The 71807-nt window shown below is 42.9% G+C and overlaps 6 protein-coding genes and 1 pseudogene across 6 annotated transcripts in view; 3 read left to right on the forward strand and 4 right to left on the reverse strand.

The window, feature by feature from the left end:
- On the reverse strand, positions 8607-9765 carry LOC100512549 (olfactory receptor 51G2-like). Its single transcript, XM_003129502.3, has one exon. It carries the CDS (start codon positions 9688-9690, stop codon positions 8731-8733), a length of 960 nt encoding a protein of 319 aa, XP_003129550.3. The 5' UTR covers positions 9691-9765; the 3' UTR covers positions 8607-8730.
- Positions 18703-19978, reverse strand: LOC110255340 (olfactory receptor 51G1-like). Its single transcript, XM_021062233.1, has one exon. It carries the CDS (start codon positions 19976-19978, stop codon positions 18992-18994), a length of 987 nt encoding a protein of 328 aa, XP_020917892.1. The 3' UTR covers positions 18703-18991.
- LOC100624993 (olfactory receptor 52D1-like) lies at positions 28618-29579 on the reverse strand. The gene is given in 2 exon segments (XM_005656614.2): positions 28618-29255; positions 29258-29579. Coding segments are annotated over 2 exon segments (957 nt in total). The 5' UTR covers positions 29577-29579.
- LOC110255341 (olfactory receptor 52D1-like) lies at positions 34000-39812 on the forward strand. Its single transcript, XM_021062235.1, has 4 exons — positions 34000-34080; positions 34321-34468; positions 36754-36783; positions 38791-39812. Exons 1-4 carry the CDS (start codon positions 34000-34002, stop codon positions 39810-39812), a joined length of 1281 nt encoding a protein of 426 aa, XP_020917894.1.
- LOC110255375 lies at positions 57609-59118 on the reverse strand (annotated as a pseudogene).
- On the forward strand, positions 60653-70621 carry LOC110255376 (olfactory receptor 52D1-like). The gene has a single exon (XM_021062379.1). It carries the CDS (start codon positions 62858-62860, stop codon positions 63824-63826), a length of 969 nt encoding a protein of 322 aa, XP_020918038.1. The 5' UTR covers positions 60653-62857; the 3' UTR covers positions 63827-70621.
- The window catches only part of LOC106508264 (olfactory receptor 52M1), a 3594-nt gene continuing 3022 nt past the window's right edge, over positions 71236-71807 (forward strand). Inside the window, exon 1 of the mRNA XM_013991108.2 lies at positions 71236-71807. This exon is cut by the window's right edge and continues 3022 nt beyond it. The gene's annotated coding sequence lies outside the window, so the exon portion shown is untranslated.

Raw genomic sequence — 71807 nt, forward strand, 5'->3', positions numbered from 1 at the left:
ACCAAGTAAACAGCTGCCATAGATAACAGTTTCAGGTTGGGAAGTTGATAGAAGTTGTATGACTGACACTAACACTCCTGAAAATACATAGCATCCTTTTATGGAAATGCGGTGGGCGCTGGTTTGGATAAAAGAAAGAATTGTGTCACCCACTTTCATATGGAAGAAGCTCTGAAAGTGACTGGTACCCGAGACCCTGAGGTGAATGTTCCCAGGTCGGCCCCTTTCATGCACCTAAAGAAGAAAGCACTGCTTCTCCATCTAGAATTCAACTAAATTTTTTGTTGAATCTCTCTGTCACAAGGTCCACGCTCATTAGCCTATATTCACACTCATATCTCAAATGTTTCGATGTACCTTGGTTGGCTCAGTATCTTGGTGAGTCAGTATCACTGACGTGTGTTATCTTGGGACACTGCCTTCTTAGGAATTTTTGAAAGGAGGCTCCTTTTGGTTCCCGTTCCCAAGGTGAAACCAAAGTTTGAGCACACTTTTAAAATGGAGAAGCACGTTCAGACGATGAATCTTGTACATTCTGAACCAGATTATGCCTCATCCTTGTCTCCAGGGACGCTAAAAGCTCTCCAGGGATTGGTGGAACCACATTCCCAGGTGCATCCTACACTATAAAGCATCCCTCCTGCACCATCAGAAACATCAAGACGATTGCCACTTCATGGCCTCTATGTGAGTTAACACAGATGGCCCTGGTAGGTCTTTGGGTTTGAGATTCTGCACAGGCTCTAAGGAAATGAAGGGTTGGTTTCAGAAAGTGTCGCTGTATCATGTGATCCAAAGGAATTCCAGGATGAGAAAAAGCAATATGATCTTAGAGCGTTTGAGTTTTTAAACACTACGAAGACTGTGTTTCACATTTGCACAGTATTTCTGAATCAGCTAACGTCACACAGGGTGAAAAATTGCAAAGAGAGGTTGACAAATAGAAAAAAAGATCTAGAGAATGACATCTGTGCTGATGGATGAATGGAAAGCGTATTTGCCAAAGGTATTATACATGTTTAGACTGGAAAGGATGCAAGAAAAAAGATGCCCTTCAGCTAATTCAGGAGAAATGCTTATTGGAGCAAAGTGCTCCTCAAATATCTCGAGTTCTTTGTGGGCCAAAGATGAATGTCCACTAATTAAGTGCGGACTTTTATTGACGATCAAACTCTTTATGTTTCTTCCAACTCTTTAGAGGGTTTATGTCCTTTAATGCGCACAGTCACACTGTGATGTGTTTTTATCCACGATCCATCCTTGTTTCACCAACACAGAAACGGAGACAATGAGATGCTTTGAAATTGGCTTTAGAGCCTGTAAAGCAAAGTGGTGGCATCCAGGATTTACCTTCTCCTGGCAGACTTCAGATCCCGTGCCAATAACTGCCAAGATCCGCAGCCAATGGGACTCATTGGAAAGCAGATCTGGGGTTTAAGGAGACATTAAGACATTAATGCATTTGCTGCTCAATTCAAAGACTTAGTCCACATTTGCAGCTGTCTTGCACTGTGGCACACGATCTCAGAGTACCAGGAGGGTCCTCACACTGGAATTTATATATATATATAAATATAATCTATATCTCATATATATATATATTGATTGATTGATTGATTGATTTGGAGAAGAGATAAATATAAGTTGTAGGGAATTGGCAGGCAGGAAAGTCCCCACGTTTGGGACAATGATAAGGCAAGCCACTTGCAGGAGGCCCTGGAGGCACACAGTCTTATGCATGAAGGAAGCAGTGAAGGGCACAGAGGAAGAAGGGAATGGAGCCAGTCCTGTGAAAACCAGTGTGTAAAGGAAAATGTTCACCTGTATAGAAAGTGTGTTTTGAGTGGATATAAGATGCCTAAGGCTATACGTAAACACTACCTTTAAAGGGGAGTTTTGTTACTGTAAATAGTTATGAAAACATAGGTATTCAGGCCGAAAGACTGTGGATAAGGAGAGAGAATAACTGAAGACAGAGGTTGATACTGGAACACAGGTGATGTGCCCACAGTCGGGCCTCCCACAGACAAATCTAAAAGAGACTGGTAAGGATAACACCCATGAATTTAAATGTGTGGATTTATTGTCTCAGAGTTTAAGAAGGAAAAGTGTAAGATGTACGGCTGGTTTGGGAGAAACACTGAAAGTTTGAAACATTGGATTGAAAGCATCCGGGGAGAATCTTTTGCAGAGTGTTCAGACCATGGAGAGACTAAGCTGGCTAAAAAAGTTAGGGGAGTTGCAAACCTGAAAAACATTCTTTTCACAGTTGCTAATCTGCTTATGATCAAGCAGAACGATTTTCTACCATTGCAGATTCCTCATAGCTAAGCTGGCTATAGAGTCCAGTTCCTGAAATACCTTTACTCTGAATTCAATGAATTTTGTCCCTCACTTCCAATTAGCAGGTGATGAAGAAGCATAAAAGATGATAAGCAAAGATGAGTTAAGGGATCTTGTTTGTCCCAGTGTCAGGGACCAAAGGAAAGCATCAGGTCGACTTAATACATTTCATTGAAAATTTTAGGACGACATGCAGAAACATCGGAACGCGGAGACTGGTCACATAATCATTGGAAAAGAGACAGAAAATTAGCGAGAAATGTTGGGAATAGAAAGATGAGGACGGGATAAAAACTCCTAATAAGGTCCATTTTATACAAATAAACTAACTGTTGGTCTTATCTTTAACTTATGAAGGCTTCACAGGAATAAGAAGATGCAGCAGCCTAGCAGGCACCAGATGAGCCTAGCTCACCTTAAATGGCTCAGTCTTCATGCCTCTGTACTCAACACTCATCGGATTCCCGGACTGGAGCCGTGAGTGCTTGGATCGGGATCCGTTCTGGTCATGGAGCCTTATTGCTCTGAGTGGGGAATTCCTGATTTAGTGATTAGTCAAACACGAAAGCAATTCTCACTCGCTATGTACATTTTCTTGGCCATGTTGGGGGCCACGGACATTGCACTTAGCACCTTGCATTCTCCCCCAAAATTGTTAGGCATCTTCTGGTTCCATTTGCCAGACAATCTCTTTTGAAGCCCGTCTTCTGCAAATGGGCTTATTCCACTCCTTCCAGGCATTGAATCCCGGTCCTTTTGGGGGCATCCCTAGACCGCTACGTGGCCATCTGTAACCCTGAGACACGCCAGCATCTTCTCCCACAACTCCTGACTCACATTTGGAGTTGGGGACACTCAAGGGCCGCCATTTCTCGTACACCGTGCCTGGTAACTTATCAAATGCCTTCTAAACCTATGAACTACTGTCATCTCCCACTCTTACTGTACACCATGGCCTCGTTGAAGCTGGCCGCTGAAATACCGGAATCACAGCCTACCAGTCAAGGCCTCTCCTCCCCATTTGTCCACTGAAGAATGGAATATTAATTATCTCCAATCTTCTCCTCACTGTTACAAAGACAAAGGAGAGAGAAAAATTGTTTTTCTGTATTTAAGAATTTCTTATCCACTTAGAGGGAAAACCGTACACAGAGAACAGTTAAATGATCACAAGACATAGGCATAAATTATGCACTGATAACAACTGGCATCAAAAAATAAGATTCATCTCTTATTTGTCTGATTCACAGTTGTTGCTGTTTTTTTTTTATCCCAGAGAGCAAAAGATGTCCCATAAAAAGGGAGTGGTCTACCCACTATCCTTTGGTTAGTCAGCAGCTTTTCTCAAACCGCTTATTCCCCTACTTTATCATACCAAAATCAATGGCCAAGACTGGACTAAGAGGAAGGAACAAACGCTCTTTTCGTCCTGCCACTTACTCGAGCCCTTTCCCTCTGTTTCTCACGTAGCAGACGCCGGCCACGTCTCTATAACACATCGACCCTAATCGGTCGCTTACTGTGTTTTTGCTGACTGGGGTCCCAGGGCTCGAAGGCTCCACATCTGGACTCCATCTTTCGGGGTCATGTACCTTTGGCTGTGATCGGCAGGGCCTGGTGAGGCCGGGTGGTTGGGACAGAAGCCTCCATGAGCCCATGTATGTCTTCCTGGCATGCTGGCACTCAACGATGCCCTCCTCTGTACTGTCACGGTGCCCAAAATGCTTCTCATTTTCTGGCAGGGCCCCTCCCGTCGGACCTTTCCAGCCTGCCTCGCACAGATGTTTTTTGTTCACGCTCTGTTCCTTTTCGAGTCTGCGGTTCTGCTGGCCATGGCTGTGGACCGCTGCGTGGCTATCTGTGCACCCCTGCATTATGCCACTCTCCTCACCGGCTCTCTCATCAGCAAGGTGGGCCTGGCTCTGGTGGCTCGAAGTGTGGCTGTGGTCACCCCCGGCGTCCTCCTCATTCTCGGACCGATCTCCCGTCGTACTGGATTGCTGAAACGTCTCCGACCCTTCTAGGAGGCCAGGACAAAGGCCGGGGCTGCGGAGCTCATTATGTTCATCCTGATATCTATTCTCTGCTTTCTCCTTCTTACCATCGCTTGAAACACGTACCCAAGCATACCTGACCCTGGCAACCTTACTTACTGGTGCACCCACCATGAACCCATCGTGATGGGCAAGACAAAACAGATAAGGGCGAGTGTAGGCTGCACCGTGAATGATCCAAAGGTAAGGAAGCAACAGGAACGGGGCAGTCTGGGGGAAAAAACAGGCCTAAATGTCAGGTCTGAACCATCCTGGGCAGACGTATCCCCAGAACACCTAACCGCCGCATAGCAATTTACAAACTGGTGTTTCCCAATGTCATCTTCCCGATTTGGGGTAAACGGGAAGCTACAAGGAACTGCCCTGGCACCATCCAGAATTATCTCAACATATTAAGGTAATCTGCCATTGCAATTCTGTAACAGCATAGGGCATTTAAATATCCTTTTTGTAGTAAGTAATGCCTCTTCTAGGTCAGTCTGCCATAGACAAAATACAAACCTCAGGAGTTCCCTGGTGGCCTACTGGTTAAGGACCTGGCATTGTCACTGCTGGGGCACACATTTAATCTCTGGCCTGGGAACTTCCATATGCAACAGGTGCAGCCAAAGAAAATGTGCATATGGGGCCAGGGATTAGTTTGGATCCCAGGCACATCATGACATCCACAGGACCCGGAATATACAAATAATTAATAAATATTTGTTTAGTGAATAAATGCCTGACTCAAAAACAAATGCTAATGATTTTATGTAACACATCTCCTGACATGTCTTTGTTATATAGGACCTAGAATTAAACTATTTCTTCTCCTTTCATCTCAAAAACTTCTCCTTTAGCTTCCAGAAGTCTTTCTTACCTTCTGCAATACTTAGTAAAACAAAGATTCTTTTGGTAACAAATGATAGAAATTTACTCCGGGTAGATTAAATAAACAAGAAGCAGGACATTTTACGGAAACCTTCCAAATGATGCCGTGACAGCCAAGGATGATCTGAATCCCTACAGCTCAGGTAGGACCAAAGCCAGGCTGCTACTGCGTCTCAGCGCAGGGGACCGTGAAGGTCTTTACTGAATGGAGGACACTGCTGTCCCCCCTGCAGTCACTGTGGGACAGGAGGTAATAATTTCTCCCTACTGGGTCAGACTGCTAACCGGGATCAATCTGTTTTACCCCTTATTCCGATTTAAGGCGTATATACGTGTGTCCGAAGTTCCGAAGAAGAGGACACTGTGGTAAATGGTCAGGATGAGGCGCACTGGACTCATCTGGTCCCTTTACACAAGCACGTGCGATTTTCCCGGCTGAGCTCTTCCCAGACCTGACATTCTCGTTGACCGCACTCCGTAGGACCCAGACACATTTCATCACCTATGAACTTATCTGCCATAATTCCTGCAGCATAGTTCCTTATCTCCACTCTAAAATAGTCACTTGCTGATATACAAAGGAGATAAAATATTTCCCTGGGGTCAGACAATACAAAAGTGCATCAGGAATCTAACAGAAACCTACACGTGGCCAAGTGTGTGAATTAACCGAGCGTCTTGAAAATATTCATATGCTGTTGTCCTTCACTTTATAAATGCACACGGCTGCTTCCAGATTTTTTGTGTAATCAGATGGTTATCCACACTGCACTTTTTAAAAAAGATATTACGTTTTAATAGTTATTTGATTGAATAACTGAATGGCAAAGTGTGCTAATGACGTATTTTGCAGCAAGGTAGAAGAAAAGGTTAAACACTTAGGTGGTGATGGAGTCTTCAGTGGCCTTCTCTGCTTCGATTTTGTCCTGCTATCATGGTTGGCCACGAAGGGCTTTCTGCAGCATAAAGACGATCAATGCCTAATCCAAAGGCTAACATCTGATATTATGAGAATGGCTGCTTTGCATTTTTGCCTGATAATAGGGGATTTGAATAAAAATGAATTATTATTTGGAGGCTGGCAGCTGAAGCTCTGATGTGACCTCTAGCCAAGGGGAAAAAAACGAATTATTATTTGGGCTTCTGGACATCTTATAGATTCTTCAGGTAAGCAGAGAATGCTTTTAGAAGGCAAACAAATACTCATGATTTTATCAAACAAGGTAATATGAGCAAGAAAGAGTGTCTCCTGATACATTAAGTCCATAGACAAATGAGATAGATGCTTAAATCATATTGTAATCCTGGGCAAGAACAAAAGGGCTTCTTTCTTTAGGAGCCCTAACTACTTGCTGGAGAACTAGCCTTCAATCTTCAGAAAGGGTGCAAAAACAAGATAATGCTTCTGTGCTCAGTTCATAATACAAACTTGCCAGTCAGTCAGTCAGTCAGTCAGTCATAGTCAATCACTCATCTCTTTACCAATAAAAGTTTATTGGAGAGAATTATTTAAATGTTAAGAATAAGCATTTTCAAAATGTTTTTGGTAAAATGCATTTTATGAATTTACAGTAATCCTAGTAGTATATTTTAAGAGTTAGGATAAAAGACGATAATTTGTAAACTCAAAAAGTTGGGCCATCTATGAAGAAATTTGTTTAAAGTAATTTTACAGGAATGTGAAATGCAAAATTTAAGATGCAATAATTTAAACAGACTTTTCTTAGGAAAAAACTGATAAAACTTTTCATTTTTTGGAGCACTGCATTTGAAAAAGGGGTAATCAGCATCCGAATGTTAAAAATATATTTTGTATGTGAAGGTCTTAAATGTTGGATGATTATATACAGTTAAAATGTTATTCACACAACTCACAGCTGATGGCAATGTTCACATTCCTCTAAATTGTTTCTCTTTTCTATTAATTTTATTTCACTTATTTACTGTAAGGAACATTGTCTAAGTTTGATGTTCATGTATCTCGCTTTATTTTTATTTTTGATATCCCTTTGCTCGAGGTGAAATGCAGAGGGGGGGGGGTAATTAGAGACAGGATATAGAAACAGGATGAAGAGGGATGGAAACAGCTATAACTGAATTAAAGCCAAGGAACAGAAATTCTAATTGTACACCATACGCCTGACATCTGACATTCTCATTTTAGGTTAATAAGATCTCTTTTATTCTATGAAATGTGAGTTCATGACACGTCAAATCTTTCTCTCAAAGATTAAAAAAAAAAAAATCCAAGCTAGTCTTTCTTTAAGGATTGATTCATTTCTTTATCATGTATACATTCAATAATTATTACTAATTGTCTTTTTTGTATCAAGGTAGTTTTAAATCTCACAGGGAGCAAACTTCTTGAGACATAGTTGCTATTATAGCAGGAATATGATTTGTGAAAATATGTTACTTATTTTTAAGACCAATAAAAATACCGGGAGTTATAAGCATCCATAAAGTCTTCTTTCTGCTTCATTTATTTTTTGTCTTAGCAAATGTAGACATGTGAACTAAGAAATTTCAATTAAATTTGCAAGTTTTTTTCTACAACTCCATGCACAGCCATGTAGTAGATAATTTCAAAGTAATATGAAGAGACAGTTTGTATACTTGAAACGGTTCTGACTGAAAACTAAGAGACCTGTATTATCTGTCTCCTGCTACCACAAATTTATAGTAGTTAGACTTCAGGGAGTTAAATTCTTTACATTTAAATACTATATCCTTAATTACTACTAGATACATTTAACTCAGGGGATTGGAATCACCAACTTCACTTTTGACATCAAGGCTTTCAAAGGTCCTGACTCTCAGTTTTCAAGGTCAAAATTATTTCTCAAAATTAAGTAAAATAAGAAATACGAACGTTGCCCTTTTATACTCTAGGAAAACAAACCTCCTCAGAAAGGACAGAACAAGAGTATAAAATTTTAAAAGATAATGTTGATGCACCACGAAGACTGATAACTTATGGTTTACGCTCTAATATGCTCTCATATCAAGATACAATTTTTTTCCCATTTAAGAAAGGCAGCAGAAGCCGATTTACAGACACATTTATATAATAAGCAAGATAATAGAAGGTTCTCTGACAAAGAGAGTATGTCAAGAAGCAATGAAATATGGGTTTAGGACACTTAAGGAAAACCGAATGGACAAGTGACCTTGAGTCAGGGCTGGGATTAGAAATGGGAGACAATCATTGGATGGCAATGATTTCCAACACACTCTGCTCCAACACAGCCGCACCTAGAATGCACTTGCGAGCTGTATCTCAAGTCCTGTCCCAGGGACACCACCTCTCTCCTTCAGGACCTTTTCATGTTGATCTGTTGATTCCATTTCTGCTCTTCAAGCCGTTTTTGTTGTTAACTCTGTTGCCCACATCCCGAGAGCAGAGACATCACTGTGTGTTGACATAACTAAGACTGATGCCATCACTGTCTTGAGGACATGTCTACATCACAGCAGAACCGATTTTTGGGGGGAAAAGCAGGCGGAGAACTCCTTGGCGGATCTGCTTGGTCTTTACACTGTAGATGATTGGATTGAGCACAGGTGGGACTAACAGGTAGATATGCGCCATGAGGATGTGCACGAGGGGGGGTGACTGGGTGGCAAAACGATGGACAACAGACAGCCCAATCATGGGCACGTAGAGGATAAGCACAGCACAGATGTGGGACACGCAGGTGTTGAGGGCCTTACACCTCCCCTCCGGGGATGAAATGCCTAATACAGAACGAAGGATGAAAACGTAAGACACGAAAATACCCAGAGAGTCCAGGCCCCACAGCGCCATGATCAGAACCAGCCCATATATAACATTAAACCTGGTGTCAGCACAGGCGAGGCGGATCATGTCCTGGTGCAGACAATAGGAATGAGAGAGGACGTGGGAGCCGCAAAAGGGAAAGAAGGCCAGTCGGGCCAGAAGGGGGATCGTGGCAACGGCACTCCTCAGCAGGGCTGCGATGCCCACCTTAGCGATGAGAGCCGGAGTGAGGAGGGTAGCATATCGTAGGGGGTGGCAGATGGCCACATACCGGTCAAGAGCCATGGCCAGGAGCACAGAGGATTCAGTGAAGGAGAAAGTATGAATGAGAAACATTTGGACCACACAGCTACTGAACTGGATCTCCCTGGACCTGGACCACAGCACCCTGAAGAGGGACGGCATCGTGGGCAAGGACATGCCCATGTCCGTGAGGGAGAGCATGGCCAAGAAGTAGCACATGGGCTCGTGGAGTCGGGGGTCGGTCCGGACAACATGCAGGATTGTACAGTTGCCCACGACCCCGGCGAGGTAGAGGAGGCAGAACGGGAGGGAGATCCAGGGGTGGAAGTCCTCATGCCCAGGGATACCCGAGAGGTAGAACGTCCAGGAGAGGGTACGGCTGCAATTGGCAGCTGCCATGGGGCTGACGACTATCACGCCACAACCCAGTGTCACAACCCAACGTCACAATGGCATCCCAACGGGCGGGGCGGGGGCGATGGCAGGATCAGCATCTGTGTCGCAGAAACAAAACAAAGCAAACCTTCATTCTGTCCTTAATCCCTCCTAAGTTCATCCCCACATTCTCGAGTTGTCCTTTCTGTCTCCACTTCATTGCTGACTTGTCAGTTCAGGAAAATACCCACTTTTATAACCAGAATTCCCTTCTGCATCCAGATGCAGATCTATCCCTGTACGCTCTGAATCGGGACAACACTGTTCTAAAGACACAAAGAGTGGCACACACGCAACCCACTCCAGACTATAGTCTGCATTTTGTTTGTTTCTTTGGGAACATCCTTCGGCAGACTTATTGTTCTAACCTTAGCTCTTTTTCTTAAAAAGATAAAGAAAAGAAAAAGAGAGAGAGAGAGAGAGAGAGAAAGAAAGAAAGAAAGAAAGAAAGAAAGAAAGAAAGAAAGAAAGAAAGAAAGAAAGAAAGAGACACCTGCAGTGACTTATATGAAACGTCTTTGCGCTTGAGAGCTTTTCCAGCAGCACTAGCACACCCGGGAGGCACCTCTGCAGAAGGCAGGCAAGAATTGGTCCACAGGTTCCCTCTTCTTCCTCAGACATCGGCGCATACGTAACGGTGACCACAGGACTGGTGTCCATAGACACTCAGCTCCAACGGCAGTTGAGTGTTGGACCCAGCATCCCTAAGAGCTAAACACAGGTTAAGATAGACTTGGAACTATATGGGACTAGTAAAAATTATAAAGTACATACACACATATATATTTTTGCTTTACTCATGGCATATGGAAGTTCCCAAGCTAGGGGTCAAATTGGAGCTGCAGCTGCTGGTCTACACCACAGCCCTAGTAGCATGGGATCCAAGCTGCATCTGCAACCTACACCACGGCTCACAGCAACGCTGGTTCCCCAACCCACTGGCGAGGCTAGGCTTTGAACTCACATCCTCATGGATCTTAGTCAGGCTTGTTATCTCTGAGACGCACAATGAGAACTCCCTAAAAGACGTAATTTTTTTTTTTTTTTTGCTTTTTAGGGCCACACTTGTGACATACGGGGTAGAGGTTAAATCGGAGCTATAGCTGCCAGCCTTTGCCGCAGCCAAAAGATGTAATTTTTATATGCAATGTTAAGCAAAGCACAACTGACTCTGATCTGATTTTAAAGATGCAGAATCTTCTTCCTATTATGTTTCAGACTTATCAGTCATTTAAAGACTGGCTTTTTCTACAGAAAAAAAGAAAAGAGAAGAAAAGAAAAAGAATTGATAGGGGTAGTGGAAAGATAGAGTAGAAACATGATTCAAAGCCAAAACCAGATAAAATAAACCCAAATAATGCTCCACAAAAATCCTAGGGGAATCACTTTGACACTAAATCTTTTTTCTACTCAGACACCAAATTCTAGTACCTCTTCTGTCGTCAAGAAAAACATCTCTGAAATAAGAATGGTGAGCCACCTCTCACAAAGCCAATTATCTATCACTTTTCAAGCATTCTTGTTCATCAAAATACTGGTTTGAGAATTTACAATTCATGGGACAGATTATCTCCCATTTAAAATTTTTTTTTTTTGTCTTTTTAGGGCCGCACCCACGGCATATGGAGGTTCCCAGGCTAGGGGTCGAACCCGAGGTGAAGCTGCTGGCCTCCACCACAGCCACAGCAACACCAGACTCAGATGCATCTACAACCTACACCACAGCTCAGGGCAACACCACATCCTTAACCCACTGAGCAAGGCCAAGGATCGAATCTGCAACCTCATGGATACCAGTTGGGTTTGTTACTGCTGAGCCACCACGGGAACTCCTAGACTTTTGTTTTTTAGAGCTGTTTTAGGTTCACAGCAAAACTGAGAAGCATAGCAACTTCCCATGTCTTCCCTGCCCCCCACATGCACAGCCTCCCCCACTGTCACCATCCCTCACCAGAGCGGTCCTTTTGTTAAGTGGCTGAACCTACACTGACGCGTCAAAATCCCCCAAAGTCAACAGTTCACATGAGAGGCACACCTGGTGTTACATATTCCACGGGTTTGGACAAAGGTGTAATGGTGTGTAGCCATCATTACAGTATCACATATTTTCTCTGGCCCCCAACTCCTGGCAGCTGTGGATCTTTTTAGCATTTTCATAGTTTTGGGTTTTCCAGAAGGTCATATAGTGGGAATCATACAGGATGTAGCCTTTTCAGACTGGATTCTTTCACTTAGCATGCATTTAAATTTCTTCTATCTTTTTATGCCTTGAGAACGCATGTATTTTTACCATGAAATAATATTGCATTGTCTAGATGGACTACTGCTAATCCTACTGAAGGGCATTTTGGTTGCTTCTCACGTTTGGCCATCACCAAGAAGGCTGCTATAAACATCCACATATCAGCTGCTGTGTGGACCTAAGTCACGATCTTGCCATCGTGTAAAGTCTCCTTCGGTCTTTTGAGACATCCAGTGCCCTTCAATCTGCTCTAATTCCATGTAAATAAACCCTGGCTGCAGAAGATATTCCCCGGGGATACGTCATACTTTTCTAGGATGTGAAAGACCCATAAGCACGACATCAAATAAATAAATTCCGTATCCACGTCTAGTCTTTCCGACTGTTCATGTTACATTTAAGTTCTGCCCACATGTTGTCTGAACTGATACTCGTTACAGCCCTGCCGTTTTCCTCCTTCTGCCTGGCTTGTCGCCTCCCCAGATTCCGGTCTGTCTCCTTCACCCTCCTGTCCACGCTGGGACTAAGGACAACCCAGATTTTCCAGTATCATCCCTTCTTTTTGTTGATTCTTTTCCAATTTCTATTCCATACTCCAAATTCCGAAATCTGGTTCTTTCCATCTCACTGCTTGGTAAATTCAGCCCATTTTTATTCTGAAATTATAACCTCTCTCTACTATTGCCAAGAAGGAGTAAACATAAGTTTCATTGAAAATTGTAAGTTATGGGAGTTCCCGTCATGGCGCAGCGGAAATGAGTCCGACTAGGAACCATGAAGTTGCAGGTTCGATCGCTGACCTCGCTCAGTGGGTTAAGGATCCAGCTTTGCTGTGAGTGGTGGTGTAGGTCACAGACACAGCTCGGATCCCACGTTGCTGTGGCTGCAGTGCAGGCCGGTGGCTACAGCTCTGATTCAACCCCTAGCCTGGGAACCTCCATATGCCGCAGGTGTTGTCCTGAAAAGACAAAAAGACCAAAAAAAAAAAAAAGAACCCGAAACCAAAATTGTAAGATAGCTGATCTGGAGGCCAATCTGAAGCACCTCTGGTCACCTCAATAACCTTGACTGAGGTTTTAAGGCGACAGCCATGCACCCTTTCCCTACTTTAGACTCTGTTACTCTGGTTCTGCCACCACGTCATTAACCTAAGCTATATGCCGGTCTCAATGTCTTATTCACTTTAATTTTGACCACCTGACCTTCTTGTTCTCCTCTCTGTACCAAAGCTGCCTCCTCTGTAAAGGGAAGGTAGTAGCAATTTGACGGGATGTGCAAGGGGAAAGGAGACATTGTGGGTAAAATATGATGACAGTGGTGACGATGACAACAACAGTAATGACGATGCCAACAGTAACAGTAACTCTCTGGAGGACACGGGCAAGAGGAAGACACGGGAGACCGTGGCGTGTCCTCCTGCAGAGAAGAGCTCCGTGAGTGTCGATCTCACGAAGGTGCCCCCGGTCGGCTGAGAAGTCGAAGACGAATCCCAGCGGCTTCATCTCCATTTCATCCAGTAAAGATTCAGTACAGACACAGACATAAAGTGCGTCCCGACCTGTTCACCCACTCTGAAATTCTCCTGATCCTGAGGATGGCACTACATACATATACCTTGTTTTACTCAGTGCCCATTTCGGGAAATAAACAACAACAACAACAACAACAAAGAAACAGAGTCCAGGATAAAAAAGCAATGTCACCAAAAAGAGAATGAGATCTTGGGCACTTCTGGGAAAGAGGAACCAGAGCAGTCACATCAGCATTCTGAAGTGACAGCAGAAATACTCATTACACCTCATACATTCACTAGTGTCTGATCCATCTGCTACTTCTCAAGCTCTTTATTGCTGCAGCGGTTCACGTGGACAGTCCAGCTCCTACTGCTCCCGATCCTGCCATTTGAAACTCATGCACATCATCTGGCGATGGACTCTGCCACAGGAGGCAAGGGGAGTTTGTGGAGAGAGTTCATAAACTCCAGAATCTCGAGGATGCACATAATATGTGGTTTAAAACATAATTCATAAGTAAGGTCATGTTAAAAATCACTGGTACTTGGGATTGGGAGAGAGCAGGACGCTTCTCTAGTGTAACCCCACCTTATTCTGGAATTCCTCTCGTGTTATAGCTGGAACTAGTCCTTCCCCCTGTGTGAGCATTCCTGTTCATGGACAGACCACATACCATGAACGTCTAGAGCACAGAGGGCGACTCTCACCTGAACGTCTGAGTCTGACTTGAATGCTGTGTGCATGGGTGTGAACCGTGAAGGGATGTGGAGAAATTATGTCCCGTAATGAACTAAGAACCTCTCCCTTCCTGAATCCGTCTCCTGGTCCTCCTTCCCATAGTTGAGGCGTCTGCCCTGCTCTCTTCTGTCTCTCAAAACCCCCTCTATATTCTTCTATTACCTCCCACTTTCATCTTTCCCAGTCCTCACCTACTCGGTAGAAGAGTCCCTCTTGTCAAGAGATGGTTCTAACATGCAAAGCAAAAAGGATGAGCTGATAAGTCTGCTTCCAGTCCTTAGAGACACGGGCCCCAGGAGAAACTCAGGACAGTGCCTGTAACCCTGTCCGTGCCACTATTTCAGTTGATGGCCTTTCCCCAAACCCTTCCTTTACTCTTCCGGATATGGCAGTTCAGGAATTCAAAGCAAGAAGTCCACAGAGAGTCTCAACTATGCACCACCTCAGTGTCTGGAATATATGATGTGGGGCAACATGAGACAAAATGCTAGTTGTATCCTGGTAAAGAATCTCAGCTGTGGTGCAGCCAGTGAGAGGGACTTATTGAGGACAAAGCGTGGATGGCTATAGAGTCCATAACCAAAGAGCTGGAAATGCCTCGTTTGGTCCTACTGCTACGCACTAGATGAAAATGAAACTCACTAAAGTGAAATGCATACCTAAAAACTACTACAATAGGGAGTATACGGGGAGTCTCTATTAACTCAATTTTGCTATAATCTTAAAACTGCTCTAAAAATTAAGACCTACGTTAAAGGTCATAAGCATTGTGATCTCTCAAACCTGATTCTCTATAGGCTGGTACCTTATCCACTGTGCCACAGGTTCTTTGCCTGATGAAACGGATTAGATACATTTGGTCTGATTATAAAAAGAAGCTTCCACTCAGTGAATAAAACTCCTTATGGTGTCAACAACATTGACTTCTAGAGGTCTACTGGTGATTAAGCCATGCAGAAAGGCGGGCAGGTGGGCTACTGAATGCTAAGAAACCTCTAATCAGGGTGAATAAAATTCCCCATGTCTGTCAACAATACTGACTTCTAAATGTGGAGTAAAGAAATTTCCTTTAAAAATATCTTCTACTGTTCATCTTTTCCACTCTAGTTTTGAACTTGGTAACATGCGTTTAATTACGAATGTTCACGCTCATCTCTTCACTCGACTAAGATATTATTACTGCATATGTGTCAAAGTTTTCTAATCTTTGGGTACTCTCATGTTTAATATATTCATTGAGAACTGGCTCTTTCAGACATTGAACAAAATAGAATGATCCCAGTAGCACAGTTCTAATGAAGAAAATTTATTTAGTTATGACAGGAATTTACCACCCACTGCTAGTCCATGAAAATAAGAGGTTCCGTCTACCCTTCCACTTTCTACAGCAAACCTCACATCTCCAACCTCAGTCTCCTTGTGAAAGTACCAAAGAAGTGAGGTGACCTCACTGCCGTCATGGGCACTGAATGCCCCAGAATTTCCTCACATACTTTTCTAATTTTAACGCAAATCACTCTGACGTCATCTAAGTTTGATGTGATCCAGGATCCCAAAGGTAAAGGATTATTATCAGTCAGCAACCACTCTCCTTTACCATAAGGTCCATATGTATATAGCTCAGGAATGTCATAGGAGAAGCTAAATGAGCAATTTCACCTCCCATTGCCACCATTTTTGGCAGCCTAGGTCCCAAACTCAATTTTGAATGAGTCATCACGATGGGGTGAAGGTGATGGGGAAATATCCACATTGAGAGCTACAGATAGACCACGTCATAGAGCACAAAGCCTGGGAGTCACTACACGTCTGAAAGGCAGAGTGGAAGACTGTACTTTCAGGGATCATTTCTACAGTTTGTGAAAGGCAGAGTGGTTTTGAGGAGAAGGCATCCTTCGCCTCTCTTTCAGATCGACTTTACTCTGTGTCCTGACCATAAAGAGTTGCATCAACAGTTGTCTTTACTCTGTGACTTCTGGTTTGACTTGGTCGGTGATGGAAACGGCAGGAAACAAGAACACGGGAGAACATACCATCGCCGTGTCTACTCCCTGACTCCCCACCAAGCCCTCCCTCGGGCTTCCTCACGCTCATCGCATCTCTCCCGAGAAACAGAACGCTCATGCCAGGTGTCCTCCTCATGTGTCCTTCTCGCGTGTTGGTAATTTTCATTTCCCCCTTGTCACGTCAGGACCAGCGATGGCAGCAAAGTCCCTTCTGTAATACTATAGTAATATGCTATGTACTATTATATTAATATGGTACATATTTATATACCCATATATCTTCTTGGATTTTGGATTTGATTTTCCTGAATCTTGCCCACATATGTTCAATGACCTCTGACCCACTTATAAATTCTTTAAATTATAAGGATTTCAAAAAAACACCCCCCAAAAAAATTTTTAAAAAATCAATCAATAATCCAGTTTGAGCAAGGCGTATTTTTCCTGACAGCAAGTTAAGCAAAAGAAAAGAGGAGTTCCCGTCGTGGCGCAGTGGTTAACGAATCCGACTAGGAACCATAAGGTTGCGGGTTCAATCCCTGGCCTTGCTCAGTGGGTTAACGATCCGGCGTTGCCGTGAGCTGTGGTGTAGGTTGCAGACGTGGTTCAGATCCCGAGTTGCTGTGGCTCTGGCTTAGGCCGGTGGCTACAGCTCCGATTCAACCCCTAGCCTGGGAACCTCCATATGCCGCGGGAGCGGCCCAAGAAATAGCAACAACAACAACAAAAAAAAAAAAAAAAAAAAAAAAACAAAAGACAAAAAAAAAAAAAAAAAAAGAGAACTGTCCACCTCATTTACATATGTACATCTCTCCGTCACTGTCTATCACTGTCTATCAGCATCACGAACACTATCCACGAGTTTATTATATGGTAAAGTTTTAATACGTGTAGTTTAAAACATGACTAGAAGTATGATGTTCAGTTTTTAAATGAATTGTCTTTTCCCCCCAAATGGGGAGGGGGTTCATCTCAAAGAGAGACTTGCCCAAGTGTAGAAGATGCCATTTCAAGTAAGTCTTCGCATATTTAGTTTTCCGCATAGAACAGTGAGAAGAAGCTGAGACTGAGGAAGGGTCAGGAGAAGACAGAGCAAGTCTGCCCAAACAAAGATGAGAAGAGAGGACTCTCTTATGAAGGGAAGCTGAATAAATTCCTGAAGAGGTGATGCACACAGAGCAGAGTGATGGGGTCGCCTGTGATTTACCCTGGAGCTCAGACTCCACATATCCACAATACATTAATGCTTTTGCCATGGATAAGCCTTACTGCCAGTATTTATTTATTCCTTTAAATATTCTCCAGCATTCAGTGGCCCCAGCTGCTATAAAATCTGCCTTCTATCTGATTCCATCTTTATATTTTCACAGACTGTTTTGTTTTAAATTCATTTGGAAGTGAAGAATTTGGTGTCTATTTTTGTTGTGTTCCTTGAGATGTTTACTTCCTAAATGAGTTTTTTAAAACGTGATTCTGTATAGTTTAAATTTTTTAACTTATATGCTGTATTCTTCCTTCTTTTCGAATTGTCCAGACATAATATTACATAAAAAGTGTCTGCTTACCTTTTTCAGCTCCCCACTATTTAACCAATGGGGGGGGTGTTAGGGGAGTGATTTAATATAGTATTTGTACAAAAATAAGTAGTTTGAGTTCTCTGCGAACTCTCTTTCTAATCGCCTTAGATCCATTTCTATTTTCCATTAAAATGTGAACTTTAACCTTGAATGCTGAAAATGTGTTTCCTCTTATTTCCTAGGGAATTGTGTGAGGCAGTAGGATCTTAGGTGCTTACAGTTCTATTGTTCTAATTTGTTTAAAGTTCTACTCCTAAGAAGGTTTGCCTAATAGGCGTGTACACTAATAAAGTGATGCTGATTTTTTAACCCCATTTCATGAGTATACAGAGCTCCTTTGGTGTGAGGTCTGGATTTGTCTTGAGTTTTCCCCACGGAAGAAAACGAACTCTAGGCAGTTATTGCCCAGCGTTTTCTGACAACCATATCAAAAGAAGCAGAGGAAACAAGGAAATGTGATAGTTTTATTTATTCCATCTCTAAATTCAAACATCCATCTAATTATGGTTTGAGGCAAAATATGAAGAGTTGGGAGTTCCTGTTGTGGCTCAGTGGAAACGAACCCAACTAGTATCCATGAGAATGTGGGTTGGATCCCTGGCCTCGATCCGTGGGGTAAGGATCCAGCATTGCCATGAGCTGTGGTGTAGGTCACAGACGTGGCTCAGATCTGGTCTTGCTGTGGCTGGTAGCTGCAGCTCTGATTCAACCCCTAGCATGGGAACTTCCATATGCTGCAGGTGCAGCCCTAAAATGCAAAAAAAAAAAAAAAGAAGAATAACAATGAAGTCCACTTTGTCTTAATGGAAAGAAAATAACAAAATATACCTAATTATCAACACCAACTCTACCAAACATTATTTTTTTTAAACTTTGAATAGTTAACTTGTGTTTTAACATGGACAATCAGACGTCTCTTCAAACCTGAAGGTGAAAATATCGCCATAAAATATTTGAATGAAAGAAATTCCCTCTTACTAAACCTTCTGACACAAGGAATTTGAGATGCTTTAAAGCTAGGAAATAATGATAGAAACAGATGCAATTTTTTTTTGGAGGGACATGTAGAATGTATCAACTATCATGGAATTATTATGTACCAAATGTGAGCAAGAATTCCTAACCTGATTATCTTCAGAATGAAGAACATGAATTCAAAGGTCCAGATATCAGGGAATCTCGTGCCTTCTAAGTGGGAGCAAGCCCAACCCTTTTGGAGAATAGTATCCTTAGGAAACCCTGGCGAATCTGCTTTGTCTTGATGCTGTAAATAATTGGGTTGAGCACAGGTGGAACTAACAGGTAAACATTGGCCATGGTGACGTGAATCACGGGAGAAGAGTGTTTTGCAAAGCGATGCACCAGGGATAACCCTATCATTGGCACGTAGAGAATAAGCACAGCACAAATATGAGAGGCACATGTGTTGAGGGCTTTGAGCTTCCCCCTCTTGGATGCGATGCGTAGCACAGAGCGGAAGATGAAAGCATATGATAAAAAAATTCCTAGAGCGTCTACACCCCAATAAAACACCACGACAAACAAGCCAAACAGAACGTTGAACGAGATGTCAGCACAGGCCAAACGGATGATATCTTGATGTAAGCAGAAAGAGTGGGAGAGGACGTGGGAGTGACAGAAGGAAAGTCTGGGAATGCGAACAAGAATAACAGGGAGGACAGGAGAGCATCTGATGACAATGAAGCCCCCTATGTAGACAATGCGTCGGGGGGTGAGCTTGCTGCAATACCTCAAAGGATCGCAAATGGCAACGTAGCGGTCAAGGGCCATGGCCAGGAGCACGGCTGATTCCATCAGAGAAAAGGTGTGGATGAAATACATCTGGGCCACACACGCGTTTATCTCGATCTCCTTCGCATCGAACCAGAAGGTTTTCAGCACTGTTGGCAGAGTGGAGATGGACATGCCCAGGTCGGTGAGGGCGAGCATGGCCAGGAAGTAGTACATGGGTTCGTGCAGACGCTGGTCAGTGTGGATGATGTGAAGGATTGTGCAGTTGCCCACGGTGCCCGTCAGGTAGAGCACACAAAAGGGGAGGGAGAGGAAGGGCTGCACATTCTCAGAGCCGGGAATCCCAGTGAGGTAGAAGGAAGCCGGCGGTCCACTACTGGCATTAGAGCCTGGGGCAGTCACGAGGCTGGCCCACGGAGCCATTCTGCTGCCCTTAACATGTGGACGCCTAAAAGGAGAGGATACCAAGTCATGCTTCTCTGTTTGTTCTTTTTCCTAATTTTCAATTCTTGCTTAGCAGGGACATCATGCATACAGGCTGGAAAATGATTTTGAAAAATCAGCTAATGTCGCCATCCTCTTTTAATGACTACTATTTAATCCTTAAAAGGGTCTGAGGTCATTGCATCGTCATCTGCCCATCTTTTACCCTATTAATTCTAGATTTTGGAGTGATTCATAAAATATACTTTCCTCCCCTAAGTTTATGACGTAGTCTCCTCTGTTCTCTAACAATATTTTGATAGGATGGCTGGGTTTTATGTACTTTTAGATGTGTCATTTACTTGCCATTTATTTTTGTGTGTGATGTAAGAAAATTTCCCCAGACCCTGACCGCTCCGTGTTAAGCATTCCTTGGTGGAAACATCTTCAGAATGAATATCAGAAAAAACTCAGGCCATCAATGCATAGACTTAGTTTTATGCAACATTAAAAAAAAAAAAAATCGCAAGACTAATCAAGTCACATTATAAGATATGAAACTGTTATTTCAGAAACACTGTATATGAGGCAAGTGTGGTTGGCATTTAGAAAGGCACAAGAATCAGCCCTCACCCTGGTTTAAATGGGAATCAGAAGTCCGCAAGCATCTGAGGGTAAATAATGTTTACCCTATTTAGGCAGTCTAGGGTAATCGGATTTGGTTTCTCTTTCACATTCTCCACCAAGGTTTATTTACGTGTACCTATCCTGCAGTGAGACAAGAGTTTTATTTAAGTGAATTTCTATCATCGGCTCCCTGGGTAGAAGTGATTTGAGAGCTCTATCAGCTTTGTTGAACTTGGAGCCTCCCTTTTACCATCTCTGGAACTCACAACCAGTTTTCTGATATTGTCATCTGTGGACGTGGCCTTGGGCCATCTGACAGATGCCAAAAAAACAAAACAAAACAAAACAACAACAACAAAAAATCCAGCCATCACAGCCTCATTATTAACCTCAGAGTGAAGTTAACCCACCCAAGACTGTGATCCAGTGGCTTATTGTAACTGCAGAAATCTGCTGCCATTCTCTTGTTTTTGTTCTTTTGCTCATTGTTTTACTGTATTTCAATGATAAAGATAACAGGCCTTGTCTCACCATATTAGACAGATAATTAAATCAAATTACATATGAAAATGCTGACCACGATCCTCTTTCAATTTCAATGTTTACATTTCAATCATCATATTTTTACCATAAAGTATCAATGATGTCAATAGAAAAATACGTTATCGGTAAATAAATGGAGGCTTAGAAAATTAAACGGTTTGACCATGTCACCTAAGTGCAATGACAGATTTAACAGACGTCAGCTTCAGGGTTCTGCTCCTGCGGATGGGGATTTTCCAACACAGTGGTTCCCTCATTTATGTGGCTGCTGCAGCCGTGTGCCTAGCTTGGCCCATGTGTGAAGCTTCTGGATTTTGCCTACCATCCTGGGCAATCCTTGATGCCACGATATTATTAAAACAAACAAAAATCAGTTCCTTCAGACACTCAACTGCACTGGTATTTAACTTTTACTTCCTGTCTCATAGCCATACAGCATCTTAGCTCTGTGAACTAAATCCCATGCCCTTTAACCACCTGTGCCTGGTCCTTCAAGACTCAATGATTCTTTCATAGTATTCATTTGGTTATTAATGAAGAGTCTTCATGGTGAAAGAAAAACAGACACTGTGGCCCAATTCCTTAAGTTTATCCATGAGCCATAACCACCTCCTATCTAAGCATACTCATACACTCTTAAAAATTACTTATAGGCTTATTATCATATTTGAACCAGGGACTGTCTACATGAGCTCCACACAACACATGTCCTCTACGAGTGGCCTGAGATTCAGAAATGCCACCGAGCAGACTAAGAACAGTTGTCATTAGAATCCAAGCCTTGCTTCTACGGCTTCCACTAAACATTTTAACTCTATGTTCAGAAATCAGCCCCAGTTGTGTTTTGTAAAGACCTCCCATCACACACTAGGAATTACTAGAGTGAAAGATAAAAACCATAAACGGCCCTTCCTGCTCAGACTCACGATATTCTTACTCGGCTGCCCTGATTAATAATACCCTTGTCCTCGCCAGCAAACGCCTCCAAGTTTTACCTGAACCGGCACCAGTCTTCTTACATTTCTTTAGTGTTTTGCCATAAACACAGCCAAGAAGAAACCTGAGGGAGGCAGGCCCTGAAAGGAAAAGCTTATGCTGGCCAGGAAAGGGAGGAGAGTTGCGAGACTCTCGGCAACGAGAATGCTGCCTTAGGCGGAAATGACTCCAACTAGGAACCACGAGGCTGCAGGTTTGATCCCTGCTCAGTGGGTTAAGGATCCGGTGTTGCTGTGACTGCGGTGTGGGCCTGCAGCTGTAGCTCTGATGAGACCTCTAGGCTGGGAACCTCCATATGCTGTGGGTGTGGCCCTAAAAAAAGACAAAAGACAAAAAAAAGAAAAGAAAAAAGAAAAGAATGCTGCCTTAGGAAGTTGTTATAGGCCACCAAATATTAGGGTGGGGGTGGGGGGGAGATAATCAGCTGCATTTTGTTACTTGATCTAACTCACAGGAAGAGGGCTCTAACGTTACGGTGACAATTCAGTTACAGTGGCCGAAGGAGGCCTTCCTGCCAAGAGGAAGCCCCGCATAGGAAGGGGAAACGGGGAGCCAGCACACTTCCAAGCTGGACATTCAGCCTGGGACCTCAGGACACCGTGAAACACAAGTGAAGCTTCCTCTGGTGAGAGCAGGGAGGTCAGAATCTGGAAATAGATATGTGTACACAGTTCTGGAGACAAAGCTTAAAACCAAGCGAACGAACAATATCATCCTTTAAGGATCTGGATCAGTTGGAACGACTTAAAAAGCGTGGGGAAAAGGACTGAAAGAACACAGTAAGGTACATAACCGGTCTGTTGTCAGCTCCCTTCATCTCTCCTTAATCGAAGCATCCTTGCAAGGCTGAATTGCTCTCATCAATCCTTCAGTAAGCCCTAGTCACTAAATCCAAAAAATGCTCATGCCCTCATCATAATTAACCCTCAGGAGCGTGTGAAGCGGCTGACCACTTTCGCATTTGAAAACGCTTTTCTCCATAAATACAGTACTTTTGGAAAACATGCTTGCTTTTGTTTTCTCCCACCTCACCAGTTGGTCTATTTTTTTTTTTTTTTAATTTTCACTGGATCCTATTCCACAGCCAGAATGTAAGAATAAGTACTCCAGTCTTCCTTTTGCTTTTATTCCTATGCTATAACTACGCTTTCTCACAAGGTATTCTATTCAGTAATTGCCTTCCAGACAGTCTATGCACTGGTAACTCCACTATAAATCTTCATCCCTAACCTCTGGTGTTCTCCCGAGGCGTGTCCCAAAGGGTCTACGGGAAGTCTCCGTTTCCAGGTCTAAAAAGCGCAGGAAAGATCACACGGCCAAGAAAGAACGCTTGGGCATTCCCTTACTGTATCCATCTTAGTAAATGCAACTCATGTGACATGGTGATCAGATGTCAAGACGAGGCATCGCCCTCTGGTATCAAACCCACTAACACGTCCTCTCGCTTCTCCTTCCAGAGTAATTTAACTCACTCACTCTTGCTCTTTATCGCTGTCATGGTTTCTCTTCGAAACTAACTTATGAGCCACTTCACTCGTCTAATTCGCGCCACTCTGTGTCATGCTCCACAAGCACTTTTCCGTAGAGCAGTGGATTCTTAAAGACAGAGGCGAGGCCAGTCCCTCCCGCGTTGAGAATGTGGCTGCTACTCGTCTCTGAGTGAAAAGAAAGCCACTGTCTTCTTCCCTGAGGACGGAAGGCAGGTGGGTTTGTGCGTGAGATTTCCGCCTTGCTCTTCCTCCCCTGAGGGCTCTTACACCGTTGTGCCAGTTCTGACCTCACTGCCATCCGCATTCACCAAACAGCAGACGTCCGGTGCTTCTTTCCGGTTGCACAATAATCCAGGTTTCTTTCTCACCCCTCTGTTCAAGCACCCCTTCCCCTTATGCAGAATCCCCAAACACACATCACCTCACGTGACTGCATCACCTGACACATTCTTCCTGCAGCAGTCACTATGTTTCGCTTCCCTCCAACTCCTGATCTCCAACTACCTAAAGCCAACCTCCTTCCCCGCACCCAGGGTTTCTTCCCCTCTTTCCATTAACAGATGGACAGCCACTGTCCCTCCCAGCCTTGATCTGCTCCCCGTAACAGACTCACTTCTGTCCGTAGGACCCTTCTATTTCTCCACCACTTGGTTAACTTTCACGGCTGTGCTTTCTTGCTCATAGTTAAGTATGCAAACTGGAGATAGTATTTTCTAAACAGAATAGAAGGGTATCAGTTTATCCATCTGTGGCCAAAGAAGCTCTTCACTTTTCCTGGTTATATAGGGTCCCTGGAAGCCTGAGGGACCCATAGCCACTAATGCCACATAAGGAGTAAGGACCTGTGGACCTGAGGGATGTAGGTTGCTCAGAATGAGAGAGCAGGAATTCCTACGGGAACAGAGAAAGCCTAAGGGATATGCAAGTGGACAAATGCAAAGGAACCCTGACTGCACCTCTGACGGCTGGCTGGGTGGATACACACAGTGGGAGAGGGAGGATTCCAACTGAACAAAGCCTGAGCTCGATAACAAACTATGAATACTAAGATGTATAATAAAATTAAAGAGGTCCATAAATAAAATAGACACCAGAACTGGGCCGGCCCTAGAAACTGCCCAGACAATGGGTGGGATGGGACCCCACAGGGATCTTCTCAAGATCTAAGGGCGAACCAGAAATAGAAGTGTAAGGGACGGACATAGGTTCAAATAATCTCAAATTCTGATTTTCTTAAAGAGATATGCGATTATCAATGCCTAAAGGCCATCTGCCAGAAATATAAATTCTCACATAGCTCCATACTCAAAGGTGAGGAATTGACTAAATTTTTAACACATTAATTTATATGTGTTTTACCACCTTATTTTATATAGGCTTGCATAGCATCTGAACATCTATCCCCAAGGTATTCTGCTCCATCTCTCCTTGGAGGTGCCTGTCTTTCCTTAGGTTTTGGGTGAATTAGTTGCTCTCTGATTTTAACTATCTGACAAATTCACAAAAATTGTGAGTTTTAAAATTATCCAGCATTTTTTGTTTATCATTAGGTTTTCAGTGACACTCTTTCCAACTTTTTGGAAAGAGTGTCTAAGTAAAAAATATAAGTCCTGGCAAGGTTTTTTTGTTTTTGTTTTTTTGCCACATCTGCAGCATATGGAAGTTCCCAGTCTAGGGGTTGAATCGGAGCTGCAGCTACAGGCCTACACCACAGCCACAGCAACGCTGGATCCAAGCCACATCTGCAACTTATACCACACATGTTAAGTATTCACTGAGCAGGGCTATGGATTGAACCCACATTCCCGTGGACACTATGTCATGTTCTCAGCCTACTGAGCCACAGCAGGAACTCTCCCTGGTAGGAATGTTAAACCATGCGGTAGCCTCCGACTGGAAAGACACTGATGTGTCCACTCTCCCTACAGCTATATTTCCCAAGCATGGACTGTGAGCCACTGAGTCATGAATAATCAGCATGATTTAGGAAAATAAAACGGGTTTTTATTTCGGGGATACACCACAGAAGTTTCGAATCTAATGGTTAGAGTGGCTCTGAGCAATCTGTATGTTCAAGAGGCTTCAAGCCTTTTAAATGTTGAGAACTATCATACTGGAAAGATGAAGCTTGATATTAATCAAACTGGTTCATTGCCAGAAAATGGGGTAATCTTTAGGTGTGCGATGGTTGCAGGTAGAATTGGTTACCTCAAAAAACTGGACACCACCTCCAAACATACCACACACACACACACACACACACACGGCTTGATTTAATCCAGCGTGAACTGTGTTTAACTCCCTACCTGATATTCCCGACACAATGTTTTCCGACTTTGTAAATGCCATCGTCTCAGCTTATTCACTCTTTTCTCCTCCTACCATAGCACTTACCCCATCACTATGTCAGAGTGTCCGTAACTACATGGAGTACAGTGGTTAAGAAGGGAAACGTGGGGCCAGACGTCCCAGGTTCAAACCCTGGCTCCAGCTTTCACCGTCTCTGTGACCTTGGGGAAGTGATCTAACTGCTCTATGCCTCAGTTTCCTTATTTGTACAACGAGGAAGACGAAACAGATCACATCAAGAGTGCAGGAGATTTAATGGGTTCATGTATGTGAGCAACTCGGGAGGGACAATGAGAGTAGAACCACCGTATGAAGTAAATGTTATTACACGGAAGTGGAATCTTCCTATGTCAGAATCCGCCTTATCAAACTCCTAGAGCCCAATGTCTCTACCCTACGCTTTTTTTGTCTTTTTGCCTTTTTTTCTAGGGCTGCTCCTGTGGCATATGGAGGTTCCCAGGCTAGGGGTCAAATTGAAACTGTAGCCACCGGCCTACACCGAGCCACATCTGCGAACTACACCACAGCTCACAGCAAGGCTGGATCCTTAACCCACTGAGTAAAGCCAGCGATTCAACCCGCAACCTCATGGTTCCTAGTCGGAATCATTAATCACCGAGCCATGACGGGAACTCCATTTCTACCCTACTCTTGATGTTCATCTACTGTAAAGCCTATGCTTCCTCCGCACCCTTATCCGATATGTGCGAGGGAGAAAGAAAACGTAGACTGGAAAATTTGGTAAAAATAAATGAAGTAAGTTTATTTAAGACACACCTATCCCTTGACACACACACACACGTCCTGGAAGTCAGGCTTTCTAATGACGGCATGTGTTTTTGATGCTCCTTCATGAGTAAGCCCAGCTGTTCTAATCCGGAATATACGCCTACCTCTGGGGCATAGAGTCAGAGGATCCCTGACTCTGGAACCGAACTGAGTCCTCCCAAATGTCTTTATCACTAAGAAAGATGATATTTCGAACTTGCATCCGCCACACCTTTTTAAAAAATCTCAATCTTTTCTGGAATCACCTGGGAAAGAAAGGATGCATTTATTCTGTGCACGTCTGAGACCCTGAAACTGATTATAAAACTTGCCTATGTGTCTCTGTATCCTTAACGGATTCTGGTCGATAGTTAATATTGGCAAATGGATCTAATCTGAAGGTGGCGATGGGAGATGGAACGTGCAGCAAGCCTGACACCTCAGCCTGCCAGACGCTGTGGTCGTGAGACCCCTCGTCAGGGAAATTTGGCTACGGATGCAATCCTGGTGAGATTACGGGAACATTATAGAGCTAGACAGACTTCAAATCCTAGCTCCTCTACCTACTAACGTAAAGAACATGAGTTTGTTGAGCTATTTAACATGGGTATTTAGGATGATTAACCATGAAAATACTGTGAGAGTTGAGCAATTATGTACACAAAACACACGATGAAGAGCTAAGGGGCCCAGCAAATGTTTAATAAATATTGATTTCTTTATAGTCTTAGCTTGAGGGGTGAACTACTTGACTAAAATATTTTTCCATTAGGCAGCCAATTTCTCTGCCCCTTACCTGGCACAGCTACAGCTCAAGTTTAGCTGTATTTATGAATCACTTAGGGCACTCTGAACCGTGGATGCCTGAACACCACCCTCATGGCAGTTCTGCCTTCGGCAGAATTGCATTGAAACACAGTGACACAGGGTGTAGTCTTTCATGTGTGGCTTTTATCAGTTAGCATGAAACCTATGAGCTTTGTCCATGTAAAACTACAACACAAAAGAAAGCAGTAGGATTCAATGACATAGAGAAAAGGTTACAAGTTAATGACGACTTCATCAACAACACATTTCTTCAAAGCAATATTAGATTCCAGAGCACAGTAGGGTCATGACTTTAAAGAGCTAAGAAAATGTAATAGCTGGATAATGCGATGGTGCAGCTAACAAAAAGCATCCTTCAAGAGTGAGTGTGAAATAAATCTTTAGACTGGATAACAGAAAAGCTGGCGTCAAAAGACTCTCACTGAGAAGGTATTGAAAGAAGGTACTTGAGTCAAGAAGAAAGGACCGGAGTAAAATGGAAAAATTTCTAAATCTGATAATGTCTAAAGTGATAAACCAGAGTTCCTGCTGTGGCTCAGTGGAAACGAACCCGACTACTATCCATGAGGATGCGGGCTCAATTCCTGGCCTCACTCAGTGGGTTAAGGATACGGTGTTGCTGTGAGCTGTGGTGCAGGCCAGCAGCTGTAGCTCTGATTGGACCCCTAGCCTGGGAACCTCTGTATAACACAGGGGCAGCCCTAAAAAGACACAAAAAAAGCAAACCACAGATGTGTGATTATACACATCCTATTGTTTTGAAATATCTCTTATTTTTAGCCTCAGATAATTCTCTGTAGATTTGTTAGTTTTTTTTCTTTAAGGGAATATTTTAATATTTTGATAAAGAGTCCTCCTTGGTAATATATCTGCCTCAATGTAGTGTTTCTTATAACACAGAACCTATCTTTGAATGAGTTACTTCCCACAGAAATACATAATCCCTCGGGACAACAAAAGGAACTGAATGAAGAAACCACAAATTCCAAGGCAGAAACTATATAATTTGTTCATCTCTGACTCAGCAACTAAGCAGATTTAGTTCAGAGGTTTTGAAGCACTGAAAAATTTAAGGAACCTGTCCCGGATCTTCTTGGTTCTCACCCCATAGATGACAGGGTTCACCATGGGTGGGACCAGAAGGTAGATGTTGGCCACAAATATGTGGACATGGGCTGCCACGTGGTGCCCAAACCTGTGGGTGAGAAAAGAGAAGAAGGCTGGGGTATAGGACACCAGGATCACACACACATGGGAGCCACAGGTGCCCAAGGTCTTGAGGCGGGCATCCTTGGACGGGAGGTGGAAGACAGTGTGGAGGACGAGGACATAGGAACAGATGATCAGTAGGAAGTCCACTCCTCCTGTAAGGAAGGCAACAGCGAGGCTGTAGGCTCTGAGGACTCTCGTCTCCGCACAGGCGATCTTGATGAGGGCCATAAACTCACAGTAGGTGTGGGAAAGGACATTGGTTCTGCAGTAGGGCAGCCACCGAAGCAGGAAGGGGTGAGGACTAAGGAGGGCTGTGCCCCGGAGCACAACAGCTAGACCCATCCCCCAAGTCACAGCGTGGGTCAGAATAGCGGAGTGTCTTAGCGGATTACAAATGGCTACATAGCGGTCAAAAGCTAGGGCCAGGAAGAAGCCAGACTCCATGGTGGAGCAGGAGTGAATTAGAACACTTGGGTGAGGCAGGCTTCAAAGTGAATCTCTCTGTCATGGAACCAGAAGATACTGAGAAGTTTGGGCACGGCGGTGGTGCACACAGTAAGGTCAGCCACAGCCAGCATGCAGAGGAAGAGGTACATTGGCTCGTGGAGGCTGGAGTCTGTCTTGATGATAAAGAGAAGAGAGCAGTTTCCCAGGAGGGCCAAAAGGTAGCCCACACAAAAGGGGATGGAGATCCAGATGTGAGCAGCCTCCAATCCAGGAATGCCGATGAGAATGAAGGTGGACGGATGGACATCCGTCTTATTGTATGCTGACATACCCAGCATCAGGTGCTTAGCTTTCTCTTCGTGATTTTCTTCTAAGCAAATAAATAAAAACTTAAAAAGGTCAAAACTCTAAGTCAGCCAAAATGCAAGAAAATGTACGTCATGTAGTAATTAAAACATCTGTTTATATCCTTAGAAAGGATTTCATCATATGATTGTCACATATTTCAGAGTTGTAATTTACAGTGTAGCTGATCCCTAATGCTCCATCAAAAATAGAATCAAAAGTCAGAAGTCAATGTATGAAAATCCAAGAGCTTCTATTCTTTGCAATGAAACTGACACAACTGAAAGCTGAGGTGTAAGAGTCATAGGTTTGGATGACTTGAGAAAAGTGTGGTTGTAAGACACAAATGAGAGTGAGGCAAGGAGAGTGTGGGAAGTTTTAACTGAAAATACTTTTTTTAAGTTAGATTTTAGTTATAATAACTTTTGGACATTCCAAGCTACAGGATATAGCTTGGCGATCAAAATGCCAAAATCTGGAGGATATGCTGATGGCTGCGCAATGAACAGAAGGGGGTTCTTTCACCCCACCCACCGTGGAACTCATTCAGGATGATCAGAGTGGGCCTGATGACACTGTGTCAAGAATGAAGAGCTCTCTGCCTTGCCCACGACTCTCCGCTGGCCCCAGAATTTGTGTTTGCTTTAACCATCACAGGCAGTAATTACAGCATGATTGTAACCTGAGTTATGAGCCTCCTCTATTTTCTAACAATGTCTCCAATTAGTAAAAAAACAACTTCATGACATGCTTTTGATGAAGTTCAGTCTAGAGTCGACTTCATCCAAGCATCCTTCATAACCTTCCCTTTGTGCTGCAAGCTTCTCCTGTGTGGGCTGATCCCTACCCCTGCCCCATACTGTGGGTTGCTGATTACACCTGTTCCATTTCTTAAGACTACTGGAGCAACACTGAAAGACCTACTGCAACTCTAAAACAAGTTTGTTTTCCCTTTTCTTCTTTTAGAAGCACAATTGATACTGTTCCTTTTACTCTACCTAACATTATAGATACTTGCAGATTATGGAGTCTACGGTCAGAAAAATAATCATGAAACCAGGGTCCACTGTCACAGAGACTGGAAGATATACAGCACACTGGGTAGCAATCTTGATTTACAATGATGACCCATGTTGTAGCCATTCAATCTGTTGTTGAAGTTTCACACTCAAGTTTCTGCTCTTTGACAGTTTGGCTTTCAAGGTCCCTAGGGATGGACATTCTCTTTTGGGCAGGAAACAGCTGGATTCAATGGACTGAGGAGCTTGGGACGTGTAGAGAATACGCATTTCTGGATTGTGATATAAATTGGGATACACACAAGGAATCCAGCGACATCACACTATTGGGAAGTTATGCAACAACCTGCAATTTCTAAATGCTTAGTCAGCTGTTTTTCTGAGAACATTTCAAGTTAAACACTCATGAATTTTAACCCCAGTTAAGATCCGGAGAGTTCAAATGCCTTGTATGAGGTTAAACTGCTGGCTTGTACCAGAGACACTGATTCCAGAGACCTCACTCTTCACTATCACATAAATTTCCCCAAGGATGTGATCATTTGTTTACATGATGTATGTGAGAGGGTGAATCCGTGTGTACACAGAACATTAGGAAATACCATCGCCCTTGATTTGATGACGGATGCTGGTGGAAAATCTTCCTTTACGAAATTCCATGAAGGAGCTGGCCCAAGGCTAAGCTTTTCTCTTCTTAACTGACACCTTCTCAAGACACTTACTCTCATGCTCAATATACGCTGTGAGCTCTGAGCTCGGAGGGAAGATTGTCGTTATCAGAGAAAAGCTCTCCCAGTCACACCCGCTTGTACCATGAGGATGGGCATATGCTCTGAGCTACACGATTTTTACACACTTCCCTTTTTTTCTCCTAAAATGAATGTTTGTATCCTTTTATCTGTATTGTGGATCCATTCAGGTTTCGTACTTCTCATTCACTGTCACACTCAGCCTTCCTACTTGCTCTGTCCCACTGCACCGTTTAAATACATTTTCCCGATGGAAAATGAATGGACAGATCATGCAGGGAAAACTAACAGTGACGTGAATGTACATATCCAATCACTTAAAATAGATCCTGCCGTCACTGGCAATCAGGAAATTCAAAATTACAATGAATACAAAACACATATTTTTAACCAAAGAACACCAGTGACGATGCCACGCCTTAGTGACATTTGGGCTAAAGGACAACTCTTCTGCATGACTGGTAGGGGTCGGCCCCGCTTTGGAGGGAAATTTTGTAGAAAGCATTGTACTAAAAATAGTATTTTTGGTAGAGTGTTTTAACTACTTGCCATCCCAGGAAATAATTTTCAATAAGCACATGGAGGTATATACGGTGTTTCTCATTGTAAAACTGCCAACGACAGAAGAAAAATCGTTGCATTCAAAGAATGTCCATCAGTAAAGTGACAGTTAAATTAAAAGTTGTGGCAAGTTTATGTTATATTACATATTATATTATATATTATATTTATATCAGCAGTATTGAGTAGTAATTAAAACAAGTATACTTTAAAAACTGCAAGAGAAGACATCCAAAATTTTAAAATGAAGCTTTGTTTTCTATTCATTTATACACATGTATGTATATATGACACATTCTATAATATGAACTGTTACACATATACATAAAAAATTTTTTTAATTTATACTGAAACCAGAAAACAACCTGAAAGGACACCCATCCAAATTAGGAGTCTAAAATATATGAAGGAAGAAAAGGAGTGGAAAGGGAGTAAAATTTAGCTGTATCACCATGGTTTGATTTTTTTAATAGTGCTGACAGACTTGATCTGCATTACCTGTAGTTAAAGCAAGAATGCAGAGTTTCAACTGTCATCTTCAGAAAAAAGAGAAACCAAGAAATTGCAAAGGAGATGTGACTTTCCCTTTCCTGTAACTATTAAGAAACTCTTCTATTCTCTTGAAAACCATTCGCCCACCTCTCTCCATAGACTGGTCACCTACCCAGTTCATGAGAGTGGTGACTTTTTGTCTTTGTCCTCCAAGGTATTTCTGCACAGATCAAACTTTCAGCAGTTTCTGCTTAAAAACAAAGACTCTGCTCACATGTCTGCCCCCCTGAGATGATTTTTCTAGCTCCTCTGAACCGCCATTCACAGCGGTGACCCTACAGTGTGTACACTCACCTGCCGTCTATCTCTCGTCATACTGTGTTTTACATTTAGGCATGTATTCTCCTTTATCATATAGCACATTGTTTCTTGGCAGAGACAATGTCTTTTCATATTTTTTGTTGTTCCAATTAATGAATAAAGAAAAAAGACAGAAAGTAAGGTGTGTTACTGTGTGTGGTTAGTACTTTCCATAGAAACACACCCAGGGAATCACTGTAATTCTATTACCAGCCCACACTAGCCCCAAACTTTGTGCATTAACTATTTCCTGATTTTAATATTAACTCTGTCACACAGACCCCGGGATCGGTCTCCAACAAAATTGAATTTTGTCAAATATTTTGTTCCCTATTTGACCACAGGATGGAGAAAATGAGGGAAGCAAAGAAAGACGCTCACATCTGTTTATTGGAAAGAATTAAATATATGGCCTTTTAATGTTTTCTGGCTAAGTCCTACTTCCTCTATCATTCTCTTTATAGTAAACAAAGTTGAGCATCTGTTGAAAACCACGTAAGTTATACTGCAGGCATTATCCCACTGAATCTTTATGGAAATTGTGGTTAGGTAGTCATACCGTGACACAGATGAGAAAACAAGCTAAGAATGGTGGATTCATGTGTCTAAAATTACGCAACTATGAATTCATAGACTGGAATTTGAAACCATGTACAACTACAAAGTTTGGACTCTTTATACTAACCATGAGGAGGTAAGACCTCTGCAGGGTTTTGTAAAGGTAAATTGACTTAATACATTTAAGGCAGCTTTGAACAGCAGGGACCATTGCTTAAATATTACCCATTTCTAGGGTTTGCTCAAAATGTAGGGTCGACACATCTACAGTCCGATCCCTTTCACCCGATCGGTCTCCCTCTGAAGTCCTGAACTAGGCAGGGAAGCACTTACAGACGGCTACTGTCAGGACAGACAGAGATGCTGCTGCCTGCAGCACAGACAGGCTTTCCAGGGGCCCCAGTTCCAAGTGGGTTCAGATACCTCACGGAACCTTACACGAGCCTTTGTTTCAGAGACTGCTGCTTCTAACTGGAGCCCTGACACCTTCACTCTGGCTATTGTCCGCCCAACCCATGACCCCCACGAGATCAACTGCACGCTGCCTTGAGGCAGTGGGGGTTCCGGGGAGAGGAGGAGCACCCACCTCACTGAGGAAACCTTCCGTTCGTTCATGACTCACAGCTTTTCCAAACGAGCTCAGTTACAGACAAGCTTCCTCATGTGCTAAGACTCCCATGGGCACTGGTGGGGAAGGCCCCCCTGCAGTGGCAGAGAAAGAAGCCACTGGGAATTGGACAGCTGAGCGCAAGATTCAGGTCCCAAGACTTTAAAGGCGACATCTTCAGAAAAAGAGAATCCGGGATGGGATGGGGGCAGCAGGTAACCCTTGATTGTCTCTGGAAGCTGCCCCTCAGCAAGACGGCCTGAGTCTCAGAATTCTTGTTTGTTACAAATATCCCACATGTGTACTAACAAGGAAAGAGCGTGTCCAGTCCCTTTGTTGGCATAATGTCCTTTTGTGTTCAGTATGAGAGAGAGATGCATCTCTGCACTAGATCCTTCGACGTGAATACAGAGGACGTGGATCAGAAACCCAGATTGTCCACATGGTCTTAAACATACATCATGCTCTCCAGGCGAAGGCCTTCCTCACTCCTGGCATGAAAACGGTGGGTGGACTTTCCATTCCAAGAACAGCCGAGGGTGAGGATGCTGACACAGGGGTTTCCCTAGCACGGAGGTGGTCTCTTTGGTGGCATCTGGACGCACTGAGGGCACACGCAACAATAACACAGGCGCAGGCAAGAGAAAACACAAGATAAAGATTCCCAAAATAAGTTCTTGGTTTTTGCTGTTGTTGGGTTTTTTTTCCCCACCCAGGTCCACATAAACTGAACCAATATTTGTCTAAGCTGGGGACTGGATCAATCAGGGGGGCGCACTGTAGCCTCATTTGATTGAATAAAGATGACACATCAGTGATTCATCGGGGTCGGAGACCACAAACTGCTGAATCTGCAGTAAACAAATCTGGTGCACATGCAACAGCACAACCACAGAGAAGCTTTATCATCACCTGCACCTGCTTTTGCTCATTAACCTACGTCCCTTCCCTAATACAATTCAAGTGGGCTAAAGCCTGGGCGCCTTTGTTCTGCGGAACCAGAGTGCCTCCTGGTCCCTGCTTTCTAGATGCAAGAGAAGTAGGGGCGGGGCGTGTGTGTGGGGGGGTGGGGTGCTGTGTAGTCGGCGCACCGTGGTGTGGTGCGTGTGGCTGGTCACCTGTGGTGGGTGCTAGGGGTCTAATTGGAGCTACAGCTGCTGGCCTACACCACAGCCATAGTAACCCAGGATCCGAGCTGTGTCTGCGACCTACACCACAGCTCACAGCAACGCCAGATCCTTAACCCACTGAGCAAGGCCAGGGATCGAACCTGCAACCTCATGGTTCCTTGTCGGATTTGTTAACCCCTGAGCCACGACGAGAACTCTGACATGTGTAAACTAAGTATTTCCGACCAACCATGTCCCAAGGAAAAGAAGTTCATAGTGAGACAGATTCCACTGACAAAATCACGTTTTCTTCCCTCTTCTTGGGTCTTGACTAAAAATGGAGGGAGAATAGGCTCTGAAAACTTGCTACTATTTTCCGCTCAAGAAATCTCACAGGTTGGGCTCCAAAGGGAATTATGCACAGCTGAGCCACTTTCTTGACTCCTGGAGACTGTGATTCTAAACTATTAATGTGACCGAGGTGAGATGAAAGGGCCGATTATCCTGAAGATATGCCAGGAGGTTCTGGTGACACAGCACAGGTAAGATCAAGGATAACACAACTACACAACATCTCCGTTCGTCACCAGAGGTGTGGGGCCGAAGGCGCTAGGCCTTCAAAGGGATTAGAAAACAGAATGACACGGGAAGATTAAAATGGTCCCCGATACCTGAGGTAAGAAAATAAGGAGTGATGTCTAGTATCTTCTATAAAGAAACCACGTCCCCAAATTCATAAGATGTGATAAAGTCTTTTTATATCTTTTTTCCTTATTTCTATCAATTCAGGGTCTGAATTAACAGTGATATTTCTTTTTTTTTTTTTTTCACTTTTTTCATATGGAGGTTCCCAGGCTAGGGGTCGACTTGGAGCTACAGCTGCCAGCCTACACCACAGCCACAGCAATGTGGGATCTGACTCTGTCTGTGACCTACACCATAGCCACGGCAACGCTGGATCCTGAACCCACTGAGTGAGGCCAGGGATTGAACCCTGCATCCTCATGGATGCTAGTCAGGTTCTTTAACCGCTGAGCCAAGATGGGAACTCCAACAGTGATCTTTCTTGATCACCGGTTCCTTCTTTTCTAGGATTTTCCTTTTCTCCACAAGCTTATTCAATAGGCTTCCCATCTGATCTTCTCTCTAGGAAAGGGAGGCCATTCAGTTGAGGTTTTCTAAGGACGGGCAAGGCCAGTGAAATGAGGAGATATGAAAGTAATAGCCTATGGACCCCATTTAATCAAACCCTAAGGCAAAGCGCACACATCAGCATGTGGTATGTACGTACGACAGGCTCAAGAATAAGACAGGATATTGAAGATACCTTTCCAGGAGCTGAGGATGAAGAATTCTAGGCTGCGCTACAGAAAGAAGCCCCTGGGAGAAGAGGGATTATGTGAGTTTACTGTCTTTTCTGATTCTGCAAGCTCGGGAAAGCTGCCTGCACTTGTCCAGTCTAAAAACACAGATTATTCTTGCTGAACTGAGAAGCAGGGGTTTCGTGATTTACCAAAAAGCAGTCAGTTCCCGTGGTGGCAATGGGACAAAAAGAAAGAAATTCCACGAGAGTACTGTCTCCATGCTGCTTCTGGGGAAACAGACTAAATGAGGGCGTCCTAAATTGGATTCAGGCCATCTGACCCCTTTGCTCCATCACCGTCCACTGCGAAAAATCTAAATCAGAATTTCTAATTCAGGCCTTAGTCACTAAGTCTCCAGAAGAAAGCGAAGACTACGAAATGGTGAGTCCAGGGTTTGATTAAGAGGAAACAGAATTTGCACACCAAAGAATATCCTTTTGGCAGAAGAACGATGGGCCCACTTTGTGGGTCATGTAAGGCCCTAAGATGCAGTTCCACAGTAAATATATTATTTACTGTTTTGCATTTCTAAATTTGCTTAATTTAGTCCTTCAGTGGTTTTTTTTTGTTTTTGTTTTTGTTTTGTTTTTTAACTTAGTAGAATTTTGTCAGGCTTGGTCCTCTTTTAAATAACGTGCTTTCACTGTTTTTTCTTATCTTCATCAGTTCCTTTTTCCTGTTTTTCCCAGAGATTACTGTCGGTGCTGCTTTAACACCTTCAAAGTTTCTTTACTAAATTTCTCCCTATCATTCCTATAATAACAGCAATGTGGTCTATGAATTTCCTGCAAATTTCAGGACTGGAATTATGTCATGAAGATGGCATGTGTTCTCATATTTTATAGTTTTAGGGGGGTGTTGCTTTGAACTTGATTTGCTCTTTAATTGAAGAGTCATTCTGAATACTACATTTAATTGCACAAGCATGGGTGTGCTTCATTTACCCTTTAAATACTAATATCTAATTTCTAAACTTCTATTATATTGGCTAAGGTACAGCTATTATTCAGAATAAATCCTGAACTATATACATTGAACCGATTTCCAAATCTGTTACCCAATAATTTTAATTTCCTTTTTTGTCTTTTCTCTTACTCACTTTCAAATGAGATATATCTGCCTGTGCCCGGTGCGTGCCAACTCCCAAACTGAGTGATATGTTTGCTTCTTCCATGTCATCCTCTGGGGGTTAGGACTTTTGACTTTTTGGCTTTCTGACTGACACCTGAAGCAGGTGTTAAGGAGCACAACGCCGAGAAGTTGAGCATCTTTTACGTACGTCCTCATGGAAGTGTACTTTTTTGTTTAATCACCTCTCTGGGCATATTGGCATACCAGTGATAGAATTTCCACTTATTCTTTTTCTGGGCTCTCTGGTTTCTGTATCTGCAGTTGTTTTCTCTTGCTTTAATGTATACCTCTCAACAGGTGTAATGTGCTACCATTTTTGCTCTTGTGTTTCTGGTCTATACACAGTCCTCAGAGTGAATATTGGGATGTGTGACCTTGGCACGACTTAGCTTATGTGTTGCTGAGCTGTGCAACCTCCAGAACTCTGCAGTCTGAACCTGTCGGATAGAAAGGATGGATAAAAGAAGTAATGTTTGGAGGAGGAATGAGATGCCAGTTGAAAGGTGATTACTGCTTGGCTCAAAGTTCTTGTCTGCCTTATACGTGGACGGCTCCTAATTTTTACTTAGCCTCAGGAGACCGGTTCAGAGCCCGAGGAACGGGACCTGGATTAGAGCCTTCGTTGCGCTCCTACAGTTCTCATTCATTGGAAAAAGAGTCTCAAATACGTGTCATCAAAACTACTTTTCAAAACATGCTGATTACATGCGGCAGAGTGGACAGTCACATTGAGGAGAGAATCTTCTGTGCTCTTCATCCTACAATGTGACGCCCATTTTAATATTTTTCACAAATCATTCTGGGCAAACGAATTCTAACCTGGGGTAATAGAGTTAGCATTAGTGTCTTCTGATGGTGAACTTCATATAAGTTATAATGTTCTCCTTTTCCCTTCTATTTCAAAGGTCCAGAATGCTTCAGAATCAAGGCTAAGCATCTTATCTATGAATCCTCTGACTCATGTAAGTGGAATAAATATCCCCACCTTTGGAGCCACAAAACTGCTGGTGCATATAACTTTTACTGCATTAATCATAACAGAATTTAATCATTGGTTGGCAGGAGTTTCTCCCCTAAGAAGAACGTTAATATCTAAGGTTAGGGATTGAGTCCTATTTATGCATTTTTTTCCTTAAGCCATTGTCAAGTATTTTACATCATGTATAACTATTGCGTGTAATATATAAAACCAATATAAAGCCATTAGTAAATGATGGAGAAACGAACATGAAATCATCTGCAACAGAGCACAGCCAGTCTCTTTCATCATGCCCTTGCTAAACACTACCAACAGCCATCCCCGGACCTTTCTTCTCCTTGGCATCCCAGGGATGGAGGCCATCCACGGCTGGTTGTCGATACCCTTCTGCCTTGTTTACCTAAGTGCTCTCCTGGGGAACTTCTCCATTCTGTTTATTGTCAGAACGGATTCTACGCTGCACGAGCCCATGTACTTCTTCCTCTGTATGCTCTCTGTGGCTGACGTGAGCCTCTCCACTACTACTATGCCCAAAATCCTCAGCATTTTTTGGTTCCATGACAGGGAGATCGATTTTGAAGCCTGTCTCATACAAGTGTTTCTCATTCATTCACTGTGCAGCATGGCCTCGGGGTTCATCCTGGCCATGGCCGTGGACAGGTACGTGGCCGTCTGCAATCCCCTGAGACACTCCGTCATCCTGAGCCACCGAGTCATCAAGACCTTGGGGCTGGCTGTTGTCTTCCGCGGAGCTCTGCTTTTCAGTCCTCAACCCTTCATGCTTCGGGGGCCTCCCTATTGCAGAACGAATATCATCCCTCACACGTACTGTGAGTTTATGGCTCTGATCAGGCTGGCTTGTGCAGAGACCAGGACCTACAGAATCTACAGCCTAACTGCTGCCTTCCTTACCGGCGGTTTAGATTTCATATTAATCCTCTGTTCGTATGTTCGCATCCTTCACACTGTCTTCCATCTTCCGTCCAAGGCTGCTCGGCTCAAGACCTTGGGCACGTGTGGATCCCATGTCTGTGTGATCTTAGTAGCCTATACGCCAGCCTTCTTCTCCTTCCTCACCCACAGGTTTGGGCACCACGTGCCTCCTCACATTCACATCTTTGTGGCTAACATCTATGTCCTCGTTCCACCCATGGTGAACCCAATGATCTACGGCATACGAACCAGCAGGATCAGAAAACGATTCCTCCAAGTGTTGACTTCTCACAAATCCTACAACAACCAACTCTCTCTGCAGCAGGTTCCTAAGACTTATAGGGGCAGGGGAGACATGCAGCCCTAATTCCAGAACCATGAATCCCTAATCTTCCATTTGTAATAAAAATATTAATTTTTACTGACGAGATTTTGTTCCTAGAAAATGTGCTGAGAAGAGGGCTGACTTAGATGATTTATTTTTAGTATATTTGTCCACTAATGCAATATCACAATTGCATGGTCTCACTCACTGTGTTTGCTCCAAGATACTCTTCTGTTGTTCAGTCTTATCAGCTTTATCAGAGGTGTTTATTGACTTACTACATCTGACCTTAACTAAACTACGCATTTGTAAGTCTCAATGAATGGAACTGTTTATATGTCCAGGTCAACAAGATTGAAATCATTTTAAATCACTGGAAACTGAGATGATTCTAGCAAAAATGTCTTCTGAGCAGACAGATGAAGAAACAGAGGCCTTCCTGTTATTTGTGTCATGTATTCTTACTTTATTTTACGTAGCTAGAATCCTTTGAAAGGTTGTGTTTGCTTGTTTCTTTGTTTCTGTTTGTTTGGGGTTTTTTTCTGGCTGCACTTACCCCAAGTGGAATCTCCCAGACGGGTGATCAAACATGAGCCACCGCAGTGACCATGTGAAATCCTTAAGCACTAGACCACAGGGAATTCCCTCAAAGTTTCTAAACAATATTCCCACAAATGACTCAATGATATCCAAAACTGTCCTACTATTTTTCCTTTTTCTGTTTCCTCAGTTTGGTTCGAGCTGATTCAGCTGTTCCTTGAAAGGATCTAACAGCCCCTCTCCCGTCAATTGTGCACCTTGTATACTCCAGTCTCATTTACCACCAGTTCATACTGCCAACTGGAAGAAAACTCTCCTTTGGCCTTTCCTTATACTTCATCTTTCTAGCTACTCTTGACTCATATCTGTATGTCACGTTGTGCAGTGTCATTAAGGGGGTGTGAGTCATTACGGGTATATCGAGTCATTACGATTGTATACTACAATTATATTATTTTCTTTATAAAGAGTTAAACTATTCCTGATCATGATTGAAATGGTTTTGTCATTAGGCCATATTAGCATATTTTACGGATCTCTTCTGCAACTAGAATACCCCTCTCAGTTTGTACTTAAGCAAAATCATGCCACTTTTTCTCTTGAATTTTTTAATTTCTTCTTTCTGAGCAGGTGGGTTATCAAGTGTCAGTGACTACATGACCCCTTTCTGCTGACTATCCAATGATGTCACACTTTCTCCCTTAAACAGCAAGTGTTAACTGTGTGCTCATATTTCTGATTATCTAAATTTATTTTATTGTTGTTCATTTCACCTTGTTTTGGTTAAGATGGAAAACACCTGTATATCTAAGATCCTAAGAGACGTAATAGAAGGTGGCATTTAAGACAACTGGCTCTCAAGCTGTACTGCTCAGCTGTAAATCTAAAAACCACTTACTAGCCGTGTGGATTCTCATTAACTTATGCTACCTGTCTGTTTCAGCTTTCGGATTGGTAAAATGGAGATAAGTGATGATAGCTACTTCAGAAAATAATTCTAACACTTAAAAAATGCCAGTTGTGGAGTTCCCATCGCGGCACAATGGAAACAAACCTGACGAGGAGCCACGAGGTTGCAGGTTCGACCCCTAGCCTTGCTCAGTGGGTTAAGGATTTGGCGTTGCCATGAGCTGTGGTGTAGGTGGAAGATGTGGCTCAGATTCCATGTTGCTGTGGCTTAGGCCAGCAGCTGTAGCTCTGATTAGACCCCTAGACTGGGAACTTCCATATGCTGCAGGTGCAGCCCTAAAAAAAAAAAAAAGGCCAATTGTGATTTGGTTCCATTGAAGTGAATTGATTAACACATAAGGTTCATATGAAGCACATGGCCTCTGGCATTATATTATGTGTATCTTATAAGGAGGGAGTATTTAGGAAGCTGCATAAAATAAGTTATTTAACACAGTGAGCAACTAATTTCACATCATGGAAATATGATATATAAGTATATATGTTCTGAGAGAACAGAAGATGAGGTTACTTTAGATCTATATCCATAATCTGTCTGAGAACAGGTCTGAAATAGAATGAAACCATTTTATGGAAAGGTCGGGGACTGTCCTTAGGTTGTTTAAGGACGGTTAGAAAAAAAAAATGTGGGGAAAAGAAATGGACAAAGGAGAGAGTCATAATGGATGCATGTGGAGAAGCCTACACAAACCAAACATATCAATCATAATTCTTGAGACCACAGGATCGTATGACCATGCTGGGAAACCACTAATGCAATGGAGACTGACAATGAAATGATGCCATTATTACCCACTAACTTAAAGGAAAGCTGGAAAATTAGAGGGCGTCCTTGGAAGAATGTAACTGACGCTCAGCTCCCTACTTGGAAAGCTGAGGATGCTTGGAAATAGCGAAGCTCCAGGGAAGGGGAAATTCCCAAACCTCAGACGTCTTCTATGCCATTTCGGGGTCAGGGCTGGGCAAGAGTGGGGACAGTGAGACACAGAATGAAGACATCAGAGCCGACACACCTGAAAAGTTTTAAACTTCCACTTAAAGAAAATGGCAACAGCAATAATAGGGGGAACAAAGTAAAAGTCGGGAGGGGAAAGCTTACAGATATAGGAGCAATCCCCTATGATATACTTTTTTTGGTGAGAATCTTGGGAATTGTACTACTATTTGGCTTAATGGAGTCTTGGAAGTTTTAGATCACTAAGTGAAATAAAAATGATAGACATGCCACCATCTCATGTAAGGCGGAAATGCATAAAAACACTCAGATATCTGGTCATGATGGAAAATTTATAATAAAATGCCAATAAGCCATCTATGTTTTATGAAAGGTGGTAGAGATGTTGTATTAAGTGAAGGCAGAGGAATGCATTGATGAGACAGGGAACAGTATCGCTGAGGTCTAGTGGTGACTGGCCTCCACAGCGTAGGATAAAGGTAGCAGGTGGTATTATAGAACTGGGAACTACAAGATAAAGTAGCAAGGTGAAGGTGATAGCACTCAATCATTTGGAACAAGGTGGAAAGATTTTTTTGTAATGAATGTCAAGGCCACTGTCATGGTTAAGGGGCCTGATGCAGAAAGAAAGGGGAGATGGTTAATACAATACGGCATTCCAAGGCGCTAGATAGATGTTGGCCATAGAAGGTATTTTTCACTCTGTACAACCAGAATGAAAGCAAAGACAGGTCATCAGGAGGCTGAGGGCAACTATTGCAAATAGAAATGTCACAAATGTTTCTCAGTTTTCAACTAGAGACGGTTTCCAGATCCAGACTCCAGATCGACACTAAAGGAGAAGCTGTGTTTCCAAGAGGAAGAATATTGCGGCATCACTGCAAGTTTTCCTGAAAATAAATCTCCTGGTCCTTCTACAAGGAGTCATATTACGAAGACCTTTGGGCTCATGTTTGAAATGACTTACTACCAGAAACTCAAAGCATCATGACACCCCCTTATTCCAATGAGAAAAAAAGGTAAAAGGTTAAAATGGAGGCCTCTTTTGATCTTGATGCACAAAGTATTGACAAAATCCAATACACATTCACCTGTTTCCCAAACCTGTAATTTAAAAGGACATACAGAGTAGACAGCAGAAACCCCATATTCATTTCTTGGACAATAGGTGAGAGCTACGGATAAAAACAATATTGCTTCTTGTGGGGAATGGTTGGGAACAAAACATTCATGAGAAACATACACACTGCAGAAGGGATTACCTCTTTCATATCCTCACTGAATTCACCAATCTGTCCCCATCCAAGCCTAACATTGCCAACAGCCAATGTTTTGTCTCTATTTAAGTTAATCAGGGAGCTGGAGAAGGAGGTAATGGACTCCTGAAAACACAACAAATGGCACCAATTGCAGCGCTGTGCCAGGAGGTTTTTTTGCTTTTGGTTTTTTAGGGGGGGAGGTTAGTGCTAGATTCTGTGGATCTATAACAGAATAACAGACGGACATTTATCTGGCAGATCCATTATTTTCCAATTCTATCAGGAAAAAAGTTCACGCACAGTTCACACTCCACGGAAGAACAACAAGAGCAGAAAAATACAGTCCTGCCCAGGACTTTGTTAACTCTCTTACTGTCCTGATAGAGTTCAAAGGACCCTGGCCATTCCATACGATCTGGAGAACTTCCTATTGGTTCACTTTAATGAAACGAGTTAGCCATTAATGGAAATTTTATTGGAAGCCTTGGTAAGACACATTTGTCCCAAAGAAAGGAAAATAAACCTTATTAATAGTAAATGGACTATTTCAACAGGGAATTTTTTTTAAGGGGATGTTGCTCTGAGACATAGTTTAAAATAAAGGATGAATGTTTGCATCTCACAACTCCTATCACAAAAAATGAAGCACAGCCTCACGGCGCACCTTCTCATCTCCTACAGACAACATATGTCACACCTGCGATTAGATCTTCAAACTATTTAGCAAGTGACGGGAAAGACTTGAAGCTTTGCATTAGCTCCAAAGCAGGAAAGCCTTGCGAAGCAGGTCTTGGCGACAGCATATACAGCCCAACAGTTTGGACCATACAACCTGGCAGTCTGTATGGTATTAGATTATCTATGGTGGAAAGATACCTTGTGTAATTTATGGTTAACTCTAATAAAAGAATCGCATTGCAGACCTCTCGAGTTCTAGAGAAAAGCCGTGCCGTATGCGGCGGGTTTTTTTTTTTCCACCGTTAAAACTGACCCAAACCAGGGGACTGCTCTCTTGCATGTGGCGAATGCAGGCTATTGCCTTTCCCTTGTGCGCAATACAGAGTTCGCAAGTTCAACGACAATAATAATAACACCATATTCCTACCTCCCTTAGGCGAAGCTGCTGATGAGAGCGGGGAACAGGAGCGCTTCCATTTCCCGCCAGACGCAACACGGGCCTGGGACCGAGAGGTGGAGCCCGGTGCCAGCGCCAGGGATTGGCTACTGGGAACCTTCCTCTGCCCCAATGAGGAGGCGGCAGGATGGAGGGCGGGGCGGGGCAGCCGGACCCATCCCGTGTCCCTCCTGCCCCTGTCTCCTGCCAGGCTCATGTCGCCACTTCTTCAAGTCACAGCTTGTCTCAGGATGGTTTCTTTTCTTTTCTTTCAATTTTGTGTGTGTGTGCGTGTGTGTGCGTGTCTTTTTTGGGTTGCACCTGCAGCATATGGACGTTCCCAGGCTACGGGTCCAATGAGAGCCGCAGCCGCCGCCCACGCTCCAGCCAAAGCAACGCGAGATCCGAGATCCTAGCCGCGTCTGGAACCTACACGCAGCTCGCAGCACCGCGGGACCCTTAACCCGCCCAGAGAGGCCGGGGATCCAACACGCGTCCTCACGGATACTACTACTCGGGTTTGTTCACCATGGAGCACTACGCGAATTCCCAGGTTGGTTTCCTACAACCAGCGGAGGGAAAAGAAGACAAGCCAAGCTTGACCTCTGAATAAGTGCGTCACTGCAACCTTGCAGCCTCTTCTGTTTCAGATCCTGCGAGTGTGTCCCTGATAATAATGAAGGGAAATGCAAGGGCACTTGGAACATCTGGCCAACGCGAATGCACCCGTGTTACAGCCTCAAATGGTGCACCTGCTCATCCACTGTGTGTTGAAAAAGAAGTGCCCTAAGGTAAGACTATCTCCAGACTCCTGGGAAAGACAGGAGAAACAGTGGAACCTTGGGGAAAGATTTGGGGAAGAGACCTGTGGCTGATCCAAAGCAGAGGACCAGTCTAAAGATGCTTGCATGTACAATTAATATTTAGCAGAAAGCACTAAGTATGGAAGGAACAGAAACATCCAGAATGGCTTGGCCAGCGGCCATAATTTGTTCTCGGTCACCTCCAGTCCTGGAACAGGTGTCAAATGTCTGCAGTAGACATGGGAACTTTCACATGGGATCAATTCCTTTGGTTCCCACACACCAGTGATTTTGCTGTGGCTGCTGCTGAATGTCCCACCTTCTAGAAACAGAGCCGAAGTGATTCCATCCCTTGAGAAGACTGACCAGGCACTTCCTGGCCTGTTAATTATAGTGGACCTCTTTCATTCTGAAAGGATCAACAATTCATAATTGGAACCGACACAGTCCGTTTTCTCTGTGTATAACCTTCTCTGCTTGCAGGACCTCAACCCGCAACACCAAGGATTTACAAAGTAATTGATTCACGAGAATGGGATCTTACAAAATACCACAGCAAACAAATTTATTGTAATGGGGTTGCAGCTGTGGGCACCTGTCATGGCATCTTACATATCACGTGACCTAGAAGCAGTAGCCCTAACTAAGTGATGGAACCGCTTTTGGAGGTGATGCTGACTTGCCAGTTTGGAGATAATACCTGCAAAGATTGGATACCTTTCTCAGAGAGCAAGTGCCCTGAACCGGTGGGTCCACGTCTTCAGTGCCGCCAGATCAGGTAGGAGAGTTTCTTCAGACCATTTACTGAACACATATTTCTTTCCCCATTGTGTGTTCCTGACACTCTTGTTGTCTATCAGTTGCTTATACGTGGGCAGGCTTAATGCTGGCCTCTCTGTTTCATTTGTCTGTATGTCTGATTTGTGCCAGTGACATACTGTAGCTCTGTGTTATTTTTGAAATCAAGAAGTACCATGCTTTGTTCTTGCTCAAGATTGCTTTGACTATTGGATGGTTTTGTGGTTCCATATAAATTCTGCGATTTTTTTTTTTTCCTATTTCTCTGAAAAGTCCATTGGTATCCGATAAGGTTGCATTTACGCTAGAGATCCCTTTGGGTATGATGGATATTTGAACAGTATTATTTCTTTCATTTTATCAACATGAAATATTTTCCACTTATTTGTGTCTCCTTCACTTTCGTCGTTGCTTTATAATTTTTAATGTACTTATCTTTTTGTCTCCTTGGTTACATGTATTTCTTAGTATTTTATTATTTTTGATGTTACTGTTAATTGGATTGATTTCTTAATTTCTTTTTTGGATAGTTTGTTCATACCTTATAGGAATGTAATTGATTTTTGTATGTTGATTTTACATCCTGTGTCTTTACTGAATGTATTACAGTTTTTTGGTGGTAATCTTTATGGTTTTCTGTATATAGAGTGTCTTGGAGAAGACACACGAATTAACGAGCAGGTGTGTTGCAATAATGTGTTTCCATGTTAGTGTATATGAGCCTCCTGAATATCTGGGGAAGAAAGTTACAGGCAAAATAAAACAAAAGCAGAAAATGATCGCAACACAGCAATGGGAGGAAAAATTATGTATACATGTATGTGTAACTTGGTCTCCATGTTGTACAGTGGAAAAAAATAAATTCAAAAAAAAAAAAGAAAATGAAAAGACTGAGGTTGCACATAGCTTGCATTTTTTATTATCTACAAGAAAGCTGGAGTAAGCAGAAAGACATATGCATGGGGAGGTCACTTGTAAGAGGTGGGTTCTGAGCCACGAAAGGGGTCCAGAGGATGTGTGCCCCTGTAAGGATTATTAGAATTAGTCTATTGCTTTGCGTAAAATGAGAAACCCAGTCTATTTGCATGTAAGTGAGGGTCATAGTCTGAACTGTGTTTTCAGAGGATAATTTTGATCTTTGGCTGAAGAGGGAGATAATTGAGAAAGGGGGCCATTTATGATACCGTATCAAGATATGTGAACTAAATAATATTATAATAAAATTCCCCAAATCTCATGAGCTTCTAACAACAACAAAAATAGCATATTTCTCATTCATTTTTCCTGCTTCGTTTCTTCAATCTGGAACTTAGTATGAAGGCGATGCCTTTGTATAGAACTACGACGGTTGCGCCATTGAGAAAAAGAGACTGTGAGACAAATTATGCTTTTACATCTTTAGTTCACATGTGACGCAGTTAAACCTCTTTATGGTGTGGTGGCCTAAGCAAGTCACGTGATGAAGGCTGACGTCACTAGAGGCGAAGAGTAATTGCTTATTTTAAGAGCAGGTGCACAGGTCTGTGTTTTACTCTCTCACACGTCTCAGAATTTACCTTTGCTAATGGGACATTTAAACTTAGTGTTTTAGTTTTGTTTTCATGTCACATTATACTTAATGGAAAATTGCTGTTTTGCAAAACTGGGTACACACTACTTTATGTTACTTTTGGGGTTTTCTCCGTGGCTTCTGTGTTCATTGTATGTTTACTTTTTTATTGGTTTTTATTTGTTCCATCATACTTGGTTTGCAGTGTTCTGTCAGTTTTCTACTGTGTGTTACTTATAGAGTCACGTTAAAGAGGCCGCTCACTATTTGCTGGCAACTTAGTGTGAGAGAATCTGTACCTACTGTGAAAGCATCAGGTGTTTTTAAATGAAGCCCTGCGCGTTCTTTCTAAATTATTTTTTAAAAGTGCTTCTGACTCAGCTTAAATTGTATTATTAGAAAAGCTGTTAAGGTGGTGATTATTGTAAGGTGGTGATTGACGTAGGAAATGCAAAATCTCTTTGTGTTGTGTGATACTGGCATTGATGAGCTTTGCCCTAAGATTTAGTGTGAATTTTCAGTAACACACCTCTCTCTCTTTGCCTCATCTCTTCCTTCATTCTGTGTGATTTATTTGGGGCAAAAGCTAAAGGATCTGACACCAGGTAAGAATGTGGTGTATGGCTTTCATACATTTAAAGGAGCTTTCTTTGTATGCCAGCAGCAAATTGAATGCTCTCTTATTAAGACTTATACAGTAAGTGCGTGTAGGAATGGCAAAAAAAATTTTTTTAATTTATTACAGGATTTTAAAATATTTTAGAAATTTTGTAATTGGTGGTGTTTTACTATTTTGCATAATTAAATATGTACATATTGATTCGAAGACTATAGCAAGCAATTTTTCCTGCTAACCCAAAATGTCATCTGTAATCAAATCTGTAGTGATTACACTTGAATGGTGTGTTTAGTGTGTATCTGATCCTCCAGTGTTACCCCAAGATGGACTTGCTGTCTCCATTGTATTTGAATCAAAATGAACTGATACTTGTTGGAGTGTGTGTGAACTAATGGCAACTCTATTAGAGCCTGCTGCTGTAGTGCTGAGTGGTGGTGGGGGTGTGTTGCCTGCAAGGAGAGGAGACCCTGGGCATTGTTTTGCACAGGTGTGTCTGGTGAGGGTTGTTCAGTGCCTGTCTCTTCCCTCCTGCCCTTATTGTTGTGGAAAGTGACATAATGTCTTGTCTATCAAAGGAAATCTTGCTGACTGCATTTTGCTCCCCGTTTTGGCTGAAATGCCTTGCTGCCCCCCCCCTTTCCTCTTCTCCCAGTAACAATTCGTTTCAAATTAGCCAACGGAGAAGAATGTGCGCCCTGACCTGGCCCATGGCGGGGGGCAGTTACATCCCCTGCCTTAGGGATAAAAAGGGAGGGACTTTTCTTCTTTGCAGGCGCTCTTTGAGCATCCGCGCCCTTCTGCAGAAGCAAAGAGCCTTGTCGGGATCTCCCCGTGTTCACGTGTCTCATTTTCCGACACTGACCATCTGAGCTATCTCCCCAACATTGTGGTGCCTTCTGTGATGATGCAGCGGTTCACAGTTTACCGTGAGCTCGCCTTCGGATGGACCAGCAAGTCCCAGGGACCGGAGCTGTTCCCTGGGATTTGTCGGAACAGGATGAGCAGCTGTGTCGTGTGCATGCGTTGCTCTCGGTTTCCCCGCCGAAGGTGAAAAATGAGAACAGCAGCTTCTCTTTTTTAACCATCCCCTCTGCCCCTTTCCATTTTGGATGCTCAGCAGAGTTCTCAGAGAAGGGTTTTCCCCGCGTGGCTCTCTCCCTGGGCGTTGCTGCCTTGCTTCTGCGAGAATTTGGGAAGCAGGTGAGAGGAGTCAAGCCCATATTAAATTCGCATTGTTTTTAAGAATGTGCAATCACTTTTATTGTTTATTTTTTAAGGACTCATTGAATGTTATTACATTTACATGTGTACACTGATCATCACAACCAAATTTTATAGCATTTCCATCCCAGGCCCCCAGCGCATACCTCCACCCCCCCACCAACCTGTCTCGTTTGGAAACCATAAGTTTTTCAAAGTCTGTGAGTCCGTCTCTGTTCTGCAAAGAAGTTCATTGTGTCCTTTTTTTAGATGCCACGTGTAAGCGACAGCATATGATGCTGGTGTCTCGCTGTCTGACTGACTTCACTCAGCATGATAATTTCTAGGTCCATCCATGTTGCACAAATACCATCACTTTGAGATGAGATTCTTTTTTCCTTTTTTCCCTGTGGCGGTCCTTCCTGCAAATAGTTGACATCCCTAGGAAAATATTTGCTTGTTGAAAAAACACATAACAGGTGTGTTTATACCGAAGCGCCTGTTGTATTGCTCACCTCGTCCCCGTCCTATGAGGAAGCTTTGTGAGGCCGCTGGTGACAGGGAACTCACAGAAAGGTTTCTTAGCAGGTGAAGGATATTGAGAAGGAACCAGAGCCTGTTGAGTCATTGGGCTCTTGAGGTGTCTTTGTACAAGTGTGGATTCTTGGGGCCCCTCCAATTGTGGAATTGTCCTTGTCCTCAGCTCCTGCTGGGACCTGGCTCAGGTAGAGGGCTCTAGGGATGACCAGGCTCCTGCGGGTGAAAGATGTGGGGGAAGAAGCTTAGCCCTGAGATCTAGACGTGTTCCATCTGAACTGAAGGTTATGTGTTTGAGGGAAAAGTCTGGGACTGGATCTTGGTAGAGATGGTGTTGAGGAGATGCAGATGGAGATGGGAGATTTCCTGGAGCCTGGTCAGCAAGCTCTGTACCAGGCTGAACCCGAGGAGCTGTCAGGGTGTCTGGAATTTCTTCATTGTAAGGAGGAAGGGCTCGCAAGAGGGGCCAGGTCCTCAGGACAGCCGCCCAGGAGCATGTCGGCGTTTTCTATATATATATTTTTTATCATTATGTTGTACTGTGTCTTCAGCATTATTGGTCAAGATACCCAAGCACTCTGTATAGTGTCTGTCACTAGTATTCTCTCGTTTTCTGGTCAGCGTGTGTGATCTTTGTGTGTCTTTTTGCCAAGCACGTTCTCACTTTCTTGCACAAAGGCAGATCTAGTTTCTGGTAGAAATATTTTTTGTCCCTTGTCTTTCCTCGACAAGGGATAAGATTTGTTGTTTTTGTAAGAAATGGGATGCAGGAAAAAAAAAAAAAAAACCACCAAACACCAGAAGACACTCCACTCCTACCCACCCCACCCCACCCCCAGTCCAATAAGTGAATACCACTTAAGATAGGAGTCTTCGGAGTTCCCTTTGTGGCTCTGTGGTTGATGAATCCAACTAGGAACCATGAGGTTGCGGGTTCGAACCCTGGCCTTGCTCAGTGGGTGAAGAATCCGGCATTGTCGTGAGCTGTGGTGTAGGTCACAGACGTGGCTTGGATCTGGTGTTGCTGTGGCTGTGATGTAGGCCAGTGGATACAGCTCCAATTAGACGCCTAGCCTGGAACCCCCATATGCCACAGAAGCAGACCTAGAAACGGCAAAAAGACCAAAAAAAAAAAAAAAAGACAGGAGTCTTGATGGGGAGAAGCCACCACCTAGAGCTTGTACTGTTACCTTAATGACCTTACCAGCAGTGGGTGGCTTTAAGAATTTTAAACATTTTCAGTCTTTGTTTGCAAACTGGCATTTCAGATTTATCCAGGTAAACCTCCACCCAGGTCTGTGTGTGTGCTCAGTGTGGCTTCAGGGCCTGTCCCTGGGGCTTAACATGAGTGGCCCTGAGAGGATGGCGGAAGCCCTGGGAATTAAGTGAGCATCTGGCCCCTGTGACAGTGGCCGGACCTCAGAGCAGCTTAAGGCTTGAAGTCCTCTCAGCACTTGTATTTCCACCTTCTCCCCTTGGGGTGAGGAAGTGGGAAGGGTTGGCACAGCCACTCTAGGCTCAGCAGGACGCTAGGTCATTCCAGAGGTTTCAGTGGCCCCCAGGAAGTGCTGCTCCCATCTGGGCTCAACTAACATCCCAGGCCCAGGATTGACTCCATTTAAACAGGGTGACCACCCACCGGCCTCCACTGGGGGGGCTGAGCTCCACTGCCCTGAGCCAGGCAGGCAGAGCTGTGTGTTTTCTGCAGCATTGTTATGCAAAACCCACTGGTTAGGGTGCTTTGTTTTAGGCGAGGAAGGGAAACTGTCTCTCAGCGACAGGACCGACCCAAAGATGGACCCTGCTTCCTATGCCGATTTTTTTTTAAACTGATGGATGGTGCAGCACGTCTGCATGGTTGTTTGTTGCTAAACTTTATACAAGGTGTGGTTTTGATTCAGCTCGAAAAATAATCTCACATGTAGCAGTACCTTTTATGTACAGTATATGTAATGTTTGTATTTCTGCTTTGAATCTTTGACATTGCAATAGAATGCCAACGTTATTAAATATATTTGACATGCTTGTTATTTCACGCGATTTAAACTTGTTTTGCTTTCTCCCTTTGCTGGTGCGCTTTCTTTTCTGACAGGCCTCTCGAAACAGTTTCTGAGAATGAGCGAGCTTCGTTTGTAATGCAGATGTCCTTAGGGAGTATGCAAAATAATCATTTTAACAAAGGAAATAGATATTTAAAAGGTACTGCTGACCACAGGAAAAGGGTCCACTGTGTAAAACATAGGTTATCTTTGGATTCAAGGTTTGTCTTTGGTTTTACAAAGTAGCTTGTATTTTCAGTATTTTCTGCATAATTTGGCAAAATGTAGAGCAGTTGTAATGCATCAATAAAATGGATACATTTTCTGATTCGAAAAAAAGAGCATTGTTAGAATGGAAAAATAGTCATGATATTTCGTAACGTATTTTAATGATGTATGCATAAGCCACATGAGATCATCTAAATAGGAAGAGCATGTTTCCTGGTGAGCCTTGAACAATCCTGGTTTATACTTTTTCCCTAGTGTAATTCTTAAAGGCACTCTCAAAATTGTCTTACTTTACGTGATAAATTTGGTGCCCAATCTACATATAAATTAATTTAGTATATAAATAAAAGAGTTATTTTTAAATGGTGGTGTTATGACTCTTTTAGTCTTGTTGCATTTTATCCTTTCTCAACAGTGGAACTATTACATGCAAGTATGAAAAGAAGAATATATCTGTTTTGCCGTTTTAAATGATTCCTCTTGTTAAATTGTTCATTCTCTGGTGCATTTTTCTGTTTCCCCTTTTTCTCTGTGAAGCATAGCCTTGCTTGACCCTTATCAGCCTCCTAAGTTGCTAAAAATATTTCGTGCAATTTAACAGAAGTCATGGGTTGACAAAAGGAAAACAGAGACAGCCTAAATTTATAAGCAATTTTGTTTTCCAGGTTTGTAGTTTTTAGACACCTTCTGTCTTAATCATAAATTAAATCACAAGAATAGGTACCTGTGATTTAACATAAACTTAACCTCTTCTGGGGGATGAAATGTTGAGTAGCATGCATCTCATACAGAAAAAAACAAATTCTCTTGGCTTCTTCTTATTGCCGGAACTCGGCCTCCATCTGCTGGTGCGGAATTGAAACGCAGAGACAGAGTTTTGGGTAAAGGAGAAACAAAATAGCTTTATTGCTTTGCCAGGCAGAAGAGGGTCACAGCAGGTAATGCCTTAAAAGTTGTGCTCACCCCCGCCTTAGAAAAACTCGCAAAGAGTTTACAGTAAAAAGGAGGAAACGGTTTTCAGTTAGGAATCAGGCTTGGGGCAAACATGCCTTCCTCTTTCTTTGGGGGAAGCTCCGTCATCAAAGCTGGAGTCAGGAGACATCTCCAAGGCGTTGTTCTGGGTCGTTGCCTGGAATCAGAGTACTTGCCCAGAGGGCCTGTTGATCAGAGATCAGAACCAACGGGGAAAGTTCCCGAAAAAACACCCTGTGCCAATAATCTTAAACCCACTGGCAGTTGTGCTCCCAGGGCCTAGTCTTTAGCTTCCAGGTGAGGGTGTTCAGGGTGCAGTGAAGTCCGGGGAAGGACAAGGAAGGACCCTAAGCTGTTCAGGTTCAAAGTATTTATTTCGAAAAGAAGAGTAAGGACGATAACTTTCCTCTCAAGGGTGTGAGGCGCCTGCATCATTCTCAGATTGCTTATTTGATTTGTTTACTCTTTTTTTTCATTGAAAAGAGGATTGAAGTGTAGCTGATTTACAGTGTCCTGTCAGTTTCTGCTGCACAGCAAGTGATTCGTTGTGCATATACGCATATCCGTCGTTTTTCAGATTCTTCTTCCGTGTAATCAAAGAATATGGAGTAGAGTTCCCGGTACTACACAGCAGGCCCCTGCGGACCCTCCGCTCCCATACAGTGGTGTGTACGTGCCAGTCCCAAGCTCCCATCCATCCCTCTGCTGACCTTCCCTGTTGAGTGACCATAGGCTTGTTTTTGAAGTCTGTTGAGTCGCCTTCTGATGTGTATCATTTATATTAGATTCCACATATAAGTGACGTGATGTGATATTTATCTTTCTCTGACGCACCTCGCTTAGTCTAATAACTTCTGAGTCCATCCATGTTGCTGCGAGCTTGGTTTCTTATATTAGAAAAATAAGAATACTATCTAAATAATGTATACTTTCATCTTTACAAAAGGTAGGAAACAGAGACCGAAATAAACTAAAAAAAAAAAGTAAGGCATGCTGAAAATAGAAGCAGAATTGATAAAAATGTTATTGAAACCAAAACCGGGATTTTTGATAAAACCTATAACTTTGATTAAAAGAGAGAGAGCGAGCGAGAAAAACCACCAACATCAAGAATGGATGAAGGCATATCAGTACGGACCCTCCAGGTAGCAAAATGAGGTGATGGAATACTCTAAACAACTCTGTGCACCTACGTGTGACAATTTAGATGAAACAGACCAATTTGATGAAGGAACAAGTTAACAAAATACACTCATACATAAATAAATAATCTGTTTTTTCTTTATATCTTAGTGAATTTTGTCAAACATTTAAGGAAGGCATAGCACCAGTTGCTTCCAATATCACTTGGAAACCAGGACAGAAAGAAAACACTTTCAAATTCACTTTGGAAGAGGCATAAATTTGCTCATTATGACAACCAAACTAAGATAATACAAGGAAAGAAGCTACAGATCACTCTTCTTCATGAACATAGATTTTAAAATCTTCAACTATGCACTAGCAAACTGTGTCCTGAAAAATAAAACTAAATAACAAATTACTAAAACTAGGATGTATCTCAGAGATGGAAGGAGGACTGAACCCTCAACATCAGTCAATGCTACACAGTAAAAAAGGGAACAAGAAAAAAATCACATAATTTCCGATACATGCAGAAATAATTTGAAGATATTTTAATGTCTAATCATGATAAAAACTTTAGCCAGCTAGGACAAAGGGCAACTTTCTCACGTTGATAAGAAACATCTAGGACAAACCATTATAAATAATGTTTTAAGATTGAGTCGTGTCTCTGTTACCAGGAACAAGCTACAGGTTTTCATTCTTACTGCTTCCATCCAGTATCGTGTTTGAAGTCTTAATAAATGTGTTAAGGACAGAAAAAATAAAAGATATCTAGAGTAGAAAGAAGGAAATCTATCCCTTTTCCAGATGAAATGCTATTTACATAGAAACACCAAGGAAACTAAGAAAATCATCTGAGAACAATGAATGAGTTTATCAAGAACCATGTAAAAAATTCAATAATATTTTTATTGAACATTTGGAACCAAAATTTTAAAGTAATACATTTATGATAGCTCAGATAAGATCAAAATATGTGCAAAATTTACAGGCTCAAAACTACAAAACACTGCTGAAGGACGTTTTAAAAAGATCTAAATAAATAGAGACATAACTGTCATGTTTTAATAATATAGTTATACAAGTTTTCACAAAGGCAATCAATAGATCCAGTGCAGTTTAATATATATATTTTCTCCCTGTATCTTCCTCCTTTAATTAACAGTGTCTTTAGATGAGCATAAAATCTTAATTTTAACATAGCCCACTTTATTGGTATTTCCCCAAAGGCTATTTTTAAATATTTTGTGTAATACTATGTAAGAAAAAAATTGCTTATCCTAAAATAATGAAATGCATCCCCTCCTATATTTTCTCCTTACGGCTTTATTATCTGGCCTTTCCACTAAAATCTAAAATAAATCTGAACTCTGGTTTTTGTGTGTAGTGTAGTCCTTAGGATTAAGAATTATTTCAGAGTAATGAGTGTGAATACCCCACTTATTAGCATATGTTAAAAGAAAGATGGTTCTTCTCCACTGCGCTGTGTGACGCCTTTGTCTCATTCCAGTGTCCATTCTAAACCTCATATTTATTACTTTGGTTACTTTAAATCTTCGTATCCATGCCACATTGTCATAATTAATATAAATTTTTGTGTGAACCACAGTGCCGGCTACTAGGAGTAAGAGATGCCTGGTTTTAATTAGTCATATGAGGACCTAAAGCTGGATGACGTTGTAGAGTATGTGCAGCTACATACTCTAAACTGAGAACACAGAACACTTACTTGGATAAAAATCTGGTAAGAGCATCACACAATTTGTATGAGCTCTTGTTAATTGATACAGTTCATCTGGGGATTTTGGGGGGCAGGTCTTATGCAACCTCTTTTTCAGAAGTATAAGGAAAATATGCTTTACATCCAGGGTTGAGGAAAAAAATATTTATCCATGGGGATCCTAGAACACTCTAGATTACGTGATTATCTTGAGGTGGCTTATGTGATTGGTGTAAATTGCATTTCACAGGGATGTTTGAAAATGCAATGTTCTGTAACACTTTGAGCATTGACCAAAGTTACAGGTTGACCTAAAAATGTGCCTGGCTCAGAGGAAGAGATCAGATGAATGAATCCAGGGTAGGGACATTCCCAGGATGGCCGGAAGTGTACAGATATCCTCAGGTCAAGGCTTTGTTGTGACATACAAGTTAAAGAGATATCTGAACTCCGTGGTTGAAGCTGCTGACTCTCTGGGAACAGTAGAAGTGCTGGCTTTATTGTCCATGGACCAGGAAGAATGCCGTCCTGCACAGAACAGCACTGTACGCCAAGGTATCAAACAGCCTCAGGCTTGCAGCTAACAAAGCTGCTGAAGCGGGAGAGACGGGGCGGGCACAGCTTCCATCACCATGACTGGGTCGTGGATCCAAACCCAGAAGAGGAGTTTATGAAAGTTAGGAATTGAAGTAGATTCGTCCTGGTAGAAAGACTCATCTTCTCCACTTACGGACTGTGAAATGGGCCTACCCATGGAAGCAGACAATTCTGAGATGATATGAGTGAACGGCAGTGCCACTAAGGCAGATGATGCCAACAGCCCAAACCAAGCCATGCCTGCAGGCCCATGTACCAAATAGCAACAGGTTTGGACTAATATCATCATTAACGTGTTTGGACTCTCTTCTAGGAGATGGGACAGATGAGACATGCTGCCAATGTCAGACCACAGAGCTCGGTAGCATTGTAGGAAACCGAGCTGAGCTGTGGACTGATTATCTCATTCTGCCAGAGCTCCAAGTCATGGAGAATCACCTCGGCACTTCTCTGCGCCTGCTTCAAGTATGGCGTTTTGGTAGAGCAGCCAGATTTCAAGGCCAGATGCAGCAGCTGAGGCGGCAGTGTGATGTAAGCGACGTGCAAGATCAGATGCAAGATCAGTGTGACATCAGTGGCGACAGTAGCAACGATGGGAGCAGCTGTGCCCCTGGACAGAAGCTCCTTTAGTTGTGACTGGTGCACTAGGATAACGGTCTAGCGTGTAACCAGCCTTCTGTGCCGTCACCTAGTAATGTATACCGGGAATGCAGACTCAAAAACTCCCCGAATGAGGACTCTGACGGGTTTTTAAAGTTCAAGCTAAGAAGACATGAATGATAATTTGTTCTGTAGTTACTGGAATTTACTGTGCTGTAAGACAAAATACCCAAATTCTGGGGTGCAACAGAAGCAGCTATTTCAGATGTACCTATAGTTTAAAATGCAGATATTCCAAAAGATAAAATATTGAAAAATCAATAAACTTTCTTATCAAGAAGATAATTACAAAATAAACACAAATAAATGAAAAAGAAATAATAAAGATGAAATTAGAAATAAAATGAATAAATAGAGCTAATATTAACCTGAACAAATTTTATTTCATTCTAACTATAGTTTATGAAACAAATGTTTGTAAGTTTGAACACGATGAAGTTCAAACTGTCCCAGAGATCGACCTGTCCCATCTCTAGAAATAAAAGTATTCTGTACTTGACCACAACATCTGACCCATCACTGCTGGGATCCCTGAGGTGGAAGAAAAATCTGTGCCACACGCTTGCGAATTACCTTATTTTTTACGCCGTAGACAATAGCGTTGAGTGCAGGTGGCACGAGGCGGTAGACAGTAGACAGAAGGATGTGTGTCGAGGGGACAGCGTGTCCAAGCCGATGGCTGAAGAAGGAGAAGAAGGCAAGGGTGTAAAACTCGAGGAACACAGAGATGTGAGCTGCGCACGTATGGACTGCTTTGAGCCTCGCCTCCTTTCGGTGTAGACGAGAAACAGCCTGGAGAATAAGGATGTAGGATAAAAATCATGTCACATCCTAGAATGGTGAAGCCCACAGAAAGACCACAGGCTTTATTGATGTGGTGTCCTGTGCAGCCAGCCTGGCCACAGCCATGTGCTCACAGTAAGAGTGGGCGCTGACCGTGGAATGGAAGCGGCGCAGTCTTGTGATGAGAACGGGCAGCAGGCTGACCAGCGCTGTAGCTCGGATGACCACTCAGGCGACTCAGGATGACGGCGTGAGGATGGACGTGCGCCTCAGAGGATCGCAGACGGCAACACAGCGGCCAAAGGCCATGGCCAGCAGGATGCCAGACGCCACGCCCTGCAAGGTGTGGATGCAGAAGAGCTGGGCCAAGCAGGCATCGAAGGCCGTGGTACAAGAGCCAAACCAGAAGAGAGCCACCATCTTGGGAGCAGTGGCTGCACAGAGCCCCGGGTCAGTGGCTGCCACAGGGCCAGGAATACGTACCTGGGCTGGTGCAGGCTGCGTTCTGTGGGGATGGTGATGAGTAACGTGCTGTTTCCCCAAAGAGCCCCGAGGCACACAGCAAAGAAGGGAAACCCAATCCAAAACTGCACTGCTCTAGTCCAGGCATGCCAATTAGTGTCACTGTTTGGGGGTCCAGATATGACATATTAATGGGTGCCATGGATGTTAGCGATCTTTCTTTTCACAGCTGAATCTCATACCTGCAGAAGAAAATGAATAAGAAATGAAAGAGGACACAGACCTCACTATCCTGCAGACGTACTGAACATTGGAGAGTACGTTCAGGGCTTCCCTTTGTGGCTCAGCAAGTTAAGAACGCATCCTCTGTGAGGATGTGGGTTCCATCCCTGGCCTCCCTCAGAGGGTTAAGAGTCCAGCGTTGCTGTAGGCTAGGACGTAGGTCTCAGCTGTGGCTCGAATCTAGCAGTGCTGTGCGTGGGTCGGCAGCTGCAGCTCGCTTTCATCCCTTAGCGTGGGAACTTCCTTGTGCTGCAGGTGTGTGGCCTTAAAAGGAAAAAATAGGAAATAAGCTCACTACATTCAGTGACAACCAGACCCGGCCAGACCATCCAGAGACTCTGTGCCAGATGACAGGATGGCAGAAGGAAACTGTCCTACGAAAACTTTACTAGAGCCAACAGGGGAAATTTTCAGCATTTCTCACTTACCATTTGTGTGAACAGAAACCGTGATTCTGATAGCACTCACTTTGGCATTTTTCATGGCCTCAGGCTGGACTGTCTGAAAAACGATCCCGCTCTCCCTCTTTATGTATCTCTCGAGCCTCCCTGATTTTGCTATAAATTCAGATTCCCCCTGGGGTCCTTAAGGACCCAGAAGGGGCCGTTTCTCCTGCCCATGTGCATTCGTACCCAGCCCTGCTGGGAATCTGACCCTCACCACTCCACCCCTGGTCCCGGAGAGCGCGTTACAGCCTCCCTGAGCCACTGACGTTGGTTCCCATTGGGGATTGGTAGGAGTTTAGCTGTCTTATATTCACTTACTCTGTCATCAAGACGCTTAACAGGTTGCTCTTTGGCAGGGCATTGAGCATGGCCCTTGGAGACTTGAAGAGAGTGGTCTGTTTTTAAAGGCAGCCAGGGGTGGTTAGTTCTCCAAACTACTTATGCTTCATTTATGTCTAGAATGGATTTGTTGCATGAAATAGAGAAAGTGACATATGGAGAATTTTTTACAGAGGGGCTTAGGACATTTAAAAGGGAAACAGAAATATTTCAGGAAGCGTAACAGCTAAAAGTAGGAGAGGATCAAGTCAAAAGCAAAACTGAGCTCATTGGAGGTGACATACAGCTGGATGTGCATGATGATGCTTTTCCCCCAAAAGGCAGAAGTTGCTGGATCACTCAGGTTGTATATCCTTCTGCTCTACACAGTGGGGGCCCTACTTTTCTTTGTAATAGCTTTATGCTTTACTAACTGTGCTATTTCTCTCAACTCTGCACTATCCTATGATTCATTAACTATGGTTTGAATTTTTAAGCATTTTTGAATATGATGACCAGCTTTTTATTTTTTTATTGAAGTATAGTTAATTTACAATTTTGTGCCAATTTCAGCTGTGCAGCAAACTGACCTTGAGATAGATAGATAGATATGTATGTGTATATATGTATATTCCTTTTCTTGGAGTTCCCGTCGTGGCGCAGTGGTTAACGAATCCGACTAGGAACCATGAGGTTGCGGGTTCGATCCCTGCCCTTGCTCAGTGGGTTAACGATCTGGCGTTGCCATAAGCTGTGGTATAGGTTGCAGACACGGCTCGGATCCTGTGTTGCTGTGGCTCTGGCGTAGGCTGGCGGACTACAGCTCCGATTAGCCCCCTAGCCTGGGAACCTCCATATGCTGCGGGAGCGGCCCAAGAAATAGCAAAAAGACAAAAAAAAAAAAAAAAAAAAAAAAAAAAGAAAGAAAGAAAAGAAAAGATGTCCTTTCCCAACCCCTGCCTCTGCACTTACATCCTTTATCTGGGGAACATACCACAGAGACTAAGCCCTCCACTGCAACTTTGAGAAGTGTAAAGAAATGTACTTTATTCAGCAGTTAATATTTTGGATATCATTAGGTCAGTTTACCAAGCAAGTGTGAACAACTCAGCGTGTATCAGAATGTGGGGTTCTGGAGCAATAAACAAAGGAGCACAGTAACGGGCTGTCTCTGCAGTGAAGTACCTCAGTCTGAAACATTAAGTATGGGAAGGTAGCCAGTAGCGTTAAGGTTAGGAAACTTTGATACATATATCACATATACCCACACATACACATGAATATACATACATAAATATATGTCCTATATATTTATATAGTTTATATATTCATATACTTACATATGCATATGACCCTTGTTTATATTTTTTTTGCAGAAGGACATATACTAATATATTTATATATTTATTATGCATGTGATCCTTGTTTATGCTTTTTTCAGAAGAACATATAATAATATCTTTATTTAAAGTGTATATAATAGAAAAACATAGGAAAAAAGTGACCTTGTCATACATGATGCTTTATATTAAACATCTATGCAGCATGGCAAAGAAGATCTGAAAGTCATGAATATTTAATTCTCATTTAATAAGCCATCCTTAGAATTTTGTTATTTTCGCATTTGGGAATATTCCAGCTGATGTCACACTTTTACCACAGGAAGCCCTCTGCATTTTTAGTTGTCCAAATTAATATATAACTCCAGAAGCTGATTGCCTGGATTTTAACATTCTTCCTCTTAAATCAGGAGGTAGAAATGTTTCTTCAATGACATAGAGCTTGGGTTGTGCAGTAGTCTATGTGAAGCAAGAGTCCTTTAATAGCCCCCAAAGTTTTTACAACATCTCTGCTTGTTACTTACACCATAGAAAGTGTGCCTATTTGAGAGATGTACTGATGAAAGAGAGTATTTTCAAAGTCCTGCTCCCTCTCACATAGTTTCTGATGATCACTGATGTGAAGCAACCTACAGAGAGAAATTAAAACACGTGGTGGCTTTGGAGGGCACTTCTTATTCTGAGGAGGAACACGTGACAGGACTCACCCTGGGGAGTCTGAAGTGTACTCTCCTTCGACTCCAGGATATGGAGAGTCATAAATCCATGGTTTAAATATTAACTCTGCAAATCATGTTGGACAGTGGATTTGGCATTTGGAAACGTGTGAATATCTTAGCATATGATTTTCAGAAAGATATCAATAGGAAGTAGCCGAAAGGAAAAATAAACGCAGTATTATGTAACGAACGGTGCAGAAGGCTTAAAACGCATAACAAAAGAAAGTACAGTGAGTTGGGTTGTCGGTGGTAGATCCGGCCCTATATAATCAACGGGAAATTACATGTGTTTCAGCATGTTCCAATGACAGAAGATGAAGCAGAGAATTTTAGAATATTCTCAAAACAATTGTTGAAGCATTTGATGCTTTCTTTAATGAAATAGAGAGGAAAGTAAAGATGAGGTTATTAAGGTGGAGAAATTGTCCTTATCTCCTACCACTTTCTCCCTTGGTTTGTAACCTCCCAAACCGCTGACATTCTTTTCTGGTTCTGTTTGTTCCTTGCTTCACAGCATTTCTTTTCTTGCTGTTTCCATTCCCAGAATGTATAATATCCTAGCTGAAGAGGGAGTGCCATCATTCAGGCATCAGCTTAAATGTGGCCTTCTCATCACTCCCGCGCACCAGTCCTTCTCCTCTGTTGTTCTTGCAGAGAGTAAGCACCATGAGAAGAATGTCTGATCTGTGCATTGCTCTATTCCCGGGGCCTAGAATGTGGTTTGTTACCCAGCAACTGTTTCATAAACAGTTGTTAAATTAAGTACAGTTAAAAATAGACAGGGAAAACTTTTTACTGGAAACGAATGGCTAAGACTTACTTGCTCCTATGATAACATGACATAATATGTGGATTACCTTTCTGTATCTTGATTTTGTGTTTGGTATGATATACATTTTGTTACTCTGATTCTAGTGAATTTAAATACAGTTACAAATGTGAACTGTTTTTAACAGCAGATCACTAGGGGTCTTCCTGAACCGAATCTCCACGTTATCAGCTTCTGGTTGCGGTCATCTTGGCATAACACCCTTATCTTCCGAAGGACCGATGGAGAGCAAAGGAGAAACCATCATGCCTCCTCTCAACACTTCGTGTCCCTCTCCTTCCCCCTTCCTGCTGGTGGGCATCCCGGGACTAGAGCACCTGCACGTCTGGATCGGGATCCCCTTCTGCTCCATGTACGTGGTGGCCGTGGTGGGGAACGTGACCATTCTGGCTGTGGTGCGGGCAGAGCGCAGCCTCCACGAGCCCATGTGCCTCTTTCTGTGCATGCTCTCGGCCACCGACCTGGTCCTCTCCACAGCCACCCTGCCCCGCATGCTCTGTCTCTTCTGGCTCGGAGCCCGCGCCATCGCCTTGGATGCCTGCCTGGCCCAGATGTTCTTCATCCATAGTTTTACGGCTCTGGAGTCGGGCTTCTTTCTGGCCATGGCCGTTGACCGTTACGTGGCCATTTGTCACCCACTGCGCCACACGACCATGCTCACCCCGGCTCGCATCGCTCTCATGGGTGTGGTTGTGGTGGTTCGAGGCGTGGCCTTCTTTTCCCCACACCCCATTCTGCTCAAACAGCTGCCCTACTGTGGGACTCGCATGATCGCCCACACCTACTGTGAGTTCATGGCTGTCGTGAAGCTGGCGTGTGTGGACACGGGGGCCACCAAGCGTTACAGCCTCAGCATGGCTACTATCGTTGGCTCATGCGATGCGGTTCTCATTGCTGTATCCTATGCCTTCATCCTCTGCTCTGTGTTCCACCTGCCATCCCGAGAAGCTCGCTTTAAGGCGTTGGGTACCTGTGGGTCCCATGTCTGTGTTATTCTTGTCTTCTACTCCACAGCTGGATTTTCCATTTTCACCCACCGTTTTGGGAAAAATATACCTGCACATATCCATATTTTTATTGCAAATATGTACCTTTTGGTGCCTCCTTTTCTCAACCCTATTGTTTATGGAGTAAGGCCCAAGAAAATACGGGAGCATGTTCTTAAGGCACTAAGTGTCAAAGTTGCCTGATTTTAGTTGGATCAAAAAATACATGGTTCAAGTTATGTAGAAATTCAAGAGACGATGTGGGGAAAATAAGTAAACTGCTATTAGTCCCATAACCTGAATTGCATTTTCCATCTGCAAATTATTCACCATATGTCTACAGTATCTCAGGATTCTACCTCAACAACTTATTTTAGCTGTTTCATTTGGTAAATGTTGGTGATGAGGTTGTTAGTATCACTCTAACTATATAGCTTTGGAGGTAGGTATAATTGGGAATGAACCATAGGTAGAACTTTTAAGTGAGATACCTCCTCCTGCAGTGCATCCTCCCCCCGCAAAAAAAAGGGAAGTTATCTGAGATCTCAATACTGAATTTTACAGTTTAGGCAGTTTGAAAGAATCTTGAGTCATCTATGTGGCTGTGATTTTTTTTTAGAACAGCTAATAGATATTGTACCTCTAGTCTGATTGAATCAAATTAAGGGCTTGAGAGAAATGAATAGGATTAATAATACACAAAGACTAAACAAATTAAGAAAGGAGTTCTCCTCAAGGGAAACAAACAAAAACAAAAATAAATTAATAAACTCATAAACATGAATTTTTGTGAAGGCACCAACATTGATGTTAGAGCATCAGTAGTTTTTAGTTTTAATAGAGTTGGGATATTTTATAAAACTAAAATAATACCCTGGATTCTGTTGACAGCTGAAATGTAGTTCATATATTCCAGATTTGGTATTTAGTAGGAAAAACTATCAACCTACCAGGTTTCTCTGTGCAGGTAGTCTTCCTCTTTGATTAGTTGACTTGGAAACCACTATCAAGACACAAAACTTGGAATCTTTTATCCACAGAGTCCAAATGCTGCCCCTTTTTATTACCTGAGTATCTAGGACTATCTTCCTTCTTTGATCATTTTCTTCAGCTTTCTCTAGTCTCCCAGCTAGGCATTTCTCTTCTTTAAAAAAAATATCATCTGAGAACCATGAAATATTTCTTTTCTTGGAGGCCATCCAAAAAGGAGTCTGTATACCAGTTATCAGATACTGTAGACTTTACCTGAAGGTAGGGTGTTTTTCTGTTTTGGAATACTCTACATCTTTGGCACTATTGTCTTGTTGTAAGGAATTCAGGAAAGGAGTAATTTGAGGGCTACGTTAATGACAGTACCTTGGACATGGTAGGCTAGAAAGTCATGTAGAGCATTAAATTGTGTAGGTTCTGAGGGAGAACATCTCAGCTAAGGTGAATATTCACATATCTTTAACATATAAAGTGATGGTCATGGCGAGGTCTCTATGGGTAAATTCACGCAGGCGGCAATTACATGATGAAAAAAACAAAGACCAGCTGAAAAAATGCTGAAATTTCTATTTCCGTGCCCCATCCACCTGCATCTTCTTGAGCCATTCGACGTTTACATTTATTGTCCCAGATCAACTCCAGGGATGCCCTTTCTCAATCGTTTCTTCTTCTTCTCAGATAATGTAAGTGTGTTACATCCGTCATTAGGAAACCACTGTCTTGCTGCATTTTTAAGAAATTTTAGACTATTGCATTTCTTATGCATTCATTTTTCTGAAGTCCAATGACATGCAGTGAAATGAACAAGCCTTAAATGAACAGTTAAGAAAGTTGAACACATGCATAGCCCACGTAGCCCGCTCTACAGTCATAATAAAAGGCATCTTATCATCCCAGAAGGCTCCCTTCTTTTTTCTCTTGCAAGTGTGGTGTTGGGAAATGTGTGATTTATGCAGTAGGAATAGTTGCTGCCTTATTTCTGTCAATAAGGCATCAATGCTTGAGTTGCAATTTTAAGCTTTATACTAGTGATGTATTATGTATGTGGGTTAGGAAGTCCTGGACTGTGGATTCGGCGTAAATGGTCCCTTGATAATCGTCTGTGAGTGGATCCAGTACTTCTGCTCTGTTTGTTCTGTATGTGCCTGAAACAGCTGTTTTCCCTGATGCTCAGAGGTTCTTCCTGTGTGAGTCCCAAGCACAGATCTTTGTTGTGTCGGGTATTTTCCACGGCCTGGACACCAAGCAAAGGAGATCAGAAGCCCCAGAGGGGACTTGACATCAGAAGGTTTTTGTCTATTGCCATGTACTCCCCTAAGACGCTGTCTCTTTAGCTGGCCCTTTTCAGCCTTTCCGCCCATAGGAAAACAAGTGGGCAGGCAGCTGTTTTCCAGCTCTCTGAATGCCGAGTGCGTTCCAGGCAGAGAAAATAATAAGACACGTGGGTCACAGTATCAGCCCCAGACACTTTTGCTTAGTAGGAACTCAGTGCTTCCACTAGCAGGTAAGGTTAGTTCAGTAGGTGAGAAACTCTTAGGCATGATAGTCTCTGGACGCTGGACACTGGAGGTTTCCTGAAGAAATACATCAACTGTATACGTTACAGAGCTTTTGGTAGAAGAACGATCATGATGCTTAGACTGGGCTTCACAAATGCTGGTAGAGTCCTTGGACTCATTACAGCAAAATTCTGTATCCTTTTGAGGACAGACAAAACTTGGAAAAGCCTCGCTGCATGTAGCTCATGATAGTGGAGCTATAACATCATGAATCATCGGTATTTTGGGATATAAGACAACAGACTTTATTTTGTCCTTTAAGATGACTTTTCTCAATTTTCTTTCTGGGCTCGGTGGTTTCCTATGAGATTCAATAGGTCTGAAATAGTAAGAACCAAGGGAATTTCAGTGCTCTCTTTCCTCACGCAAGAGAGAAACCTGCTCCTCCTCATGAGAAATACAGATGGATCTCTTAGTCTGAAGTCAGAGAAGAATAAGGGAAACAGAATCCAGTCGTTCTAGAGGTTCGGTCCCTTTCCCACAGGAAAAAATATATTAATAGCACGAGCAGCTTTACAAAAAGCTTTGAAACAAAGGCAAGAGAATTAGACATACGCTTTAATCTTGGCGTGCTGCCATCCATTTCTCAAGGACGACTATAACGGAATGTATAACCAGCTATTTTGTCTCCATCAACAAGAAAAGAAAAAATATGAAGAAGATATCTTTTTACTCCATTTCTTAGAGATTCTAGAAGTTTATAAATCTGTAAAAGCAATGCTGAATCAGTGCACTGAAATGCCCTGTATTACTCATAGTGGTTTATTGATCTGTTTATCAAACACATCAAGAGAACTTACTTAATATAGATAATGTTCTAAATGCTCTTAAAATAAGGTAGAAACAGAAAATTATGTGACAATCACACACACGCACAAACACATAATTGGAGATTTTGCTGTTTCTTCTCTCCTGGGTTCAGGTTACTGTCTCTCAAAACTGAGATGCGTGATCCATGACTAGTTATCGTAATTGGTCTGAATCCCTGTACAGATCTTCCTCAACTTACAGTGGGTTACATCCTGATAAACTCACCAGTAAGGTAAAAATAGCAGATGTCAAAAAGGTATTTAATACAGCCAACCTACTGAACACCACCGCGTGGCCTGGCCTCCCTTCAATGTTCTCAGAACGATTACTTTGGCCTAAAGTTGGGCAAAATCATCTAACACAAAAAGCCCATTTTATAATTGAGTGTCGACTATTTCCTGAAATTTATTGACTACTGTACAGAAAGTGGGAAACAGAATGGTTTTGTGAGTGTGCAGGTGTTGTGAGTGTGCAGGTTGGTTGCCCTTTTTAGTGCAGGTTGACTGGGAGCTACGGCTCAGTGCTGCTGCCCAGAATCAGGAGAGAGTATCTTACTATATGTGGCTGGCCTGGGAAAAAAGCAAAATTCAAAATTCAAAGCACTCTTTCTAGTGAATGTGTGTCACTTTTGCATCCCTGTAAAGTCAAAAAGTTTTAAGTCAAATCACTAGGTTGGGGACAACCTGCATATAAGAGATTAAACTTACTGCATTCATCATAATACTCTACTTTTTATCCCATGACTGAAGTTACTTTCTAGTTCTATACACTTGCATATTTTAAAATAGCGTTGGGCTCAGAGTGGAGAAGGACACGTAACTCCCTCGATGTTGGCTCTTAACACAGCCCATTTGGTTTTCACCCAGCCGCCTTTCTCCTCCTTGGAAACCCAGGACAGGAGACGTCCTGTATCTGCCGTCCCACCTGCCTCGTCCTGCTCACCTACCCTTCCCATTCGAGCTGGGAAGTGTGTCCTTGAGTTCCTCATCAAGACAGACCCCAGTCTGTGTGACCCCACGTATCTCTTCCTCTCGAGCTCTTTATGAATAGCCTGGTGTTTACCACTGCCCCATGTCCCAAATTCTCACTTTCTTTGGGTCAAAGACAGATCGGTTTTAAAGCTTACCTTACGTAGATATCATGCATCCACTATGAAACCGCAGAAGAACAGTGAGGATTACCCAAGAGAAAGTGCACGAAATGTCCAGAGCACAGCAGTTGGTTTGCAAGACAGGGTAGGATGCATCACACACAGGGAGAAGCTGGCGTTCCTAAGGACCAAGACAGGTCATTCATAGCAGCAGACAGTCAGCAGTAACGCTTGACCTCAGAGGCAGATGGGTGGGCAGACATGTCCATGGGATCCTCTCTGGCTTCTTTTTGTCAGTGAAATTGGAATCTAGGTTTCGTCTAAGGGTGGGCTTGGGGGAAGAGTGGCAGAGGCTTTCATTGAGAGCACATCTAAATTAATTTTAAGGAAACTGAGACAGGAAGAGACTTTGGAATTATTCGTGATACGAGGGGCTCACTTGATATCGTGAATAGGAATTCCAAGTGAGACCAGCAGCTTGGTCATAGGAGGTCTCTTTGGTAGCACAAGTGTAAGCCTGGAGTGCTCTGTTACGTAAATGAGCCAAAAAATGGCCTCTCTGACCCAGAAACCATTGGTGTCAGAGCCTGTGGGATTGCTGTCCCCAGGATTACAGAGATGATGACCTGTGTGGCCGCATGCTATAGCCATAGCCATTTAAAAATATTTGCTGATGTGATAAACGAGAGGACAGAAGCATCCGGATTATCTACAAATATAAAGCATAAACGTAATTTAAAAATGAGTGGGAAATGAGAGGACATGGGTGAGAGAAATGGGGAAAGTATTAGAGGGCAAAGCAAAAACATGAAATCTCGTCAGAGCCTTTTTTTTCTGCTGTGTAGCAGTAAATGATGCCAAAAGAGTAACGGAGACCAGATTACAAAGGGTCCTGTTGTCACTTTGGACATGGTCCCCTGTAACAGACAGAACGTAACACTTTGTATAAGAAAGCGTATCCACTTTAACTCAGTCATACGCCACTTTTTTTAAATGATATTTTAATTTTGTGGCCACACCCACTGCATATGGACGTTCCCGGGCTAGGGATTAAATATGAGTCACAGCTTCAGCCTACACCACAGCTGCAGCAAGGCCACATCCTTGAACCCACCGGTGCTGGATCAGGGATCACATCTGCCCCTCTGCAGCGAACTGAGCTGCTACAGTCAAATTCTTAACCCACTGCACCACAGCGGGAACTCCTGGACACACTTCATTTTTAAATCTTGGTTAAGTAAATAAAATGTGGAGCCAGAGATATTCAGATTCAGATCGAATGTCACCTTCCATTTGCTATACGATTTCACATAAATCATTTGATCTGCAGTTCCCTTTGTCTCTGCATCTTTTTAGTGGTGAGGTTGTATTTCTAAAGGCTGTTTTGAACATCAGTGAGGGGGATTTCTGAGCACTAAACAGGGCCCTAGAAAATGGTGACCTCTCAGGGGGTATGTACATAATTCTTTTGGGGGGTTCTGTGTTCTTTCTAACATTTTTCTGTGTATATTATCATATCAAAGCACTCAGCAGACCTTTGGGAAGTAAAAATGTCCTTATTCATTTTCTTAAGGGATAGTTAATGTTAATTACTCTCCCTGCAAGTAATTTAGTCCTGTACTTCGGGAAAAGGCCCCATACCCTAGAGGATCGCCAAGTCCCCTGCCACCTACACCCTTGAATCCAGTGGGATTGGGTGTTGGGTATAAGCCAGCTCACGTTCAGTGAGCATCCTCCTTCGCATCTGCTCCTTACACAAGCTGGCTCCCTGGATGATTCTTAGCTTCTAATTTGGGTGAGTTGATAGAGATAAAGGTCAGGAAAAGAGAGGAGGGGGCTACATTCCAAACATCGGCTTTTAAAATTATGAGATCCTCAAAAAGGTAATTCCCAGCTCTTCGAATAGCCTTAGTACAATTAAAAATAAATAGCATAGACATATAATAGACTAAAAAGATTCAGTGGAGCCTTTTTCCATTACCGATGTGAATATGTACCTCTTGATTAGCTAAACTCTAAGGAGCAAATGGTTATGGAAACCCCACGTGAGAATGAACGTAGCATTAAAGCTGATTGACCTGGACAGGCTTTGAAATCAAGACAGTTGGGAGCAACAAGCAACCGTTTTCCTCCCACTTAATATTAGATGTTGATCGATCATGGCAAATAGTGTTTGTGGAAGAATATTTAAGAGGAAAGCGAAAAAAATGTGTGTGTTTGTTGCGGTGATCAGTTGGGCAAGAATGGGCCATAAACAACCTCTTCTGTTTCCTCTGTTTTCATAATATTTCAGACGACTGCATTCTCTCAGCCACATTAGCTGTTATTGTTTTTGATGTAGCTCATCTGCAGACTAGTTAAGCTGTGCAGATAAGAGAGAGCAGAGTGTGGAGAAAGACTTCCAGACTAAAACGTTATAGGACAAAAGTTCTCCTGAGTGGGTTTTCCAGAGGAAGTGTGCTGAAATCTCTGCGTCTACCGTTTCTATGCTCAGGCCTCAATTCCTGGCTGGAAGCTTAGAAAGTCTGATAATTATGAAAAAAAAAAAAAGATCGGAGTGTGGCCCATGAGGTGTAACAGAATATCTTGCCTGTGCTTTTACATGTAAACTTATCTTGAAATATCCGTGCATATTTGAGGGTTGTGGTCATATGCTAGGAGGACTCTTCATGTGCACGATATTCAAACAAATCGACCCCTGTGTATTTGGGTCTCTGGATGTATTATACCGTAATTCAGGACAACATATGAGAAAACTTCAGATGTAAAACTTCTGATTGTCTCTTTAGACATATGTAAGTACAGATATCTCTAAAGGAATATGTTGATCTTTACAGTTTATGAGCCAGGAGGGAAAGAGGAATAGTGTTACGTTTCTACGGCAGGGAGATCCAGGTAGTCAGACTCTTCCAGCCGTCAGATACAGCGGGAATTGACTCGAAATCCGCTTCTAATTAATTGCTCTCTCTCCATATTCCTGCAGTCCTGTCTTGTAATCATGGCAGAACAAAGCAGCAGTAAAGATCTACCAAAGAGCAGAGTCTTTTATTTAACTATGAGCAGAAATGGCCGGGACAGGTATCTTGTCTTAACTCTGATTTTTAGGTATCTGGTGGAAATATCAATTCATATCATACATAGCATCGTACTTAAGAAAACGCTGAGAAATGGTATTGCGCTGTCATTAGGAATTGGCGTAGGAGTCACGCGGACTACGTGGCTCCTGTATTCTACTAGTTTGCATCATGCAGTGCCAGTCTTTGGGCTGGGTTGTGGTAATATCTAGCTGTGGTATAGTTTCTAGATGAGACGATTTTGATCTTACGAGAGAGATAAGTCATAATATATTTATGAATCTAATCCACAATTTGGTATGGTCTATCAAAAATAATCATAAAAACATGGAAAGATGCAAGGAGAGCAAAAAAAAAACTCCACCAATTTTTGAGGTATTCTAGCAAAGAGTCAGAGATGGCTCGTGACATGGTCACTACAGGAAGAACACTGGTTTGCAAAGGGACATTAATCAAAAAGAGGGAGAGGAACGTGGGTGAGTAGAAGGAGTATGTGCAAAAAGGCATGATCTCACAAAGAAGCATGTTGTATTTGGGGACTGGTTAGACGTTTGATGTACCCCTGTGGAGGGCAAGAAAAAGTACTTCCTGTAAAGCCTGAAAGGTGGGTTTACTTTATTATCTGAAGTGCAGATTGTATTATGCCACGCTTCGACGCGTTC

Source organism: Sus scrofa, chromosome 9 (genome assembly GCF_000003025.6).
Source record: "Sus scrofa isolate TJ Tabasco breed Duroc chromosome 9, Sscrofa11.1, whole genome shotgun sequence".
In the NCBI taxonomy this organism is placed as follows: domain Eukaryota; kingdom Metazoa; phylum Chordata; class Mammalia; order Artiodactyla; family Suidae; genus Sus; species Sus scrofa.

Bases quoted from the DNA above. Each gene is read 5' to 3' on its own strand.
- LOC110255376 (XM_021062379.1), top strand. From the start codon at position 62,858: ATGGAGAGCAAAGGAGAAACCATCATGCCTCCTCTCAACACTTCGTGT.
- LOC110255341 (XM_021062235.1), top strand. From the start codon at position 34,000: ATGGGCACTGGTGGGGAAGGCCCCCCTGCAGTGGCAGAGAAAGAAGCC. The intron at 34,081-34,320 runs GTCCCAAGACTT...TCTCTGCACTAG, and splicing joins CAGCTGAGCGCAAGATTCAG to ATCCTTCGACGTGAATACAG. The intron at 34,469-36,753 runs GTGAGGATGCTG...TTAGTCACTAAG, and splicing joins CATTCCAAGAACAGCCGAGG to TCTCCAGAAGAAAGCGAAGA.
- LOC100512549 (XM_003129502.3), bottom strand. From the start codon at position 9,690: ATGGCAGCTGCCAATTGCAGCCGTACCCTCTCCTGGACGTTCTACCTC.
- LOC110255340 (XM_021062233.1), bottom strand. From the start codon at position 19,978: ATGGCTCCGTGGGCCAGCCTCGTGACTGCCCCAGGCTCTAATGCCAGT.